The sequence below is a fragment of the Molothrus ater genome, chromosome 6, assembly GCF_012460135.2.
Source record: "Molothrus ater isolate BHLD 08-10-18 breed brown headed cowbird chromosome 6, BPBGC_Mater_1.1, whole genome shotgun sequence".
Lineage (NCBI taxonomy): Eukaryota > Metazoa > Chordata > Aves > Passeriformes > Icteridae > Molothrus > Molothrus ater.
In genome coordinates, this window is record NC_050483.2 from 16,206,305 (window position 1) to 16,275,205 (window position 68,901).

A 68,901-nucleotide genomic window follows, 5' to 3' on the forward strand; every position below is an offset into this window, starting at 1 on the left:
GACCATGCCCTTAATCCCTCCCTCACTGCAGCAGTCAATTTAGGGTTGCAATGCTAAAAACAAAACAACACAGTGCTAAGCAAGAGAAAGGGTTTTATGAAATGATGGTACTGCAGGGAGGGAAGATTGACGTGTATTTATCTGCTAACAGAGATCTGCAGTGGCAGTGTCCGAGCTGTTCAGCTTCATTGACTCCTGGCTGCAGAGGGAGAGGATGCTGGAGGCTGCAGTGTCTGCCAAGGATGCTCCCACACCTCCCTAACCTAAAAGCACCTTTGATCATGAGCACTGAGCAAGGCATCTTTAGATTTTTGACCATAACCTTAACCCTAAGTCACCCTGGTGGCAGTGTACCTTGAGAAACACTCAGGACTTCTCAGCCAGAGAGGCCAAGATGTCACGTCCCACGCTGCAAAAAATTATTAACAGGCTGTCGTGCATGTAGAAGGTCAGAGAGAGGGTGTGCAAAGCCACAGACTGTGTTTGCCAACGTGCTTAAAACTGGTTTCAAGATCTTAACCCCAGGCAGTCACACTTAAAATAGTGGCTGTGGTGGCAAGTAAAGATGGAGCTTAGCAGAAAGGTGACAATAAATTAGAATTCAGAGCCTTTGTGGAAATATTGACACAGCAGAAACTGCCCCAGGAGGTCCAGATTGATTTACCAAATAACCATTGAGAGCTGGTTGCTCCCACTCCAAGAAAACACATTGCAACTTTTAAGCTGATTCTTGGGTTGCAATGGGGTGTTGACCCTCATCTTTCTGACCTCACACTCCTCTCAGGATCAGGAGTGTCAATTGCTTCAGTGTTTTGTTATGTGGAAGAGACATGATTGTAAAAATGATGGTCATCTTAGGGCAGCTTCTGCTGGAAACTAAAGGAAATAATTAAATGACATCTAGTGCTGGCAAATGAAATGAAATGTGTGCTTGGACATGGCTGGAGGCACTTCTCTGCATCATGATGGAAAGCCCACCAGCATGCCAATACCCCCTGTCCCAAGTCAGGCTTACATGGGGGACAGAAGCAGGAATTGCTCAAGATGGTGATAAGGTGAGTTGGGTCCCTGTGTTCTCCATCACATCCTGGCGTGGGTGGGGATGAATCAATACCATCATTGTCACTTATCACCCCATCCTGTCAGCCACGGGTCACGCTGCCTTGCTGCCAGGGTCTACCACGATTGTTGTTGCCCGTCCCTCGCAATTTCAGCCTGCTGCAAAATAACTCAGGTGAGGCAAACAACATGAGATCCCTGCCCTGAGGAGCAGACAGGGCCTGCAGCCAGGGAGAGGCAGGTCTCCTCCTCCCCAAGGTGGGTGCCAGGTGTGTCACTAGCCATAGGGGAGGATGGGCCAGGGGATGACGAAGAACATCCAACGCCGAGCGGGGTCAGGAGCGGGCAGGTGGTGTGGAGGTGGCAAGGATTTGGGCAGGGCCACGAAATGCGTGGGACACAGGGACAGGCGATGTCAAGCTTGGCAGCAGCCCACTGAGACAGGGTAATGTGTAAGTAAACTCTAGTGAAGACACCAGAGCAGCTCAGAATCTTAAAGACAGTAAATATATTTCACTTATGAAATCCTTTCTGGGTTTTGTTTTTAAATAGCTAAAAAAGATGGAAGAGCAAGATGTGATGAAAACACTCCATGCTTGAAGGCTGCTGCAAATGGCCCTGATGAGGAGGGAGCCATGCTCAGGGCTCCTGCCTGTTATGACATCCAGTTGTGTCACACGGCCACCAGTGAGCCACCCTCACCTGCCAGCAGGATCACGGTTTGCAGCGTGAGGGACACCAAAGGAAAAAATACCAGCCTTGGCCTTCCACAACTCCACTTAGCATTTCCCCTAGGTCACTGCAGCCCATGATGGCAGCCAGAACATGTTTCAGCAGGCTGCTGGCCAGCTGTGCCTCCAAGCGAGCCCCAGACAGCCAGCATGAATGGACTGGGGATTGCCACCACCCGTGATGCCAAGAACATCTTCCCCAGTGCCCGCAGCACTGGGACACAATGGCCAGGGCTGCATGAGTCACCTTGTTGTGCTCAGTGCAACCCCTCCTCTGCTCCCAGGTTTCCCACCACCCAGAGCTGCTACTAAACCACCATTTAGTCTTGCTTTTGTGGGTGTTACCCTGAAAAAGGGTGTAGTTTGGGATGTGCCAGCGCCACTGCAAAACGCACCCTCACCTTGTGAATTGTACATCAGTTTAGGAAATGGTGTAAGGAGTGGGTGAAGTCCTGGCACCATGCCGGGAAAAAGTTACTACTGCTTCTCTTGGGATCTCAGGGATGGTGAATCAGGCTCCACTAATGAGCTGCATCCAGCACCTTCACACCAGCACCAGCAGAGACAGGCTGCTTGAAACCAGACTTGCCCAGGCTTGTGCACCCGTAGGCTCTGCTCAGCTCAGACAGGAGACTGGTTTTCTTTCCTTTTAGCAACGAGCTTCAAAATCAGAAATGCATTTTCTTGAATTTGAAGACGCCCTCTAAAAATCCCACCCACAGCTGAGCAAAAAAATAATCTTCATCTCTGAGCTGAAGCTTTCCTTGTCCTGTAGGTCATTGTAGTTCACAACATTGGTGCTGCTGTGATAAATAAATTTAGGGAAAAAACACTGAGGAAAGGGTGAAGGCAAACACACAGCCATGTGTAAGGACAAAGAGACCACTGCAGCAACCCTGGCAGAGGTCTGCCAAACTGCAAATGGGAGACCTGCTAGAGCCCCCCAAAAATAAGGCATTTGAAACTGAACATGAGCCAGTGTGCTCCCGTGGCCAAGGAAACCAGTGGCATCCTGGCCTGTATCAAAAATAGAGTGGCCAGCAGGGTTAGGGCAATGATTGTCCCTCTGTACTGGTGCCAGTGAGGCTGCACCTCGAGTCCTGTGCCCAGTTCTGGGCCCCTCACTACAAGAAAGTCATTGAGGTGCTGAAGCATGTCCAGAGAAGGGCAGTGGATCTGGTGAAGTGTCTGGTGCAGAAGTCCTATGAGGAGAGGCTGAGGGAGCTGGGGGTGTTTTGTGTGGAGAAAAGGAGGCTCAGGAGAGACTTCATCACTCTCTACAACTGCTTGAAAGGGGATTGCAGTGAGGTGGGAGCTTGTTTTCCCAGGTAACAGATGACAGGATGAGAGAAAATGGCCTCAAGTTGTGCCAGAGGAGCTTTAGACTGGATATTGGAAAAATTTATTCCCTGAAATCAGGCATTGGAACAGACTGGTCAGAGAAATGGTGGAATCACTATCGCTGAAGGCATTTAAAAGCCATGCAAATGTGTTATTTAGGGACATGGTTTAGTGGGGGACTTGGCAGTGCTGGGTTGCTGGTTGGACTCGAAGATCTTAAGGGTCTTTTCCAACCTTAAGGATTCTATGTTTATAAACTAAGCTGCATCAGGTCCCTGCCTGTGGAGCAAAGGGCAGATGGGACAACCAGGTGTCACTTGCAGAGGAGACCCCAACCTCCCAGAGCTGGGGTGCCCTTCCCAACTGGAGCTATTGGAGCTTAGTCATTTGACCCCACCTTGGGAATCCTCTCAAGCAGGCAGGGAGGTTGCAAAAGCATGGCCGGGCCCCAGGGGCGTGTCACCCCACACCCACAGCTGGGGCTGCAGGGGAAGATGCGCTGGTTCACCCCTGGAGCCACAGGGGATGCAGGGTGCTAGGGAGACGGAGCAGCAAGGAAAGGGGTTCATCCACTGTGACAAAAATAGGAGTGAGGAGAGATAGACTCCTCCATTGTGTCTCACACGTTCTCTAGATACCTCAGCCGTGGCATTCCCTGTTTGCTCCACAAACAAGGAAAAGTGTGCAAAAAACCCTAAGCCCAGGCTCGTGCTACTCTATCTTTTTAAGATAATATGGTGCAACTTTCACAGTCCCAGCCTTTAAATACCCAGACGTGGTCCCAGCTCCTGGTTAAACATACTCACTGTACTTCTTAAGGCTTTAACATCAGGGCAAACATTCCACAGAGGTGCTGAGGGAGCCTGAAAGCAGAAATCCTGTCTCCTTGCTGGAGCCACTGGCCTCCCAGCATGCAGGCACTGCAGTGTCAGCTCCAAAACTACTGGTGCCAAGGGACAAAGACAGGTTAAAAACTCGGGGGATAAGACCCCCAGTCCTTCCCATCCTGCAAGCACCCAGGAAAGGATCACTACTGTAATATTCCCTGACACAGCCCCATTCTCCTTTTTTCCCATTAAACCATTGGAAACATGGGACATGTAAGTCACTTAGAACAGTTCAAAAAGCAGCAAGCCTCTCGTACTGTTATGAGAGCAGTCCCAGATGAGGAACAAGCCCTGCTACCAGGAAGCTCAAGCTAAGGCTCATTCATAACAGGAAAGCTTGCCTCTAATCTCCTGGAATCAAAGAAACAGACACAGCCTGGGTCCAGAGTTCTTTGCCGAAGCACTTTGCTGTGTGATGGTACGTGACTAGTATGCTGTACTCACTGGCCCATCCCTGCACTCTGGAGCCCACTCCATAGCCATGGGATTCTAGCAGAGACTGGCCAGACTGGAAACACTTGAGGAGGAGCTACCATAGGTGCCCCAGCCTGGAGGCCAAGGTGCAGGTTTTCTGGCCAGCTACAGTTTCCCAGCCACTTCAAAGAGAAGGGAGGAGGACTGGTACTTCACTTGCTCTGCCACAGGCTCCAGGAAAGCCTATAAGGGACGTAGGGGAGGCCTGGGCCTGGCATCAGGGCTGTCCTTTTTGTCTGCAAAGCACATTTGTAAAGGGGTTTAGAGCCCTTCGGGATGGTGGGTTTGCTTGGATGGGGCCACGGTGGGGCTGGTTTATGTCTGACCCACTCCTGCCCACGAGCATCCAGGGGGATGAGAGGAGGGGACCTGTGAGCTGGAGCCCGCAGCAGCAGCAGCAGCAGCAGCAGCAGCAGCAGCAGCAGCAGCAGTGATGCCTCTGGGGTCAGGCTGCCGGTGCTGCGGACCCGCTATGCCTTGGCCCCTTGCCTGAATGAGCCACACGGGATTTTGCTGAGTCATGCAGTGCCTCAGGGCCGGGAGGGCAATGGGTTTTGCTGACTCATGGTCAGTGGCATTCAGCTTGACCACACACCTGCAGGGCCAGGAGGGAAGCAGGTGCTGGCCAAAATAACGGGACCCACCAGGTTCAACCAATGTGTCCAGCGATCACTCCAGAAATCCTCATCCCAATGGCAGCTGTGCCCCACAGGCAGGTGGCAGGTTTTCCTGAAGCCCCATCAGCTTGACCAAGATGGGGCAATTTGGAGAGCTCGTGGGACAAGATACAGCCCAGGGCAGAAATGCCCTCTAAAAATACTTGGGATGGATCACAACTGGGGGGGTAGCATGCACCCAGGGCAGCAGGGTCCTGTGTGAGGCCATGGGAGGATGGAAGAGGCTTAGGGACGGAGTGTGGGAAGGAGTTGGTGCAAGTGAGGTGCTAGTGACATGACCCAGCAATTTTACAGAAGTTTCATGAACACGAATGTGACGGGAGACAGACAGGAACCTCATCACAAAGCTAGGGGTCCCCCACTCCAGCAGTGCCCAGCTTGTCCCACAGGCTGCTGCTTTCCCGTCCCCACAACTACGCACAAGCAGAGCAAGAAAACAAACCATTCCAGTCCTCAGGACTTGGAAGGGAAAATGTCTGTAAATCCGATTTCATTTTTATTGTTTTTCTAGCAGGTCTCGTGGCTCTGTTTGAGCTCTGTCGCGGCAAACTGGGCAGAGATTAGCTGTGGCCTCCTGAGTTGGTGGCGTGGCACCTCTGAACCCTGTTACGACACTCTGGTGGTGGTGAAGAACCCATCCCAGTACTCAGTCTGCGTTTTGGGGAAAGGGCAGACCTCAGGGACTGCTGGTGACCTGCGTCCCCCCGGGCTCTGCCCTGCACCAGCATCGTTCTCGGTGGCTGCAGGTGGCACAGTACTACCACAGTGCATTTTGGGGGGGCAGATATGGCTTGACATCCCCCAAAAAAGCTGTGGCCTAGGATATGCCCATCTTCTCCAGAAACACCCAGCTCGGAGGGATTGGAGGGATGAGTCCCTCAAACTGGAGGTGTCCTGGGGCCAGGGAGAAACACAGGGCTGGGGAGCTGCCACGGCCCCCTGGGCAGGGGTGCACAGTGAAACACTGAACCCTGCACAGCGGTGACAGCGGGTGGCAGGGTGGCCCAGGCCCCTGAGCAGCCGAGCCCCGCGAGGAGCTGGGGGTCTGCTGCCTGGGGCTGTGCGTCCCCTCTTTCCACTCCCCTGGGGGAAAAAAACTGCCAGATAACCTGGAAAGAAAAAAAAAAAAAAAAAAAAGAAAAAAACCCAGCCCAGTAGAAGGAAGCTAAAGGCAGTCCAGAACGGGGCACGCGCGGCCGGGCAGGCATCTCGTGACTGATTTCATGGTGTTTATTCCCCTTTCCCGGGGACTGAGTCACGGCCCGAGGCGCCGGGGGTCAGCCCGGGGGGAGCCGTGAGGCGGCGCCCCCAGCCCCGCGCCCGATCCCCGCTCCCCGCCCCGGCCCGCCCTCACGTGACGCCGCTGGTTGCAATTTTAGACCGTCAGCTGACTCCAGAAATCCGTGGAGAGGGGCCGCTCTGCCTACAAAAACAGGGACAGAAAGCGAGAGCGGCGTCGCGGCCTCTCAGCGTCGGGACCTCCAGCCTCTCACCCCTCGCCACCGCCGCCAGCAGCGCCATCGCCGCCATGGGCCTCCGCGGCCTCCTCCTGCTGCTCGCCCTGGCCGGGTCCTGCGCCGCCCTCATCAGGTGAGAGGAGGGGGTTCCTCAGGGGCTGCTGAGCCCTCCGGATTGCGAGGGACACGGGAGAAGCACCCCCGGTGCTGCTGCAGCGGTGCCCTCCGAGCTCCTCTCGCAGCCCTCCATAGCGGGTGGCTCCCCTCCATCAAAGCGAGGAGGGGAAGGTTCGGAACATCCCCCCCATCCTGAGCATGGAGGGGCCTCTCCCCAGCTTCCCCTACACCTGGTGACCCTCTGGCAGCCCGCCGGCCTTTCCCCCTGTCCCCTGGCTTTGGGAAAAACACCGACCGCAGCGCGGCGAGGGGGATCTGGCATAGGGTGCTGGCAGGAGCCCAAACCTCACCTACCTCGTACTGGCGCGTCCCCTGTTTTGAGTGGAGCCCTGCTGTCCCCCTTCCCTAGGTATCCCTGCCCTACACACCCCCTTTAACAGGTGTGTGTTTGCTGTCCCCACACAGGATCCCCCTGACCAAGTTCCCTTCCATGCGGCGGATCCTGAGAGAGGCGGGCAGTGAGATCCCAGATATGAATGCCATCACCGAGTCCATCAAGTACAAGCTGGGCTTTGCCGAGGAGGGTAAACCCACTCCGGAGATTTTGAAGAACTACATGGATGTGAGTAACAACCCCCCTGCAGACCATCCCCTGCACTGCAGCGGACCCCAGCACAATGTCACTTGTAGGGGTACCCATCTCAGGGGGGGTGAGACATGCCAGCCTCCCACCACCCAGGAAAGCAAAGGAGGGAGAGATGTTGATCCTGTAGGACAGATTGATGCACCCCCGTGGCTTAGTGAGCGGGTACCAAAAGGTGTTTCCCATTATTACTAAACTAAAAATACTAATACTAGTAATTATAACAACAACAAACAACCCACTGCCACCCAAGCAGGAGCTTTTCAGTTTGTGACCTATTTCCTTTCCCCTTTGTCACTAATTAACAATCATAAATAGGGGCCTGCTCACTTACAATCCTTCCTAGCATCTTCTGGCCATTTAGACTCTACTTTTGGCAAGACAGGGGCATAAAAATCATGCTCCACTCCTTGAGAATGCTAGCTTACTATGGTCCTGGGGATGCAGGACCCTTCCTCTCAGTATCCTTCATCTTTCACACTGCCCTGGGAAAAACCACCCTTTATCTCTACTTTCTTGTCAGCAACTTAGGGAACAAAGCCAGCTGGGTGGTGGCAGAAAGAGAAGCCAGATAAAGGGCATGAAGTTTGCCCTTGCCCTGCTGCCAGACACGTGTGGGGTTTACTATTTCAGGGTTCCTTACCGGGCAGTGTAGGATATGAGCATTGGCTGGCAGAATAAACCTGGGCCCAGGTATTTAGGCATTAATTCAGCGTATGTTTCCCTGCTGCCCTTCCCCAGCGGCTCTTGTCACCCAGCCAGGGCCCTCCTGTCCTGGGAAGGGCCACCGGTGTTTCAGTTGGCAGTGTTGAAAGGCAGGGCGAGCGGTTGTGTCACGGTGCTGTCTCTTGCAGCCACTGCTCAGACCGCCACTCAGGGCAGCACTGTTTTCCCTTGTCACAGAGGCACCAATCCAACCTGTGGTGGCAGATAAAGGACAGCTGAGTCCCTCCCAGTCTGGCTGAGAATACTTTTGCTGCCAAATGAATTCTCGGGACAAACCCCACTAGCCTGTGTGCTTCCTGCCCTGGGACCCTCCATGGGTTTATGTATGTGACAAACGGAGCCCCTGTACTGGGGGTTAATTTTCTAGCCCCAGCAATAATTACAGAACCACTGGAAGCAAGTGCTGCCTCCCCATTATGGCTAATTGCAATGTTGCAATGGATTGTTAATTACTTAGTGAGCGAAGCCTTGCAAACTGAGCGCACAGGAGGTCAACAGCTTTGATAATCCTGTTTTCTTCCCTTCCCCCCTTTCCCCCCTCTTAATTAAGTACACTTGGGGTTTGGAAAGGCTACTGGCTGACTTCCCTTGCTTCTCCAGCTTTCTCTCCAGAACCCTGAACCAGCTGCTCCCCAGGCAGGACACAGCTCCCTGCCTGTTTGGGAGGACTGGGGAAAAATGAGTCCATGTAGCACCTGCCTATCATTCTCTCTCTTCTGTGGAGAGAAGGATACTTTGCCAACAACTCAGCCATTCCGGTTTCTTCCAGTCCCAGCAGAAATGTAGTCTTAGAGAAAAGGTGTATCCATCAGTTACCTGTGCTACAGGGACTTCTCCCAGTCTTTCACCCTGGAGGCCTAAATCCATCTCTGGTGGTGCTGCTCATGCTCTTTGCTCCCACCACTCCTCCAGTCTTCCACCTCTCGAGACTGAGCATTTGTTTATCCCCCCCCATTCCCAGAGCTCACCAGGAGGCACCAAAACCTCCAGCAGCTGTACCTCCACCTGCAGTGGGCAGTGCTGCTGCTTGCTGCAGCCCACAGTTTCTCTGCAAACCCATAAGCAAAGCAGCTTCCCAGCCAATTTCAGCTTTTCAATAACGCAGGTGTTTTGCTTGGCTTCCTTCCATAATTTTTTCTCATCCTTGTAGTGAACTGCATGTTAGCCTGCACACCTTCCCCCTTCTCTTCTTCTCTGTCTCCGTGCCCCAAATGTCCTCCCCCGCATGCACCCATCCCACTTGTCCTCAGTTTATCCTTTTCACACCCACTGTAATGAACGCTGAAGGGGAACCTCCCTTCCAGAGGAAAAAGGCTGGGAACCCATCAGTGCCAAAACCAAGAGGAGGGCAATGTCTAGATAAGCTGATCCTCTATTCAACCCTAAGAGATTTTTTGATCTCTAATCCCTGCTTTTAGCCACCTGCCTCTGCTCAAGGCTCCCTTCTTCTGCTTTGCAGGCCCAGTATTTCGGTGTGATCGGTATCGGAACACCCCCCCAGAATTTCACCGTGATCTTTGACACTGGCTCCTCCAACCTCTGGGTGCCATCCGTGCACTGTTCCATACTGGACATCGCCTGCAGTAAGTGTCACAGGTGCCAGAAGCTGCTAAACAGCTTCTCCTTCCCTGCAAAATGCAGAGCCTTGCATTGCAAGAGGAGAAACTGAGGCAGCAGTGTGAAAGGACTTGCCAGAGGCTGATGGGCTTTTTAGGGCGAGAGCTAGAAATCCATCTTCCTGCATCCATCCTTCATTAGTCCTTTCCTGGGTTTTTTCTTTTCCAAGTAACTCCTATACAGGGCCAAATCTTCTCCACCAGCTTCAGCCCTACAGCAGGGGAGCAGCATCATCGGCTGTGATGTTTCTCCCCAAATTATAGACCAGTGCTGCTGTTATCCCATTGCACAAGGCTGACTTTTTAAAGTCAGCCTCTTGCCAGATCTGATACAAACTGTCCTAGTTTCTGGTTTATTGCTGCACAGAGCATGTGTGTGCATGTTTATGGAGTTATAATTAACGAGAGCCAGGTAGGCACAATGAAATGAGAATGACTTAGGGACTGCAAGTTTTTTTTTTTATTCTGTGGCATTCCTATGCAATAAACTTCCACAGCTGAAGATGTCAAACACGGCTATGGCAAAATGCCATTCAAAAGTCGCTGGTTGTGCTGCTTTAGCAAAGTGGAGAAACCTGTGGAGTCAACAACTGCAACCATGAAAGGCATTCCACAGTGCTCATTGGGAGTAGAGTGGAAATTTGGACTTCTTGTAAAGACACCTTCTCTTTGCATATATGAAACAAGATTTAGGACACTGACAGGGTGGTGAGGTTCAGACCTGGTATGCCAAGGGGGTTCCTGATTTGTAGCAGGGAGATGGTTTCTCAAGGCAGTGCCTCGGGACATGCTGGGACCAAAGGGCTCATTTTATGAATATACAAGGAGCTTAAAACCTCCTGCCAGACGGGAATCCAAACTGGGACCCAGACAGCCTAGCTGGGAAACTCCTTGTGTAGCTCTGTCACTTTGTGCAGGGCTCGGCTGGTTCATCCTCAGCTGCTGTCTGCACCACTCAGCAGCCAGCCATGGGACTGCACTGGCCAGCTCGTGACTCGGGAGCAGTCTGGGGAGGAGGAATCTGCCTGCCCATAAAACCAGGGATATCCTACAGCTCCCAACCCAGCCAAGGGGAAAAGCAGCTTAGGTTAGGGGAAAGCCCTTCTCCTCTGCAAATAAAGGGATATTTTGAGTTCTTCCTGTACTAAAAACAATTTTTGAAAAATTTCCAGCTACTCCTAGTAAAAGAAACAGATAAGTCCATGAGGTGAAAACGTTCCTGCCCTGAGCAGACTATATTTAAAGCCACCCTGGTTCTCCATGGCATGTGGAGGGATACATTTTGCTCTGCTGACTAACACACCACACCAACCACATAACCTCTAGGCTTTTAATACCCAGTGGCCAAATCGGATTTAACAGCCTGAATTGGATCTGCCCACCTAATTCCCTAGACACTGGAAATGCTTTGTTAAGCAATCTGGGCTTGGCAAACCCTGGGTTCAGGCCCATCTTCTTATCATTGAGTGTCCATTTGTCAGGATAACCTGGATGATGTGGGGTTCGGTTTTGGGGAACTGTAGGTGTAAAGGAGCACTAATGCTGTGTGTCCCCTTTCCCAACTGCAGTGGTGCACCACAAGTATGACTCTTCTAAATCCAGCACCTATGCGAAGAACGGCACCAAGTTTGCCATCCGCTATGGGACAGGGAGCCTTTCCGGGTTCCTCAGCCAAGACGTGGTCACGGTGAGTCACAACTGCCCCAGACTGCTTTCAGTAGAGAGCTCGGAGCTGTTAGATTTCAGTGGATCTCCTTCTTGAGTGTCCTACTCTTATAGAACATCCTTCAGCGCTGTGTTTCCAAGTGCTTTGAAATGATATGGTAATGATGTCTGTTAAGGTAGCAGTAACCATGGCAGGCTAAGAAGGGTGAAGATAGTAATCTGCAGGTCAGCAGGCTTGGAGTGGGGACTGCTCACATGGTGCCACTGCAAACATGGTTTCTGGCCATCCTTCCAACCCTTTTCCTGGTGACCCCAAAAGCTTACCAGTCCAAGATATGCCAACACCACTGCACAGACTGCTGGTGGTGCCCAGCTTGTCCTTGGCCAATATCCACACATTAGCGGATGCCCACATGGGCAGCTGCCCATGTACAGACCAGAAAAGGTCTCTTTACTGCCCCATCCTGGTCTCACGTCACGAACTGGAGCTTATGCTTATAAAGGCTGGGGGACACCCTGGGGGTATTCAGTGTGCAGCTTGAGTTAGTTGTGTGGTGGTTGCTTCACAGTTTGCTTTTCAGCAAACAAAGCCTGAGCTTTCTGTCCTGTGAAGGACAAGTGCCTTTCATGACTTCCTCCCAGGTACAGATGCTCAGGAGAGTTTGCCAGCTGCCAAACATCAGGGGTGCATGTGCTCTCAGATTACTTGCTCTCCTGGCAGGGATCAGAGCATATGTTTGCTTTGCGGGGGGGAGAAACAAAGCAAAAGTTTTGAATAAGCACATAAATCTGGGGATTTGGAGGTTTCTGTTTAGGTTCAGCTGAAAAGTATTGGCTTACCAATTTCATCAGAATCAAAAAGTATCCAGGAGAAGCTTAAAGTGTGTGACTTGCAGGATGCACTCTTTAGCCCATTCTTACAGCATGAAGATTTCAGGCTAGCCTGGAAGCATCAGCTGTTGCCTCTGTGCTGCATCCAGAGATGCAGTAAGGCAAACAGCAAACTTCATTGTCCTTAGAAAGTGTGGGATTAATGCAAGGGCTGAAATGAGTCAGAAAGAAGATTGCCGTTTTTTCTCTTTTTTTTGTTTGTAATTGTCACCCTAGTCCCTGTTTGCTGACTAGTTCTCCATTTCCCAGCAGCTCAGAGGATAGATTTTGTGCCTCAGTTTGTTTGGGAAGTGGGGATAGCTCTTGTCAGACAGCACAGCTTGTACCATTTGTTTTCTGTCTGCAAGAAGAGAAACCTCTTGCATGGAGCTAAGCAATGTCCCAATTGTAATAGGCATGAGCAGGGGTGACAGAGGGTCAGGGACCTTCAGCTTGGACACATGGATGCATCCTCTGATGCACAACATGTTGTAGGCAAGCTCCCAGTCAGGTATAATCTTGAAAGAAACACATTGAAATAACCTTCAGGGTGACCCTCTTGGCTCCAGCCATTCTGGTGGGTGGAAGCAGCCACAGCAACCTCTGGTAGCGCTGACATCTGACCAAAAGATGCTTGTTGGGTGGTAGTCCAGAGTCCCCCAGCCCTAATGGTTTTTTGAGAGGGTGATGAGCTCATGTCAAACATCCTCTCTCATTCTGTGGAGGAGCAATGCCCTGTAGCTCTGCACTCTGCAGGGCTGCTTGCTCTCCAAAGAGCAGCAGGTTCAGCCAGACCTCTGCTGCTCAGACATCTCATTTCTTTATCACAGCCCAACCTTGGGATGTCCTTCAAGGACAGCAGAGGAAACTGAGCTGGCCGTGGGGCACAGTGTCTCTCCCATGACTGCAGTGCAGATAGACTGCACAGATTACTTTCCTTGCCTCTCCCTTGTGCCTCTACATCCCAAGCCCTGGTGCCAAGCTGTGCCTTAGAGGCCCTCACCTCTTGGTCTGCCTTTGCCATCCAGTGCTTAACTGCTGGCTGAGGCCACCAACAAGGAGGCCAGGTGAGCTGTGGAGTGCTGACACCCGTCTGCAAAGAGCTGGAGGGTGGCCACCACACAGCCATTCACTGGTCATGATTTTTGGTTGCTCAGTTTCGGGGCAAGAGCCAGCCAAGAGACAGAGACAAAGGATCTGTGACCTGGCAGGAGCACTCTGCTAAAGATGGTCTTGGGTTTCAGCCCTGCTGTGGACCAAATGCAGGCAGGGTCTGTTGAGAATCCATGACTGGGCAGAAATCTGCCTCCCCCTTGGGATGTGCAAGCAGAGCAATATTCAAACAAACCTGACACTCAGTGTTATCAGTCCATTGCATTTTACTCTAAGTAGAAGCTTCACTGAACTCTCCAAGCCGCTGAGGATCAGTGGTGCCAAGGGGTGGCTTTTGTAAACCCGGGGTGTACAAGTGGGGCAGGCGCTGGCGAGCGGATGCGTTGCTGTGCGCGCTTTCCCCCACATCCTGCCCTGTGGCTTTTAGCTTTCGCAAGGCTCGATTGCCCTTTCCTAGTGCAGTCCTCCAATACCATTAAAGGCAGCACTGCTGTCCCAGCCTTGTGCTGTCTAGCCTGGGGGGATATTAGTAATTTACAGGGATCGTTATCTGCCATCAGGTAGGAGAGGCCAGCTTGTCAGTCCAGCCTGGCTCACTACAGGGCTGCTAGCTGCAGGCTGAGAGGCTGAAATTGTCCTAGTGTGGATGCTAAAATTGCCTCTGGTCAGCCAGAAGCTCACAAGCCTCCTGAACTGCTAGAGCCAGAAGCCAGCAGATGCATCCTGCTCCCCATCATCAGAACTATCCTCCTTTCTCTGGTCATCTTCTTTCTGGGGATCTGCCCTTGGAAGGCGTTTCAGCTTTCCAGTGGGGAATGCCAGTCCTTCTGAAGGCTGGCAAGGGAGATGACCTTTGAATTCTCAGTACTCTGCTTGCTATTTTCGTGCTTCATGCTCAACCTCACTTTCTTGTCTGGGTCTTCTCCGCTTTCACGGGAGGTCTCTGCAGGCTGGTTGCTCTTCCAAGAGATTCAGCAATATCCTCGGGATGTTTCTTATGGAGGGGAGATCACAGGGATAGTGGGCAGAGGTGGGAGGGATTTGTGCTCCCAGCCGAGGATGGGTGCAGCACCCAAGGAGGTAGGATACACAGATGACTTAGAAGATGTCCAGAGTGGGGAAGAAGATAAAAGGAACAGCACAAGAGCTTTTCAGACTGGGAGGAAATTATGAAGTAAGTGATAGAGGAGGAGGGACAAATGGATATGGGTCCTCTGTACTAAGAGGAGGGGCTGCAGAACAGCAAGGCCAGTGCTGGGACACTGCAAAAGGCTAAAGGGATTCTTCTTAAAAATATGCTGGGCTTTGCAGGGATTTGGGAGGTTCCACTGAGCCAGAGTTGCCAGTCTCTTCCCCTGACAAGAGTGGCACCAGGGTATCTGGTTTCTGCAGCTGCCTACAAATGCAGTGGTGGAAGCAGGCAGGAGTGTGGCAGCACATTGAGGGATGTGCTACAGCCTCTGTTCAGTGAGGGTCTGTTACCACCCACATCCCTTGAGTCGGTTTTCTTTACAATCTGCTTTTCCCTTCCCTCTCCATCTCCCCACAGTTTGGTGACTTGAAAATCCTGGATCAGACCTTTGGGGAGGCCACGAAGCAGCCAGGCATAACATTTGTCGCTGCCAAGTTTGATGGTATCCTGGGCCTGGCATTCCCAAAGATCTCTGTGGAGGGCGCCGAGCCTTTCTTCGATAACGTCATGAAACAGAAGCTGGTTGAGAAAAATATGTTCTCTTTCTACCTGAACAGGTAGTGTTGGGTTTGATGGCACACCCCTGGTTGCGAGGGCAAGCCCAGTGGGCTTTTCTCTGTTTTCCAGTAGCACATCTGCTGTTTTACACTCTGGACAGCACTTCCCAGTTGGGGAAGGCACAGCAAGTTCTGCTTGCAGGAGCAGTCAGGACAAAATCTCTTACGTTTGCTGCTCTGAAGTAAGAAGAAGGGAAGTAGAAATGCAGTTCTTTTACTGATAAAAAGCTGGGTGGATCTGTGACCAGATTTCTTAACTGATGAATAGACAGAGGATGTTTCCAGAGGAAAGAGAAATAAAAATAAGCGGGGCTGTGTTCATGAGATTGATATTAGTGCAGTCCCTTTTGAGAGGTAAACAGCCCTAGTCTGCTGCCAAAATCTGTAAGCCATGTGGTCACCACCATGTCACCTCCCCAGCAAGGGTGCCCCCCATCAGTCATCACTAATGAGGGGGGCAGTGCTCTCTCACCACCCTGGGAGATCCTCCTCTGCAGCTGCCAGCACCTTCCCACCCACTGCTGCTCCCTGCAGGACACGCCATCACTTTCCTGGCACCACGGCAGCAACTCTGAACTACTTCAGCCCAAAAAGTAGCACGCCTGGGGCAGAGAGGGCTGCTGCTGGCCATTCAAGCACCAGCCCTCCCCCATCACCATATTTCTTCCCATCTGCTCAGCAGTGAGCTCTTATCTGATGGTAACCTTGAGGATTCATTCAAGGCTGCTGGTTGGCAGAGTTGAGTGCAGATAACCTAACCCTGCATCAGCTGTGTCCAGCCCTGCACAGGCACTTTTTACAAGCTGATTCAGGAAGTCCCTGTGTCAGTGCTTAGTTCCCCTTTGCCATCCCCCTTCCCTTCCATGAGTTTCTTCAGGTTTCTCTGAGAAAGTACCAGGTGAAAAGCTGCAGGATGCTTTGACTGGGCCAAAATATTCCTATTTCCCCATCCCAGCCTATTTCACAGTACCTGCCCTTATATTGATAGAATATAGCATGACATAATTTATCTGTCTCCAGTACTGTTAATGCTGTGCTTCACCTCCAAGCACCCCAGCAGGTGTTTTGGGAGGCATTGAAGCAGGTTGTTCTCACCCAGGCCCTTGATGTTCACAGGTTTGGTTGTTGTTTTTCAGAGATCCCTCTGGTGTCCCTGGCGGTGAGATGGTCCTGGGAGGGACCGACCCCAAGTATTACAAGGGCGAGTTCAGCTGGTTTAATGTGACACGCAAGGCCTACTGGCAGATCCACATGGACTCGTAAGTTCCCCATCCACCTAACTACATGCAGGGGTCACATGTGCTGACAGCACAGGCCTGAGGCTTCAGTGAGACCCTCCTCGAAAAGGAATCATCCCTGCAAAACATCCACACCAAAAAAAGCAGATTAAATCCCACCCTAGGACTGGATTGTTTGTCGCTGGAAGGAGACAAAAGGCAGAAGCCATAAGGAGATGTTCTGCAAAATCCTTTCCTCTTGTTTGTGCCTTGACCCGTGACCTTTGAAAGGATGCCTGCTGCATCCCTGCAAAGCAGAGAAGAATGCCAGTGTGTCCTCCTTGCAGGCAGGGCGAGCCCCATAGATGAAGCCCCAGTTGTGCTCAGCTCTCAGCAAGGCCTGAGCTGCATGGCTGTCCTGCACACAGCTCCGGAGGAGCAGGATGAGGCCTCAGGAAGCCAGCCCTTGACTGAAGGGCACGGCGCAGCAATCAGCGCGCATTGTTGGAGGCACAGGGGAGGAGAGCAGGCTGAGCTGACGGCCGCCAGCCCCACGGTCTATTCTGAGCTCTCCCACGTGATGGGAACTTAAAAGTGCCCTGTGATCAGAGTGTGTCCTTTTCCTGGGAATTGCATCCCTCCCCAGCACGGCGTTTCAGTTCTCATTTTTCCCCAGAGCTGCAGCGTTGGCAGAGTATGGCAGACCCTTGGCGAGAAGGCTTTGTCTTTCTGCACTGCTGTGAAATGCAATGCGGGCGAGGAGGCCAAGCAGCTCCTGGCTTGCCTTTTCTCTGCACAGGAACCCTTCCCTTGCCCATGGCTGTCACAGCACCCTTTTAACCCTTTTTTTCCTGCAGTAGCACAGTACTGTAAAAGTCCATAATTCTTTGTCCTTAGCTCTCTCCCATGTCCATTAGCTGTGGCACTAGCTCTGGAGTGCAGGTAGCAGGCAGGGTATGAGGCAGCATCCAGGCTCTCTGCAGAAATGCAGTTACACTTCAAGGCACCTGCTCAGTCACGAGCAGACAACAGAGAGCCAGGGGGTCTGTGCACTGAGTTGGTGCTGCATCAGTGTTTCTGAACATCTGTCCTTCCTGGATGGGTGTCTCTTACAGCCCTCCCTTGCCTGCCTGCATACTGCTTCCCGCAGCCTTCTCTGGAAGGCCTTTAAGGGTTGTCTAATGTCTGGTTATCTCTCCCCAGGGTGGATGTTGCCAACGGGCCAAGCCTGTGTGAGGGGGGCTGTGAGGCCATCGTGGACACAGGAACTTCACTCATCACTGGCCCCACTAACGAAGTGAAGAAGATACAGCAGGCCATTGGTGCAAAACCACTCATAAAAGGCGAGGTGAGTCTGGGCTGAAAATGTGGAGGTCTATGGCCATCACAGCACCTATGCTTGCACCCTACTTTGTACCCAAATGCTTGTTGAGACCTAGTCTCCTGCTCCCTCTCATCTTTGTTCCCAGGCTGTGCTCCTGGAAAAGCCACTGGCACAGCAGGGGCCCCTTCATCTCTTCACCCTGGGCAGCATGCACTGCCCTACTCATGCTCACGGTTAGAAAGCCCAGGTCCCATGAACTTTGGGAAGCTTTGAGTCTCTTCTGCCACCCATCTCTGGAAGGTGGAAGAGAAGGGATCTGAGGTGCAGCTGAGACAAAGGATTCACATTAATATTAGTCCAGAGACACTTTAATTAAAGTATATTTCATGAAAATGGCAACTCTTTGTATGAAAGTTTTCAACCATCAAAGCTAATCTCACAAGACTCTTTTCCCTCCCTAAAATTGTGGAAGAATATGGATTATAAAGACCCTGTAGAAAAAAATTGCCTGTTCTGAAAGCTCTCCCAAATCAGAGCCATGAGCATTTGTTGGGCTTTTCTGCAGTGTCAGAGACCCGAAGCTGCAGCAACAGTTGGCTTAGACCTGCCATCGTCCCCAAGGCTTGCCATTGTTAGTGAAACTGGTTTTGTCTGTGTACTGAGCCACAGCTGCCTCTCCTCTGGTAAAAACCCCCAGCCATGCCACATCAGCTGTGGCACCCTAGGACTCAGCAGAGCCAAAAGCTGAATCCAACATCCTTTGGCTCCATGCCTATCCATAAAGCCCTCTTGCCCCTCAACTTGGAGCCCTAGGCAGGGAGCAGACTATTTATCCCAGCTCGAGCTTCTGCACTCTTAAGCTGAGCTGGTTTTAGGGAAAACCACAGCAAAGATGTGACTGTGCTCAAAGAAGACTGTGGGAGAGTGTGGGAGGTCCAATCTAAAGCCTTTACTGTTGCAATTTCAGTACATAATTCCCTGTGAAAAAGTGCCAACCCTGCCTGTCATCACAATGAAAATAGGAGGGAAGTCCTTCAACCTCACAGGAGAAAAGTATGTCCTCAAGGTACGTCCAGGCAGATTTTTCCGGCCTTATGCTTCTTCCCCAAGGCCTGGCTTTTGCTTCCACTGCAAAAAAACACGAAAGCAGCCAAAGCAGTGCTGGAGCTGGTGCTCAGGAAGAAATCTGAAAGGTAGCAGGATGGTTAAGGAAGGGGAGGTAAGCTGTTGCATCACTTTCAACAAACATTTAGCTCTTTTCTGCTGCATTCTGGTGCCATGAGGCCAGCTTTATTATAGCAGAGGCCACCAGCCTGTCATTTAAGCCATCTGAATCAACTCACAAGGACCATCTTGTGCAGATCTTCACCAGTGGCTCTAATTCAGAGCTGTGTGGGCTGGGAGGTTTATGGCCATGTGCAGCTTTGCTTGATGCTTTAGTGCTTAAGGGAGGGGGAGCTGGGTTTGCAGTCACAGAAGCAGTGGGTTGGGGGTCACTTTTGCAATCTGTGGATCTCAGTCTGGGAGAGGCTGAAGCAAAGGCAGCCTTGCAGATGTTCTTGCCAAGCCTGCAAGGTTGAGGAAAGGGAATGGCCTGCTTAAATTGAATCTCTCACTCTTCTTTCTAGATGAGTGCACAAGGAGAAACTATCTGCATGAGTGGCTTTTCAGGCCTGGACATCCCACCCCCCGGGGGCCCACTCTGGATCCTGGGAGATGTCTTTATTGGACCCTACTACTCCGCCTTTGACCGTGATAACAACTGTGTTGGCTTTGCCACAAGTGCCTAAACAGCTGCCCCCCACTGCCTCTGCCACACACACACTTAAACACACATGGGAGCTGTAGAGAAAGGTTACCAGTATTAGAAATCCAGTGAGTGGAAAGGAGAAAAAAAAAAAAAAGGAAAAAGAAATGGAACTAGATTTAAAACTACATGGAAAATAGTCATTAGTGCCCTGCTAGCTACTTTTTCCACTCTGAGTAAGTGGTGCTGGGAGGTCTCTAGCTGACAACTCCAGCTGGAGTAGTCCCTTGCTTTACTGCTAGGTCTTCCAGTAGTTCTTTTTGAGAATGATTCTCAGAGCTGAACAAGGCCCTCTCACATCTCCCAGCACTGGTGTCCTTGCTGGGGGGAGGGGGGGCAGCTGGCTGGAGCCAGCCCCTGGCACGTCTGTTCGTGCAGAGGGGCTGTGCTACAGCTCTTGGGTTTGGTCTTCTGCCCTGGGGGAGAGGGGACGAGGGCAGGCTGTCCTGCACATCAGTTCTTACTGCTTTTTCACTCATGAAGTGGGGGAGTGGATGGCCTGGGACAATCTGTCTTTATGACCCCTCCTTGGCAGGTTGAGGCAGTAACCAGTAGGTCATTTCTCAAGGAGTTTGTGCTGGTGTGGTCCTAGGGGAACATGTCCTGGGCTGCAGCAATGGGGAAGCATAGTAATGCACCCAGAGGATGAGTTTCAGATCCTAAGGGCTGTGGTGGTGTGTTTTGTTCAGTGATGGCATTAGTGAGAGAGCTGGGAGGCATGGTGTCCACATCCCTGACATAATGGGACATGGGTTTGTAGGGGGGCTCTAGGCAGTGGGACTTTTCAGTCAGTATGAATATTAAGGGGGTCAAGATAGGTTATAATAGAGGTTACTTGAATTCAGGGCCATGAAGGTCCAGCCTTTTGCTGAGCAAAGTCATGTGGCACAAGTTCTCTTGAGTTTAGTGACCTTCTCCCAGGTTCCCCAAACAGCAGATCTTCCCAGCTTCAACCACAGCCAGTGAGCTGAGAATAATGTTTCCTGAAGCAACTAAGTGATCTACAGGCTGAAATCATACTGGTAAAATCTGTGTTTGTCAGCCACATAAGAGCTTTTGGAAACATGATTCACAGCATTTGGAACTCCCCAAAACTCAAGAGACAGCTGGCAGAACCAGCAAACCTCCTTGGCAGGAGGATGTCATGGTAGCTGCTGGACTTACATTCACTTTCCCTGCTGCCCTGTCCCAAAATCCAACTGCCTTAAACACCCTCTGTATCTGCTTTCCACTTCACTAACGCTGGTGAGGTCTGTTCATGTCCAGCTGTGTTGCAGAGAGAGTGAGGCACAATCCTGCTTCGGATTTAGCTGATTTAGCTGTGCACACAGATCCTCCCAGAGAACCGGGATCTGCGCATGCGGAGCCACTTGCTGGGCTGGCACTGGTAGGCAAACACTGGTGGAGCTGGGAGCATGATAAAATTAGTTTTAAGCAGTACTGGAAAGCAGAAGAGAGCCTGCCAAGAAATCCCAGCCCCTGAGCTGGGAGTAAAAGACTCTCTTCATTTTCCCAGTGTGCTGGATCAGGTCCTGAAGTTAAGGGAGTGGCAGCAGATAAGGAACAAAGCTTGGAGTGGCAGAAAGATAAGATCAGTAGCGGCCATGACCTCAAACCAGGCTAAACAGATGGCAAAATCCTGACTACCCAAAATTCACTGATAATCCTGCCAGCAGTAGCAGTGGGGCCAAGAAATTTTTTGAGAAAGGTCTTTGGGCAGTGAGAGAATAGACAGTTTTGCCCAGTGGATTAAGTTTGGCATTACAACCGTGCTTCACCTTGGGGGGGTCTGGCATGGACAGTGGGGACAGGCATAGGCACACATGGGACACATGCTTTGTCCCCTACAACCCCAGATGTGACAAATGCTGCTCCCCAAAGCTTGCTTCTGCCTCCTCATAATCTTCACCTGAAGCTCTGCATCTGGACACCAAAGGACATCTGTTTTAGACTGGTCAGAGAACAGTAGCATGTTACCAAAAAAAAAAAAAATCTTCAGTAGCTGCTCCAAAATTAGCAAATATTCAGCACCTCTCCAGAGATCTTCAGTTTCACACCAGTTAAGTGCTCTGAGCTCCTCCAAGTTCTGCTACATCCTTTCCCAGCCCCGGGATTTCTTCAGCATGGGAAGACAGAGTTGGCCTCTCGGGTACCTGCTGAACAGACCTGATGTGGAGGCTTGACATGGACCTGGCAGTGGCTTTTGAACATCTTCAGCATCAGATTGAAGTGGGATGTGCAGCACAGCTCCAGACGGAGCCCTTGGGCCGTGGCTGTGCTGGGCGTGGTCCCAGTACAGTGACTCCAGGGGGGCCGGGATCTGTCAGCAGGCAGGAGGCAGCTGCCTGGGAAAGCATGGCCCAGAGTGATGCTCTGAGTGACACACTGTAGGATAGGCTGGAGGGCCAGTTCACTGCAGCCTTCCCTGAATAGGTCTCCTCTCCCTGTTCTGTTATTTGCATTTTTAAACCCATCTCTAATCGTGTGACTGGTTTTTTAAAATTATTTTGCTGTCAGAATTAATTGTCTCTTCACAAAAAATTGAACAGAAAATACAGTATTTTCCCCGTTAACTCTGAGAGTGGTCATTCTTTTGCAGTTTTAGATGCCAGACTTTGTGGGTGTGCAGAGACTGTGTCTCCCTGACCTATTGTCCCTGGACATCTGGTCACCCTCTTGTGTGGACTCCTGTGTGTTTCAGAAGGGCTTCTCCCCTTCTCCCTGATAAGGAAACATGCTAGACCCTGTTGGATTTGTCTTTTTCAATGGATTAAAACATAACCTCTGCAAGGTGACATGACAATGCCGCCTGCCTGACCCAGCCCCACTGGGGCAGCAGGCACTCCCAGTGTCCATGCTGGCCTACAGCCTTCTCCTGGGGCCACACCTCCCCAGCTGAGTATTGCCAAGGGTAGTCCGTTTACAGGGAATCAAGCTGTCCCCTGATCATCTAGACCTGTTAGAACAAGCTCCTGCTTAGGATTAGAACAAGTTCCTGCTTAGGATTTGGAGTGGTCCTGTAGCAGCCAAAGCAGAACTTCAGTTTCTAAGTTTGGCCTAAAATCAACTAAGGTGTGAAGTCTGGGGAAGTCCTGTAGCCCAGCGATGAACATGGTGTCGGGTTTTTTCAACAATGTAGGAAAAATCCATCCCTCTTGCCTAGCTGTGTAATTTTTAGTCCCAGCTCTGCTGTATGGGAGCTGGAGACTGAAGCGGAATGAAGGCCCCATGTGCCAGGTGGAAGATAAGAGCTAATCCCTACTTTGAAAAAAGCATCATCTACATAAGCAAGATGGATGCAGCCAAGTCCCATCCCATCTTCTGAGCACAGATCTAAGCACACAGCTTAGCTGATTTCCCTACTGGCATTTCCTGAGCCTCTGTTCCCCCAGGATGCCTAAATTCCCCAATCAGCTGTTCCCCTATGTTAAAGAGATGGATTTAACCCAAAAGGGCTGGCTGGATCCTGAAAACAAATCATGCAGCCCACTGTTCCTCAATAGCCCAAGGGGAGAACAAGTCATCTGCTGCCAAATATTTATTGACAGGAATATGAGGGCCCTATTTCTGCTGGGGGGATTCTGCCTAAGTCTTCAATCATGCCTTGTGTACAGAACATTACATCCCAGTGGGAGCAATCACAGCCTTGATCTTGGCCAAGAGCAGAAGAAGCCAAGAGCTGGAATTGCCCACCTATGCTTTTCCAGCAGGGAGCAAAGCACACACCCTGCCCCAGGAGCAGCCTGAATGCAGCCCCACACTATCTTGCCCAGAAAGTCCTCAGGTTTACTTCAGCCTCCCTGTTTACTGCACCATTTCTGCAGAACTCCATGCACATGACAATTTGGTATTTCACTCTTCATTAAATGTCTCCATTGGTGCAAAAAACTATCAATTTTTTCATTACATGTCCCCTTAAGTAGTAGGGGCTTGGCACTGACCCCCAGGGCTGTCTTCATGGGCCAGATCCTTCTCCAATTCTGATTAGGGCTTTACCAAAAGCCCATTAACACAATGGCTTCCTTTTCCTGCCCAAGGAGAGGGAAGATGAGACCCCTCATTTATGGAGATGACTTGCTCATCTGGTTGGCTCAGCAATTTGTTCATTTGGGAAACTATTTTTACTCACCATGAATGACTAAGCACATCGTTTTGGGGGCTGATGGCTTTTCCTTTTTCCGCTCTTTCTTGGATTTGTTTATTTTTAGGTTTCTTTGGGAGGGAAGAGAAGCGGAGTGCAGAATGAAAGCTCAGAGAACAGGAGACAGATCAAGGGAGAGTGGGAAAATTGGATTTACCCCTCAGAGTCTCAGGCTGCCTGTTTATGGAACTTAGCAACCACTGAGCAATTTTATAGGGGTAATAGGAAAGGAGCATTCAGGAGGCTGTGGACTTTTTCCTTCAGAAATAAAAAAAAAAAAAGAAGCAAGGTTAGGTTCTGCTAATGGCTTCTGAAGAGCTTGAGTAGGATTTGAGACAGAAGATTTTCTCACAGGTCTTACAGCATTTGATGACGCTACAGCCCACATGTCTCTAACGTGATTATGTGAGAATTGCTTTGGGGCAGCAAGCATCCTTCTGTTCTGTTTGTCCCGTGCTTAGCACAAGGGGAAGCCAGCCTTGATGCCACAGTAATGCAGGCGATTATTCATACTCACCCCACCTTTTATTTGAAAGGAAAGTAGTCCTAGACCATATGGTTGAGGGCATGCATGCATGACCTTTGAAGATGCCCAGAAAATTGGAGGAGGGTTAAAATAACATAGAATATTGAGGGGTTTTATTCCTTCCACTTTTTATGTCAGTTCCTTGAGGTCACATGAATGGTTGTTGAACCAGTGATGCTGCATATATGCCACTGTGGTCCATGTAATAAACCTCTCACCACTCACACTTAACATTGAGGAAGATGATGAATCAGTCACACAAAGACCAAAAAGTGCTCTGCAAACTGTAGGGATGACCTGGTACCTGAAGAAGAGGAAAAGCAGCTATTCAACCTCCCTGACCTTTCAGTCCTATTCATACCAGGGAATGTGACTGTCTCTGTTGATCTCACATTCCCCTACACCACCCTGCTGCCTCCTCTTGCCTGCTCCAAACCTTCTCTGACCTTTTTCTCTGCTCACCCTCCATCCCTGACTGACATTAAGAAGAGGAGCATCCTTACCCGCACAACTTTCCCCAGACAAACGAACAGCAGGCTCATCCATAGCTCCAGTCTGCATCCATGGGGTTTCATTGTTCCTCCTGAGCCTGCAGGGAGGATGCTCTGCACAGCTGAGTTTGTCCAAGCCCTCTAGAAAAGCTGACGACAGCTGGCCATGGCTCTGCCTCTCCTGCAAACCTCTTAATCCCACAGGAGCATCACTCTCACCCTAGCACTGCCTCTGTTTCTTTGCAGCTTCTTGGAGAGAGATCTGGATCTCATCACAGGCAGCTGTAGCAGTAATAAAACCTTCTTTACTTTGGCAGGACCCAACACCACTCCAGCAGCAATAAATCCTGAACCAGAGGGCAATTTGTCCTTTTTTAACCAGTGCAGGCTTCAGAAGGATTAAGTTGGTCTCATGGAAACTGGACCTCCTCCAGTCTCAGAGACCTTTGGATGTGCAAGAAGTTGCCCCACATCAGACCAACCCACAGGGATGAACACAGGGTGGGTGCCCCTACACTGGAGCCAAACCTGCCTGTGAAGAGCTGAGTGAATTACCATCCTTATTTCTTAGCTCAGCACTTTGTGGGTAGGCTTAAGGCTTTTCCAGAGGATTTCCCTTCCCTTGCAGTTTCTGCTCACATCAACTTTTGTTCTACCCACCCCGTTTCCAGTATTCTGGGGATTGATTTCTCTGCTCCCCTTCCCCAGCGCCACAACTGAACTGCCTGCTGCAACAAGGCCACCTGCGCCACGCTATGTCACTGTGGGGTGACACGGCGTGTCCTTGTGTCCTCACCCTCCCTGTGCATCCTCCTGAATGACCTGCAAGCTGTCCCTGCACGCCACCAGCTGCTCTCCATCATCATGTCCCTGGGGGGACTCTACCGCAGCACCCTAGAGCTAGGATTCTGAGCAGCTTCCAGAGTGTTAGCAATGGGAGGTAGCAAGCACATCCCTGCTCCTGTGCTAAGCCTGGGCACAGCCTAATCCTCCCGGGCTTGACCAGCCTTGGTGACACCCCCACCCCCTCCCCTAAAGCAGCCCCATGCCGTGCATCCTGCTGCCGGAGTGCCCCCACCCCGCCTGCGCTGGGATTTGCTCCATGCCAGCAGGATCTATTACCTCACACACAGGATTTATCCCCTTTCCGTTCATCCCCTCAACACCAGAGCCCGTTTTTCCCCACAGCATTGCATCACCACCACCTCCCCTTGCTAATTCCGCTCGTCCCCACGCACTCCTGCCACACTTATTTTAGTTTTTTCACCCAGGTCCATAGCGGTGAACCCGCAAACAAGGCTGCAGCGAGTCCCCGCTGCAAATGTCTCTGTGGGTGACGCTGGGGAGAGCAGGGCCGAGCATCCCCCCTGCTGCTCGGGGAAGCCGCTCGGCCGGGGCCCAGGAGGTGCCCTTCTCCAGCGGGGCGCTACCAGGATGCTCCAAGCAGGAGGTGACGTCCCAGTGGGGGGGACACGAGGAGAAGGGCTGAGACACAGAGGAGCTCTCCTGCGTGAAGCATGTTCGGGGGGAGACAGGGGCTGCAGGTTGACCTTCCCATCCCCTAACTCCCTCCCTGCCCATCCCTGGTCCATGGGTGCCCCCCTCCCCGCCCTCCCCTCCTCCCTCAACTCCAGCGCCGAGGAAGCCGAGCCGGAGGCAGTGCTGAGCCGGATATGCAGCGACTCCCCGCATCCCTCCTTGTGAGTATCCCTCGCTCCTCCTGATGCCTTCGGAGGAGACCGATGGACGGACGGACGGGCAGCCAGAGGTGGACTAGTCTCTCCTATTTGCAAAGCTAGGGTGGAGGGGAACTTCTTCTAATATCCCCTTCCCCATCCTCTGTCTTCATCCCCTCTTCCCCTCCTCCTCTTCCTCCACCTCCTCAGCCACGATACCCTTAAAAAAAAAAAAAAGGTGGAGGGAGGGGGGTATGGGAAACCTGCTGGCAGGTGGAAGGAACCGGGAAATGGAATCACCGTAAAGACTAGGACTCAGGGAAAAAAATCCCCCCCAAAATGCCCACCCCCCTAAGGAAGGAGGGAGGGAGGGAGGCAGGGCGGAGGGGCGGGCTGCTCTGCCGCACCGGGAGACCCGCTCCGCCCGCAGCCGAGCCACCGGCTCCCATCCCGGCATGGGACAGAAAGGAGAAGGCCCCGACAGACCGACAGACAGGCGGGCGGGGAGGGATGCGGGGGGCTGCAGCGCGGCCGGCTGGCGACTCCCTCGCAGCCCCCCGGCGCCTCCCAAGTGTTTCTTTCTGCTTTTATTTGTGTCCTTTTTTAAAAAAGGATGATTTCCCCGGTGGTGACTGGAAGGCGGGTCACGCAGGCCAGCGGGCAGCGGCGGGGGGAGGCCGTGGCACAGGGGGGAGGGAGGGAGGGAGGGAGGGATGCTGCCCGCCCTGCCCGCGCCTCTGCCCCCGCCCGGGGCCGCGGCCGGCGGCAGCTCCGCGCCGAGGCGGCGGCGTCGTGGTCCCCGGGTGTAGCGGTGCTCCCTCCTCCCTCTCCTGCCTGCCCTACTCTCCTCCCTCTCTCCTCTGCCCACTCCCTCACTCCTCTCCCTGCTCTCTCCTCGCTCTCCCGGTCCCTCTCTGTCTCTCCTGCCTTCCCCCCACGTCTCCCCTTCTCTGCTCCTTTCCCCCTTTCTCTTTTCCCTCTGCCCCCGGCCTTTCCATCCCCTCACCCCCATTTTTGACGGGGGGGCTTTTGGCTTTGCCAGGGCAGAGCGCGGTGACGCCGCGGCAGCCACCACGGAGAGGACACAGGACCCCCCCCTGGGCCCGCCATGCCCCTTTGAGGGGGTGGCCTGGACCCCGAGACCCCCGCAGGGCCCCCCGCAGGGCTGCTTCGCCTGCATCGCCAAGCCCCCAGCTCTCCGGCAAGCTTCGCCCGTCCTGTCTCCTTCTTCTGCCGTTTATCTCATGGAGAGCAAGAGCTGCAAAGGGGACAGCCTGCGGCCAGCGGTCCCGTGCAAGCACTCGGTGGAGAAGAAGACGATGACCAACCCCACCACTGTCATTGAAATCTACCCCGACACCACCGAGGTGAACGACTACTATCTCTGGTCCATCTTCAACTTTGTATACCTCAACTTCTGCTGCCTTGGCTTCATCGCCTTGGCCTATTCATTGAAAGTGAGTACTGAGCGCGGGGCTCGGGGTGCAGGGTGACCGGGCAGGGGGGAAGCGTTCGGGGGTTGTGCCTGATGTGAAACCCCACTTTGCCACCCAAATGAGAGGCTGCAGACAATGGGGATGGGGATGGGAAGAGCTGAGGAGCCAAAGATGTTACTTCAGGTGGGGAAGAGGTGCTTTCACTTGCTCCAAGTACCCTCAGAGGCTCCTCTGTACCGCGGTGCAGGGTGACAGGCAGGCAACACAGGGCTGCTTTGGCTCATGCTGCACCTGCAGGCACGCCAGCACTAAGTCCTTTATTTGGGATCCTGGCTGTTAGAGATCGTCAGGATAGGACCCAGCAGCATTGGGTGGTCAAGCAGGAACAGTAAGAAGCAGCCAGCCAGGATCAGCCGTCAGCTGGCAAGTTGCAGGGGGTAAGAAGCTTACAAAGTGCAGGGCAATCCTGCCTGTTTCTTTCTTGCCCTCTCCGTAATTAAAACACCAGAGCTCGTGGCCAGCTTCCCCCACCCCAAGCCCTATAAATCCCAAAACAAGGCCTGGAGACCTGCCAGCATCATGGGAATGGTGAGAAGGTGGAAGAGAGTGCAGGGGGCTTCCCACAGTGTCGGGCTGGAGGGATAGAAAGCTGTGTTGTTGGAGAGGGTGATGGCGTGGAGCACAGCCCATGATGGGAATGGGACCAGGTTATTATTCCTGATAGCTGCAGGGGAGAGCAGCCCGGCAGGAATGGTGCCTGGCAAACAGGCAGCACCTTGGCAGCTGCCAGGAGAGAGGGGCCTGGGCTGCCCTCCCCTTCCCTGCCTGCCAGATGCAAAACTAACTGAATGGATGTGCAGAGAGCCCGGGGCGGCTGGGTGGCCCGGAGAGGAGCTGGCTGATTTGTTTTGGCAGGCAGCATTTAGAGGAAGGCCAGGGTGCAGACAGGCTTCGTCACAGAAGCAGATCAATTAACCCCATACAGCTCCTGTGAGCTGCACTGTGAGCACCCAGCACTGCAAGGAGGCTGCTCCCAGCTCTTCAGGGTCTCCATCAGAAAGGCCCAGGGAGAAGTCTGCAGCCCCTGTCTTGGGCTCACCGAGCACTGGCCTGGTGGTGCCTGCCTCAGTTTCTCGTTCCCAAGATGGCAGGTGAGCTCTCATCCATTGCCTGTGCAGGAGGCTCTGCTGCTGCCTGCGTGAGGCACTTAATAACTTAAATCATCCTGGGGCGAAGCATCACCACAAGCAAAGGGCAAATCCAGCCAGCAGCAGGCTCGTATGAGTGGGGGGAGCAGGTCCCTTAACAGCCCCCACACCTTGATCCAACAAGGGAAGAAAACACTGGCTTCCTCCTTGTTTCTTTAAGCCTTTCCTTGTCTATATTTGCCTTTAACAATTGACATCTTGCCCGTGGAAGAGGCTTCCGTGGGTGTCTGGGTACATGTGGTTCCTTGCTGCTGCAGCAGTGAGGGCAGGACAGCCTGAGAGCAGGGCTGACCCATCCCTTGGTGACAAGGTAGAGTGGTGTCTGCCACTCACAGTGTTTTTAGAGGCTGGACCCTTCACTATCCTTGACATGGGATGGAAGGAAGGGAAAAGCCCAGGAGTAACCCGGGGCCTTGCACCGGGACAGAGGTGTGGGCTCGTCATCTGTCTGCAAAGACCTAGAGGACACAAAGCATGAAAAAAAGAGGCAGTGGTGAGGGAAGGCAAATGGGCAAATTTGCTCCAAATCAGAGAAAGGAGAATAGAAGATGGCTGTCAAAAACCAGCCTTGGCTTTTGGGCTGGGAAGGTGGTAGCTGACGGGATGTAACTGCGGTACCCAAACAGAGGCAATGCTGAGCGGGTAGAAATAACTCTGCTCTGGTTTTGGAGCTCCCCAGTGGCTGTGACTCTGTGGCAGGGGGAAAATAGAAACAAAATGTCCCTCAGAGGCAGAGGACAGAGCAAGCAAGTGGCTGAAGGGATGCCGAGTGCTCTCATGAGCTGCTGTTGGGGTGGGTGGTGAGAGGCAATGCAGATGCTGGGGCAGTAGCAGGTCTGTCCTGGGGAAGACTGGGATGTTCAGAAGGGCAGCTGTGTTCCTTACCCACAGCTACTGCAGGGATCTTCACAGCACCCTAGCCAGGCTGGGTGTTATGGTTATTTCTCCAGAAACATTTTTTCTTCTCTTTTACTGTCAATAATGTTTTTCCCAGAAGTTCAGAGAAAACAGGAGCAAGAAATGCCCTGGGAACAGATATCCCTTCAAACAGGGAACTATCTTGTTCCTCTGCAATTAAATGTAAGGACATATGAGCAGTAGGCACTTAAGTCTTGCCTTTCTAGGGACTGACTAAGGGGTAGTAGGAAGAAGAATGAAGCTGCACCTTCCTCTCCCTTGAGCCTCTTCGGGGACCCCTGACACAGAGCCCTCAGCCAGTGGAACACAGGTTTCCTCAAGAGCCATCAGTGCACTGATAACATTAAGTGGTTCCTGGGGTTACACTTTGGGGTTACACCTAGCTTTTTAGACTTCCTTTAAATAACTGAAACATCTAGCAACTTCAGGAATTATCATTTTCATTATCAGAAATAGTATTTTCAATTCCCTGTCATAAAGGTCACTTGCTTCTGACAGATTCATGCTGTTAATAAAGCAGTATCTCCTTCGTGACCCAAGTCCATGAGATGTTTCAGTACATATCTTAGCACACCCTAGCATTTCCTCTGGTTTCAGCAGCATAATGCCCACACTGGAAGACAGATATATCCTTGGTACACTTGAATATTACTGTGAAGCTGCCTCCTTTCTCATGCCCTATTTTATTGGTTTCAGCCACATCTGGGAAAACGGGCATGTCTGCCTGGCCTTTTGCATGCTAGCTACGGCCTTCTAGATTTCTTTCTGCAGGGAGATGCTATTTCAGGGGTGATAACCATTTACTAAAAAATGTCCAAAACCCCCACCCCAGCACCAAAGAATTTGTGAAGAAAGAAACACATGTTTTCAGGTGAGGGCAGAAACTGTGACATACAAGCCTCGTTCTGTGTGTGACAGATGTCACAGCCAAGAACCCTGAACAGGAGTGTGGCAGCATGCCTCCTCTTTATTTACCCCCATAGCAGGCCAGATCCTCAGCGAACACAGCTTGCAGGGCTACAGCGGGGTCACACAACTCATGGATCCCTCCAGGGGTCATTTCCAGCATGCCAGGCTTCTCAAGGTCAGCCTCCCAGAGTGCAAGCAAGGCACTTGCATCTAATCATGTGTGCTGGATGCTGGGGGAGGAGAGATCAACAGCAGGACCAGAGAAGTTAGAAAAGCCCTAAAGTAACCCTAACCCCAGCCCAGCACAGATAAAAGTATCACTGCAACAGCAATGCTCTGGACTCAGTTGATTTTGATCAGAAGCAAATGTTGTGGTCTGATATTCAGCAGCTCCCTCCCTTCCCCTTTCCCAGCTCCAAGTGGTAATGAATGATGCATCAGTGCCTGGTGGCAGGAGATCTCACTTCAGTTGTTCAGAGCTTCATCTCTGGAGACTGCTGGGGTGAGCCAAGTCCTCTGTACCCATTGTGCCATGAGGCAGTAGATCAGAGGAGCTGGGATCTGAGATGAGCTGCAGTATGGATGCCTCGTTGTGGCTCTATAGAGATGAAGATGCCAAGGAGCCTTGCTGGCTTTTTAAGCCTCACCAGCAGCCCACAGCATTGCTTGCAGAGTTTTCTTGCCCCTTGAGGTCATGGAAATGTGCCAAGCTCTCTTGCCCACTCTCTGCCCAGCCCTTAGCACACAGCTGTGGGCACGACTGTTTGCCCTCCTCTCTTGCCACTTGTTGGTCTTCCTTGTTTCGAGTGGAAGCAGACCAGCACAAATCCACAGCTATTTATTAACCCTGAGAGGCTGCCTCACCCAGCCTCTCAGGCAGGCTCTCATCCTGCTTTGTGGAAGGAGCAATGGTTTATGGATGTGGGTGAAATGCAGGGGTGACAGTCCCATGATGCCAGTGCCGGTGTGGTGGAGGCACGTGGGCTGGAGAGCTCTTGAGCAATTCACAGAGCAAATAAATCCAAGGATCGCCTCCAGAGCTCCTTCTGTGCAGGGACATGGAGCTCTGCATAGAAATGGGTTTACTGACAACCAGCTGTGGACTTCCAGGCTGCCTTAAAAACAGCCTCATTAGACTCGTTATCAACAAACCATTTGTCTCCTTCTGCAAGCTGAGGCAGCACTTCTCACTAGAGCAGCAAGTTTGCTGCTCCCAAAAATGAGAGGGGCTGAGAGAGGGGAGGCGACTGCTGGGGGAGGGACTGGGGTGGTCAGAGCCAAGGGGAGCCCTTGGAGACGTTGCAGAATGTAAAACCCCAAGGAAACGAAGGGCAGAGGATGGTGAGGAGAGGGAGGAGAGAAAGACCCCTTGGGCACTGACACGCTGGAGGTGTGGGAGGACACAGTGAGATGGAGATATTGGAAGGTAAGGTGAGCAGCAGGGAGGAGACAGGCAAATAGAGATGGATGGATGGATGGATGGATGGATGGATGGATGGATGGATGGATGGATGGATGGATGGATGGATGGATGGAAAGGCCATACCACCTTTTGTTGGTGGGAAAGGAGAGGCCAGTTCCTCTTGGTCCCAGGATTTGCATCAAAAGCTGGCTGTGTTTCATGTAAGGATAGGCATGGAAGAAGAAAGAAATTGTGTAAGTTGCCAGCCTGGATCAGAGGTGAGCTCTGCCTTGTCCAAAGGGGGATTTCCAAGGATGCCATCACACAGTGCTTGGAGGTGCCCAGGGAAACCCCAGTCAGCAGACGTAATTATCATCACACTCCGGTCATCTCAATGCAAAGCAGGGCCAAAAGTCACCATCTAGTTTTAGGCAAGAGAGAATGGTCAAAGGGATGATGAGAAGAGCCTGTGGCTAAGAAAACACCACACCTTGGTCTGGGTGGGGGTTCAGCCTTGTGACCTTGAGGACCTGTCCCTCACTATGCTTCATCTCTCTGGCTATGGAAAGAATCAGCTTCCAGGGCTCCCAGAAGCTCGAGCACCAGCTGCCAGCACATTATGATGATGGTGGCCACAGGAGCATGAAAATAGGAAAAGCTGAAGCTTTTCCTAAGACAGACACCAGCATCTCCTTAAGGACAAAGCAGGGAAGGAGCTGAAACATTTATCTGCTCTCCAGGAGAGCTCCTCCAAAGCCTGGCTGAGTTGCCACAGTAGGACATTAAAGTGGGACATCTGGAAGCATCTGGGGGTGCAAAGCCATGCAGGAGGAGGCAAGGCTGCCCTGCAGAGATGTGGGAGGCTGGAGCTGTGAGTGGTGCGTAAGGAGAAACTCCTTTTAATTGCACTTTTATGCCATGGGGGCCCTTGCACTTCTCTGGTGCTTAGAGGTTCTATTTCAGTGAAAATGATATGGGCAATCAGGGATGATTTCCATGAGGGTGACCACTGAAGCACAGGGGTTAGCAGGAGTGTGTGGGTGGAACCAGCTGGAGGTGCAGGGAGAGGAGGCAGCTGGGTGCCCTTTGGCAGGAGCAAGGCAGCCATCGTTTGGACTCAAACAACAGGAAAGGGAAGAGATAGAAGGGATAAAAAAAAGGAACTGTGGGGAAATGGTGTCACTGGGGAGAGGGCAGCCCTAGGCACCCCTCACCACAGCAGCAGCAGCATGACAGGAGCAGGGCCAAAGGGAGAGCCATGGGAAAGTCAAGGAGAGGTGCTGCTGAAGTGTGTCCTGGGAAAGGGCTAAAGCACCAGTCACGAGTGTGAGCTGGTGCCAGGTGGGAGAGGCTGCTGGGAGCACTGGAGAAGGCTGAGCCTGGAAATTAGGGTTGTAGGGCGCCCCAGGGAGAGGAGGAACAGGAGGTGAGGAGTAGGAGACAGCTCCTGGGGCCAAGAGGAACTGGCCTCCTCACAAAGGTGAAGCGGCTTGGCTGCGGGAGGGTTGCAGAGCTCGGTGTGCCGGCCGTGCCGGTCTGCTGGAGAAAGCTCCGTCTGACAGCAAACACTGACAGCAAAGGCCAGCGTGCCTGCGGCACAGAACACCGGGATACAGTGCGGGAAGGGGCAAAAGGCATTTGCTCCATGTCGGTTTTGCCTGAGGCAGCCCCACCGCTGGGAAGAGGAAAGTGTGTGAGAGCTTCAAAGAGTCTGCTGGGAGCAGGCAAGCGGGATTTCTGGCCTGAATCCAGCACCTCTGGGGCTTCTCACCAGTGCGTGAGGAGGTGCCAAATGTCTGCTGCTGCTGAGCCCAGGGGTTTTTGGGAGGATGTTAAACGTACTGAATAATTTCAAATGTGAGTCATCCCGGACATTCAGCTGACACAGAAAGGCATGTGGGCTCCCAAGCTGCCAGCTTGATGCTTTCCCAGAGATCATCTCCTCTGCTGAGAGCTCCAGCCAAGTGTGCCCAAAAGACACATGGAGTTTGTGACTGTCCCTCTTCCCAATCCCAGAAGGATGCTAGCTGAGCACTCCACAGCAGGGCAATGGCCCCAGCTCCACTCTGGGCTCCAATGAGCAGGGCACATCACAGGCTGAGGACATGGCACAGTTTGATTTAATACAAGTATGAAAAATAGGCTCATTCTTGTCTATGTGCCTGCCAGCACCAGATCCTGTGGGTCTCATGCTAACAGCAGCTTCTCTACCCACAGTTCAGAAGATCAGGGGTTGCTTGTGCAGAGAGGTCCTCAGTAGTGTGATGGAGAGGAGGAATGTTGCTTGAGGGTCTGAAATGCAGTTTTGGAGGACCTGTGAAGCAGCAGGTCAGTGAGACAAGGAGGGCAGCAGCCCTTCCCCATGTCTAGCAGAAGGCTTTCAGGATAGCCCTGCAGGTAAACCCTGCAGGAGGAAGAGAGAAAAGTCTGTAAGATGTGGTCTGAATCTGTTGCAGTGTCTTTTCAGAAAGCTCCTAATCGATAAAAGCCTTTTAATATTCCTTGGTCTGATTCTGGGGCTGGTTTTTGCAGCTTTCCACCCATATCTGGTGTCCACCCAGCAGTGCCCAGCGGGGCTCTCACTGCTGGCAGCAGGGCAGGCCAAGGGCTCACAGCCCCAGTCCCCACAACCCCCACCCAAGAGAGGACAGAGGGGCAGGCCCTGCCACACCCTGGGCACCCTGCTTGCATACGGGAGATGGATGGGGGGTCAAGTGTCCTGGTCCTTTTGTCCAGGTCCTTTTGTTCATCCCTGTGGCTCCAGCTGCCTGAGTCTGCTGAGTGCTGGCTGAAGGGGCAGCCTGGGGACAGGGACATATCTCTGCTAGGAAGCAGTGGAGTCTGATCCCTCCTCTGCTGGGATCCAACTGCAGAGCTGCTGCTGGTGCACAGTGCCATCAGCTGCCTGGCAGTGCCATCCACTGCCTGGCAGTGCCACATGCTGCCTGGTAATGCCATTGCTGCCTGGCAGTGTCATCTGCTGCCTTGCAGTGCCATCTGCTGCCTGCTAATGCTGTCGCTAGTGCATCGGCAATGCCCGCTAGTGGCTTTGTTGCTGGCAGTGCCATGCACTGCCTGGCAGCCTGGGAAAGGTGGGGACAGGCCAGTGACACGGACATGCACAATCATCGCCCACTGCAGAGCTGTCCCAAGGAAAGTCCATAAAATCCCATAAAAGCTGCGGGATAATGAAGGGAGCAGACTGTGCTGTCAGAATGGAAAGCTGCCTGTGGCAGAGATGCTACACAATCCGCATAAGACCTGCAAAAGGAAAGGAACTCATTAACCCAGGACTACTTAATATGCTGGAGGCTCGTGCACAGCCCTGGAGCTGCAGTAGGATGCTGTGCCAGCTTTCACCCGCTTGGCCACTCGGTGCAGAGGGAGGCACAGGGATGCACACCAGACCTGCAGCCTCCTCCCTTGTGGGCTGGATGGGCCCAGCCTGGCACTGCAGGGCCAGGGCGCTGTGACATGGTGGGAAGGAAGTGTGCATTAGTGCCTGTGTGCCTGGGGTGTACAATGGCATCTCAGTTCCTTTGTGCACCTTCAGGCTCCAAATGACACGGCCCCACTCCAGGGACCGTGGGGCCCTGGTTTGCCTGGTTGGTAACAGCAGCGGGCCACTCTTTCAGATCTTCTCTACTTCCAAGAATTTCCAGCCCACAAGTATTACAGTGCTTGGCTTCACAAGCTCAACCCATAGCAGAGACAGGGTGCAAACCTCACCTTCAGGGTGTTTTATGGCACCCCAAGTGCTCAAACACAGAGGCCCAGCCCAGCCCTCACAGTGCACCTGTACAGGTAACCACGTACAGGTGCACTGGGTTTTGTGGCTGTTGCTTGAACATGTCTTTCATACGTGTTGCAATTACTTTACTTAATTATCTTTTTGTCTCAGGTCCGGGATAAGAAACTCCTCAATGACTTAAATGGAGCAGTTGAAGATGCCAAGACAGCCCGGCTTTTTAACATCACCAGCTCAGCCCTTGCCACCTTCTGTATCATCCTTATCTTCATCTTCCTGCGATACCCTCTCACTGACTACTGAGTGAGGCCAACAGCAGCTGCTGCCGCCAAAATGCCTCTATGCCAGAAGTGTCTGCAGTTTCTTGTAGCAAGGACACACAAAACAAGCCAACCACTACACCTTGATTGCCAAAAAAAAAAAAAAAAGTCAATTAAATACATAAATAAATGTTAAATTAGTTTATCAGCCCAGCTGAGCATACCTTTCTTGCCCTGAAATGGTATGTGAACAGCTGAAGGAAAGGCCCTCACTCTTATACGTGTACAGGAAGAAAAATAGACCAAGGAATATTTGTTTTATGGCCAACAAGCTGTGTGAAAAGAGCGTGCAAAGCCCAGAGCTACGCACACTTAGTGGCAGACAGCTGAGCTCTGTGGAGCTGGAGACACATGCAGTGATGGATGGGGATCATGGCAGGGCTGGCTTACAACATATCAGGTGTGTTCAGACCGCCCCACCACCCCCAGCTTGAGGGGGTTTCTTTTCCTTTTTTTTTCTCTTGAATTCCATCCACTGGTTCAAACAAATCCCAACCCCTGGAGAGCTGAAGGTGTTAGGAAGTTTATGCTGGGGAGCCCCAAAGCCTCCAGAGAAACGCCAAAGTGTGAAAGGGCAGGTTTCTCCTTGGGATCTCCCAGCAGTGCTGAGAGGGAAGGCACCTTCTGGAGAACTCGCCTAAGCCACCTAATCGGAGTGCTACTGTATTTCTGTAAACAGTCAATAAAAAGATACCTCTGATATGTGATGCTGCTGGGTTAATTCCTTCCTTAGCAGGGCTGGTCTCCTGGTCTCTATGGGCTGGCAAGAGAAAATGCTAATGTCTCCAGCAGCTGCTGGGAGAGATTTAAAGCAGGAGTGAGGGATGCTGCTGCAGGTCAGGGCCGCGCGCAGCCGTGAAGGAGAGCACAGACCCAGATTGAAGAGCAGAGGCCTGGGTGACTCCGTGCTGGAAGATCTATGGCAAGCAGGCAAAGGCAGCCAAGTGGAGAGGGCCCCCTCCCCTGCTAGGACCAACGCTGAAGAGGAAATAAATCACCACAGTCTGACCCTGCTGCTACTGCAGCACTTCCCAGGGTCATTATGAAGAGGCAGATTTCGGAGAGGACATGTGTTTGCCACTGAAACAGGCAGGAGCTCAGAGCCCTGCCCAATAGCTGCCTGCAGCTGCCTGTCATGCTGCAAATCAGCACACCCTGACTTAAAAACACCCATAAATGAACGACAAGATCAAGACTAAAATACAGCCTATCAGCCCCTCTGACCCTTCATCTCATCTCATATGCCACAGCTGCCTCATCTTTTTCCAGCTGTAAGATGACCTCATGCCAAGGGGCAGCAATCAGTGCAGACCAGCCATGGAGCTGGGAGAAGGCATCAGGATCCACCTTTGTACCCACCCTGAAAGCAGAGGTGAAGCAAGAGATGGGGAATGCAGACAGGCTGTCACGGGACACTTCATCATCTGCTGAGTGCATGGTTTAATCAGCAGGCTGTCTCTGGGCTGTGCCATAGTGAGATGTGGGGACAGATCATGAAGATGCTTCCCTGAAAGCATCATGAGGTGCCACCTCCTTCCTGCCCAGGTCTCCACACTTTCATCCTGTCCAGGCTTCATTTATCAGGGGAGCTATGGGCAGAAAGACCTGCAGTCCTCCCTGCCTCCCACTCACTGGAGAGCATTTCCACACCAGACCAGATCAGGGGTCTGTTCTGCAGCAAAGTTTTGGTTGGCAGTGCAGCCTATGATGCCCTGAAAGTATCTCAGCCGTGAACAGCTGTATGATCACTCACTCAGGGGTCAATACTCTTCCCAGCCTCTCTTGGTTACTTCTTGCTGCCTTCCCTGTAGCAAGACCTGAGGGGTCATGGCTGTAGGTGTTTCCATCCTAACATATGTAGGGGCTGTAGCCAGTCCTCATCCCAGGCTGAGAAAGGAGGTGACATGTCACGATGGCAATGCCCCCAAAGAGGGTACAGCCAAAATGACTCACATTGCAGCCACCCTGAACTGGCAAATTATATCCACTGGGACAGTGCAACCTTAGGCAAGGCCCAGACCAGTCATCCCAGGGTGCTCCGAGGAGAGGAGAGGCACAGAGATGAAGTTGTATCCCCTTTTCCCCCCCTATACCCGCACCAAGCTCACGTTGGCTGTGTCTGAGGCCTTGGCCTGGTATCCTTCCCCATCACACCTCAAGCTTTGCAGCTCAAACACAAGTGCAGCTGGGAGGGCTCGGGGGATAACGCAGACAGGGTCACCCTGTGTGTAGGGCCAGGGGTTCCAAGCTGCAGGTTTACATCCCTGGGGGACCAGTGGCATCTCTTGCAATAATGAGTGCATTCCTTTCCATGAGCTGGGACTCATGTCAGGCACATTGCAAGTGCTTTTGCACCCAGAGACCACCTCCAGCTCTAGGAAATCTCGCAGGGACAATGCCACTGTCCCCATCTCCTGTGCTACACAGGAGAGAGCCGCCCTGCTTGGCGTGCAGGCATGGGGCTGTTCAGATAAAGGCAGAGCTGACACAAAACTGGAAGTGACCCAAAGCCAGCCTTTTCTACATTTAACAAGTGTGACAAATGAGTTATCATCATCCCTTCCCCTGACGGACTGTCTTATCTGCAGGAAAATGGATGCTGGTTTAATGAACCAGGGGGAATATTGAACTGACTCAGCAGCATTTTTTGCATCTATAACCCATCGAGGATGGAGAGAGAGGGTTACTATTAGCAGCCATCATATTTACTGTTTGTTACCCTTGTTGTAGGAGCTGAAATTGCTGCAGCAGGTTGGAGGTCTACCCAGACACACCATGGACAAGAACAGGGTAGCAAGAAGGATGCTCAGCATCATGCTCAGCTCCACCACAGCCCTCGCCTTGGCTCCACCTGCAGCTCTGAGCCGTGGGGCAGCAAAACTCCTCTGCTCTCCCTTCCTCTCTCTTAGTGTCTCCCCTTTAATGGAGTCCCTCCAAACCCACGGCAGAAGGAAAGCACCTAAAAAATAGGGGAAATAAGGCGGACCAATAGATTTCCAGCCTTTTTGGGGAGAAAAAAAAAAATTATTCATGCATGGCTCTTCCAAGTGAAGCAACATCAAGGTATTCAGCATTCATTTCTCATCTTGTCAGTGTCAGGGAACCCCAAATTGAGACAGCAAAACTACATCCCCATATACTGTCAGACAAGTACATCCCAGATTGCACCAACTGTGCTGTTAAGCAAAAGAAAGAACTTTTTTGATTTTGAGGGAACAAGGGAAAGAAAAGCAGCAGCCAAATCCGACAGGTCCTCTAATTGCTTTTTTTTTTTTTTTTTAATTTTGCTAGAAAATTCTGGAAGTTCGGGTTTTGCCAAGGCTGACACCCGCCGCGGCAGAAGGCAGGCTTTCAGGAGTTGCTTCTCTGCCTTTTCACTTCTGCCACTCACAACGTCGCGCCGCGCTCTCCAAATCGCACTTTTTTTTGGCTGCGAAGCCGCAGCCTCTGTTGCACTCCGCGGCGGGAAGGAAAACTGTGAGGAGGGGGTGGAAGAGAGGAACAGCCGAACGCAGCTTGAGAAGCATCTTTTGAGATGGGGAAGAACTGACGGCCACGTTGCCATTTAAAGATTTAATTGTATTCCTTCGGGAGCCTGACAGCTTGATGAGGATTGCTTTTTGGTTTTTGTTTAGCTCAGGGGGGAGCGATTGTTCCCTGTTAGGCGACATCGTGCAATTGTGCCTAAAACACCTGTGCTGATTTTGTGTCCCTGGCAGCTGAAAGGCGTTCAAAGGGGTGAGCCTGGGGAAAGGCCACCGAGGCTGGTGAGGGTCACCCTCGTCCGGAGAGGAGATGCTTGGGGCCGGGGCTCGCTCATCCCCGCCATGAATGGCTGCGGGGGGACCCTGAGGGCAGCGCCAGCAGCCAGGAGGAGGTGCCGGGGGCAGGGAGCGGGGTGTCCGGGCCGGGCTGGAGCTGCCGGGCTGCGGCAGGCAGGCAGAGGGCTCTCTCTCACCGCGGCTGCACGCCGCCGGCAGCGCACCGCCCATCGCCCGTCGGGAGCTGGGGCGCCGTGCCCTAGCAAGGAGCACAGGTCCATCCACGCTTCTCCGGGAGCCCCCGACCCGACAGCCCCAGCACCGGGCTAGCGCTGGACTGTGCAGGAAGCAGCTGTGAACTCCGGGTGGCTCCTAAAAGCAGCCAGAGCGGGTCCCCGTCCCTCCGCAGGGATGTGTCCCTCCGTGCCAGCCGGGAGGTGTGCGTCAGGCCCGGGCACCGGTGCACATTCACCCTCCACGCTGGCAGGGAAAGGTGGCTGGGAGCCAGGCAGTGCGTGAGCAAACCCTGCCGTGCTTACGCAAGTCTCAGTGCCCGGCCGAGCCTCTGCCCCCGCTGCCACGCTGCTCGGGGATCCCTCCTTGGCACAAGTGCCACCAAGCCAGTGTGCAGACAGCAGCACGAGTCCTAGCTGGGGTCACCTGGATTGGGTTTGGCTGGTAAACACGACCCACAATTCTCCTTTATCTTTGGGCTGGCAGTAATAAACATGAGATGGAGCTCGTTCAGGTAAGGACCTCCCGCCCAGTGTCGACACCTGCCGGTTCCTCTGCCTGAGATGAGCTGCCAGGCAGAGCATGGTGAGCCAGGCCTGGAGCAGCCTGGATACCCAAATTAAGTGTCAGAGAGGGGTGCAAATGGCAACCTCTATTCTGCTCTGGGGTGTGTAATCCTCCAGCAAAGCCGACATCACAGCCCTGCTTCCCAGGCTCTCCATGGGCCAGGAGGAGAGTCACGCTGCCAGCAAGTAGCAACTCTCACCTCCCTTCCCAGCCATGTGCTGATGTCCTGGGTGACCTTAGCAAAGCCCTTTCATCCCTCTTTTCCCCTCCAACACTGTCTCATAGGTTGATGGCTTCTCAAAGGTAGAACTGCAGCCTTGCTGAGAGCCACCAAGTTCTGGGACCTTGGCACTGTGGGTGTCCTGTGATGGGTACAACTGCAGCAGTGCCCAGCTACGGTTGGCAAACACAGCGGGAAAGCTGGACACTGATGGAGCTGCCTCTTCCCTCCTCTCCGTGCCCTCATCCGTGTGCAGGTTGGACACTGAAGAGCGCCTGGCTCTGCAGGCAGACCACGGCGGTGCGCAGCCCTGCCGGGGGGAGGAGGGAGAGGCACAGATGGCAGCAGATGCTCTCATCAGTGAAAATGATTGAAGCAAAACAAAAAAACCCTAGCAACTGGTGAGCAGCCTAACAAAAACTAGCACGAGGTACAGAGAAAGGGTCTGGACTTGACAGACCCTTGCATGGAGCCTAGCTCCATGCTGCCTTCTGGCCCAGAGAAATGTTTTTCCTGTCTCCAGCTCACAAAGAAAAAAAGACTATGCCTTGTCCCAGAGCACTGGGCAGCAATTATTTTTTAACATTTGGACACATTAAAATGAAACCATTTGGTTTCTCTCCTGTTCCCTTGTCCCTATCCTCTCTCTTGTCCTTTCCTCTCTGCCTTCAAAGAAGTGAATATGACCCCTGACAGCTTCTAAGCACATCTAAGCCCCTCGCCTACCCTCACTACCCATGGCAAGTCTTAATGTGGGCCAACACGGCACTCCATTTCAGCACTGGGGGCAAAGGAGCAGGAACGCTTCCTGCACCTGAGAGTGTCACTGTAAAGCAGCTCCTCTGTTGTGATAGCCTCATACCAGTGCAAAGGTCCTGCTCCTCCACCCCTCCCATCCCCTGACTTTGACCCATCGTGGCAGCACGCAGCAGCCATGCCCCATGTTTGGCACATCTCCATGCTCCTGCCCAGCTTTCCTCCAGTGTGTCTGGGCCGGAGGGAATCAGAGGGACTTTATTCACTGTATGATGATTTACTTTTCCTTTTCCCCTTTGGCAGGAGCGCCTTGTGGCACAGTCAGAGCTACAGAATGAATGCTTCCGCAGCATGTGCTGAGCTGAATGGCACAGCACGCAGCCCTCCAGCCTGCTCCTTCTGCGATTAATTGCACAGGAGCTGCTCCTGCGCCGTGCACACACTGCCCTGCACGCTGCGAGGGCTGAGCCACGCTGCACACAGGCAGATACTCCTATTGGGAAGATGGAGACAGATCCAGGGCAGCCCCTGTGTGAGAAACACACCTGCCTGGTGATGCTGTAAGTGTCTTTTGCCTGCTCAAGCATGTCAGCTCTCTTCACTGAGTGACACCATTTTGGGCTTTGCAGGAAGAAGGTGGCGTGCACAGGGATCTGTGTGTCCATCCCAGACATGAGGTGGGAGAGCTGGGGAGAACATGGACAGGCACCAGAGAAGGGAGTGATGCCCTTCTTAAAGTCGATGTGGAGTTCACCACAGTCAATACATTTCTTTACAGAACAGAACAAGGGATACAGAGCCTGACAAGCCCCTTCCTCCAGCACCACATTGTGCCCCACTCCAGGATGTCACAGCAAGGGTGACAGGCAAGCACGTGGTGGAACCCACCAAGGCTGGAAGAAGCAGGGCCATGCCAGCCCCAGGGCTGACTCTGGCCTCAGCTATCAGCACAGTTTTGAGGTGCCAATACCCCCTGCAATGGGAAAACAGTGTCTTGTGCCACAGCCAGCCCTGCTGAGCAAGGGCATGCGTGATGGGATGCTGGCCCAGCCAGTGGTGCAAGCAACTGCATCTAAATAACTAGGATAGGTTAAAAAAAATATTATTTGGCCATTTAAAGAAATTGCAAATTGACAAAAGTCTCTCTTTTTTGATGGATATGAAAGTTGGTTTGGCAGCAATTCCTTTTTCCTAGTTTTAGTTTCCTTCATGATCAGGTTCCAATTTTAATCCCTGCAGGATGCATGCAGAAGGCTCTGCTGCACTCTTCTGCACTTGGCCTGCCATGGCAATTAGGGGGCCTGGAAAACGTTTTAGCAAGAACTATTACGTGTACAAGCATAACTTGCATTTGAAACACGTAGCTGGGATGCAATCCATCTTTGGATGTGCCTGAAATCTGGGAGAGAGGAAAAACCCGAGTGGGGTGAATTATTTTTTAAGTGCTTTACCTGAAACAGAGTGCTTTCCTTTATCCATAAGCACCTTGCTGTGTAATTTTTGCTCAGCTCGTGATGGCTGTGACAGAGAGGGGGGTGTGATGGCCCTGGGGCTGAGACAATAGATTCACATCTGGTAGATGGAGCTTAGAGACGAGCCTGCTTTGTTCTGCCTGCCTGACCATTACAGCATTGCCCTGGCTCTCCCAGCTTAATTTCCCCTGGGGAAAACAGGGGTAATAGGGATGACCCGAGCCATCCAGAGCTGACCAGGTGTGCTCGCAGCGCTGCCCTCGCTCGGGCTGGCTGCCCACTTCCATGCAGCCGTGGGTCCGCACCCAAACGCCAGAATATCAGGTTGAGCAGGACTGGGATCCAGATAGGGTTAGCTCCCAGCTTTGGGAGGCAGGTAGGTTTTGCAAGCCTCACTTAACGCCTGCTCCTGGTCCCTGTGATCCCGGGAGCAGTTTAGCAGCAGTGAATCATTTGTTTTGGTTTCTCCCCACCAGGCGCTTGGCGGCAGCGCCTCTCGCAGAAGCAGTGGGCGTGGGAGAGATGCAGGCTCGTGGGCTGGAGCCACTCCCGTGGCCGTGAGAACCCGTGTCCCACTGGTCCCAGCCCCGCTGGAGCTGCTCCTCCTGTTTGCTGCCGGTGGGGATTTTGTGTGGGGCAAATCTCCTGTGTCCGCATCAGCCAGGGATGCAGCAGGGGCATCCATGGATTAGCTGAGGAGAGGTTGCCAGGGATGAAGGCTCAGGAGGGAGCTCAGCTTGGTCCCTTGCTGGAATGTACAGTTCAAGGGTGTCCCTCAGGACACTCCATCCTCTGCCTCATCCTCATCACCTCCCCATCCCTTGCCTGCTCCAAACTCGACATACTTCTTACATCTGCTTCCCACTCTCCTCCCCTGTGCCATGCCACTGGACAGACAGGGAACAATCTTCCTGACAGCTCATCTGGGATGCTCATCTGTGATGTGCCAGGTCCAGTATTGGAAACATTGATTTTAACTGGAGTTTGGAAAAAAACTGTTTAAATCCTCTTCCTTCAGCAGGTTTTGTGAGCTCATGGCTCTCTGCCTAGATAACAGCTTTTATGAGAAAGCTTTGGGATTTTCAGACTCATTCCTTTCCCCCTTTTTTCCTGCTTTGCTCCAGAAAAGGGGTGTTGAGTAGGGGAGGAAACAGTCTGAAGCTGAGGTAAGAGAAGGTTTCCCCAGGTTTTCTCTGGTTTTCCCCATCTGGGTGCTTTGCATGGCCACAAGGAGGGATCTGGTCAGGAAAACTAGCAGGAAAGGCTTCGTCCAGCCATGCCGGTCATGCTGCTGCTCCAGCTCCCACCAGGACCAAGTGTTCCCATGCCACTAAAGAAGTGAGTGCCTGTGCTACCCCAGCATCTTGCCACTGATTATGATAACTGGGCTGAAACCCATGAGTTTAGGTAGAATATCCCTCATTTTGTAAAAGTTTCCCTGCTGACAGCTCTGGGTGAGCTGATTTTCTGCGCTTAGGAGAAGGGCATGAACTCAGCATTGCTTATGCAATGGGGAGAGTGAGACTTTTTAGCATCCCCGGGTTTTATACCTCTGGTGCTTTATGAGAAATGACATTTCTGGGAAAGATTTTGCCGCCAGTTACTGTGGGAGCTCGACGTTCCTGAGCAAGCTGCTGGCCGCGTGTCTGGAGACATGAGAGTTAATTTTAAAACATCCGGCATCCGTATCGGCAGGGAGGAAGGTTCCCTTCATTTCCTAAGCACCAGCAAAACCTAAGCTTCTAAACCCTAATCCCTCTCTAAGCTGGAGCTGCCAGGCCAGGGCCAAGGGCAGAGAAAAGCCCCTGCCGTGTAACCAGGCCAGTTCTTTGGCGAACCCGCAGCAGGATGGGGAGCCCTAAACTCCAGGATGGGGATGGAGCCCATTCCATCTATCCAGAAGCCAACCCGTGGGTCAGACTCCTCCTGTTTTTTGAGCCAGCTTTTTGGTCATACCTCACCATGCCACCCTCCAAGACCGCACTGTCCCTACGCCTGGCCTTCTGCAGCTTGGGCACCCCAGAGAGAATGAGTCCCGTGGGGCGCCCGGCAGGTCCCCGCTGCTCCAGCCCAGAAGGCAGGGCTGACAGGCGGCAGGGGTGGCCCCAGCTGCGGGACAGCTCTCGGCTCAGCCTCGCAGCGCCAGGCAGCCCGGGACCATCCCTGACCCAAAACCACAGGGCAGCGCGTTCTCTGCCCGGAGCGGCGCGGCTCGGGGATGCCCCAGGCTGGCGGGTCACCCCGGTTAGTGCCCGGCCGCCCGGGCCGCTCTGCCACGGCCCCCCGAGCCCGCAGCGGCGCCGGCCCCGGCGCGCAGCGCCCGCTCCCTGCGCGCCGCTCCGCGCCCGCGGGGCTGACGTCACCCTGCCCTGCGCCGCCCGCGCTGATTGGCTGCGGGTGACGTCAACGCTGTCTCTTTTTTTTTTCCCTTCTTCTTTTTTTTTTTTTTTTTTTTTTTTTCCCTTTCCCCCGTCGTCCCCCCCCCGCTCGCTCCCGAGGCATGACCTCATCGCCGGCGCATTCCCGGCGGCGCGCGGAGCGGCGCGGAGCAGCGCGGAGCAGCGCGGAGCGGGCCCCCCCCGCCCGCCCCTCAGGGCATGCGGGCCCTGCGGCGCCGGCAGCGGCCGCGCCAGCGGACAGCCCGCGGAGCGGAGCGGGGCGGCCGCCGAGCCCGCCGCGCCGGGTCAGTGCGCGTCCCGCCGCGTCCGCGCCGTGTCCGTGCGGGACGGGGCCGAGCGCCCCGGGGGAGGCGGGGAGGGGGGCGCGGGGGGCGGTGCGGGGCGCCCGCACAGTGTGGGGAGCGGAGCCGGCATCGCGCCCTGAGGCGGCGGACAGCGCGACAGCATGTGCCGGTATATGTGCGTGTGTGTGCGCACTAGGAACAGCGCTCCGCGGCCGTGAGCGCTGGAACGGCTCCGGTGCGAGGCAGAATGATGCGTGTGAAGTGCCGGGGCTGGGGAGGGAGCAGCCCCACGGCGGGGATTGGGGAAAGAAGCGGGGGCTGGGGGGGGGGGGGGGGGGTGGGCTGGCGCTCCGCGGCCGCGCATGTCGGGGATGCTGCGCTTGTTTTCGGGCGGGGGGGCGGTGGAAATCCCACCCTGCCTTGGCGGTGCGCGCTTGCCGGGCGGCCGTGGTGCAGGTGAGGAGGGGGCTTGGGAAGCTCCGGGGAATCGCCGCTGTCCTGCCGGGCCGGGGGTCGCGGGTGCAGGGGTTTTCTGGCGGGGCTCAGGGCTGGTGTTTGGGGAAGCGGTGTTAACAGCGCTGTGGTTTTTCTGATGATGAAAGAGGTTGGAGTGTCGCCCTGTGTCCTTGGCGTTTAAACGAAGCCGGCATGTGTTCAGCAGCGGGGGTTTTCATGCAAGACTTCGTTGCTGCGGCTCCAAAGGCGCTGCTCGCGATTAATGAGTTAAGCTGCTCGTTTAAAAAAACCCTCTCCATCTCCCCTAATGTGCCTGGACCGATTGATCACCCCCCACACACCCTCAATCATTATATAGTGGTAAATGTTGCTTTCTGTGCTGAGCGTTGTTTTTTAAAGATTCCTGTTTATTTCCCTTATTGATAAATAAGTTCCTTCTCCTTCCTGCTCCCCCCTCCCTTTTCTCCTCCCCCAGAATTAAATTCCTGAGCAACAGCAAAAGCTGATGTCAGTGCTTCAGCTTGCATTGGGGGAGCTCTGTGCACAGGTCAGTAATTTGCGGTTTCGTTGGAAGGAAGAACGCGGTGCAGTGCTGTTCTGATAGGGATATTTGGATTTTTCTAGGCATGGATGCGTTTATCCCTCGTATTGCGGTAGTTATCCACAGCTCCCTGGTGGGAGCTGGGTGCTGCATAAGCATATGTAGGAGAGACCATCCCTGTCCCAAGCAGCTGGCGATGACGAATGCGTTGGGAATGGTTGCCAGAGGTTCCATCTCCCTGTGATTTGGGGACTAAGGCAGACCCCTCTCCTGCAGGAAAGGGTGAGGATATCCGAGCAGGTAGCGCTGAGGATTGCACCTGGCAGTGCAGGGGCCATGATAACCTTGAGAGCAGCTTGCCCGTGGAGCAGTGTTTGACATTGGCTTGCATTGTCTCATCCCCCTGCGCTGAGGCAAAGGCTGGGTGCACGGCTGCCTGCGCCCAAAGGCGGCTGTGGAGAGCTTTGTTTTCGGGAGGAATCGGTGCTTTTGGGTCTGGCCTTGCCTCTGTGTGCCTCTGCTCGCGCTGTCGGAGGGCGGCTGTGCCGGGAGGACTCTCTCTGCATAAGAGGTTTGTTGGGGTTTGGGTCTGCATGGCGGTTCCTGCACTCGCTTTGATTTTGCTTGTAACAGCTCCCGAAACGAAATAAGCTGTAGCACCAAGAAAATCCTCCTGGCTATAGCGTATTTGGGATTTTAAAACACCCTCAAGGACTTTGCAGGTGTCTCGTCCCAAATTTTGCATGGCACAGCCACAGTGGCAGAGCCTGGATGTGCAGGATTGTCTAAATGGCTGGGACAAGAGTAGACAGGCGAGAGTGTGAGCAGCCCAGGGATGCCCACATGCCTCTTTGCAATGGCAGCACGCAGAAATTCCTGCCCTTGGTCTATTGGCAACACAATTGAGAGGCTCAAACCTGAGGCTGGAAGGTTTCCAAGCAGAGATGTCAGCAGCTCACACCAAAAGTCTTCTAACCCAACAGACTGTCCTCCTGTGGCTTTCAGTTGTCCTTGCTTAGACACAAGGTAAGGAGAACCTGGATCTAGCATTGTTCTTTAAAGTCTATCCTCAGCTAAGCTTGGGAGAGCTGAGCAAAGTGGCCAGAGTCCTTAGGAGCGTTCACTGGGGACTCTGCATGGAGATTATTCTTGCAAATACTGCACCATGTTTGTCTGCAGTGTCTTTTTGCTGGCTGCCAGGTACCTCACTGAGAAAGCCACTGAACCTTTGGAGAGCTTATATTCACCTAATATTAAATGCAACGTCACTTTTACTACAAAAACACCCCTGAGGGCTGGGTAGGACTAAGCAGTAGTGTCTGTCCCATGCTGCCAAATTGGATCTTAAGAGGTGGGAGAAAACTCTCTTCTCTCCTGTGCAACCCTGTCCTCCCCTAGGAAATCTCCACAGGCTGGAAACCCCCCAAAAGGCTGGAAACCCATTGTGCCTCTGTATTTGTGAAGTGACTTCTCTTGACATGAGTATGAGTGAGTCCCCATTCCATCCCTACCCCTTACCTCTGCACCAGCTGCTGTAATCTGCATGGGGGATGACGGTTTTTCCTCTTTGGATTTGCTTCCTTGCATTTAAACAAGGCTTTTCTTGGGGATCAGAGGTTAATTTCTGTGGTGCACAGCTCAGCTCCCAAAGCCCTGGCCACAGTCAGGTGCAGAGCATGTTCACACTATCAAGAATGGGAGGAGGAAAAGGAGGTGCTCCAGCATTTGGCAGCCCTGATTTATGGTGCAGGCTCATAGGACACTGCCATCATACTGAAACTGTGCCAGCAAACTGGATCTGGTAGAGAAGGAGGTGATGAAGAGAAGGAGCTTGTGGCTGCTGACTCCTCTCTCCCAGTAGGACAGACAGGGAGAGTCTGTAGCCTGTTTTACCCTCTGCCATGTGTTTAATGGCAGTGTTAAGGGGGAGGTGGTTGCAGAAATTCCCAGGTGCTCACGGTCTCTGGGTCTCCCTGCACTCTTTTCCTTGCTGCTATGCAGAGAAACTCCTGCAGCCAGAGCGGCAATGCAGTCATACTGTGGGGAAAGCTTTGACACTCCTCTGCATCCCCATGCCCTCTGGGTTTTAAAACCTGTTTTTCAAGCCTTACATTTCTACTCTGAAGATACACCTGTCCCGACTGATGCCAGTGGGAAGGAGCACCTGACGTAATTGGAAGGGAGATGAGTGGCCTGGGAGCATTCATCAGATAAGAAGCTAAACAAGCTCTGTGCTCAAGATTTTCTCAAGCTTGCTCAGGAGACCTGGGTGTACTTCTGTGTGCAGGATTATAAGGCAGCCAGGGGAGAGTGAGGGAGGGTAAAAACTGACTGTGCCAGGATGCCATGCACCGCTGGTGTCAGGGCTGCTGTCAAAGCCAGGCAGAGCTTGTGGTATGATCAGTGGTGGTGCAGGTTCCTGCGGGGGCAGTGAGTGGTGTAGTGCACCCCAGTGATGGCTTTGCCTGCTGATCTGATGGAGGGGGAGACCGTGACATGTGTCCCATCCGCATGGCACAGTTGTTTTGCCAGAAGTGAGCCAGCAGCTGAGACCATGGTGGAACATACCAAGCTCTGGTCATGGTCAGTGCCTTGGTCACCCTGTCTCCTCTTTAGCCTGAGGTCATGGAGAGGAAAACATCTCTTTCTCTTCCAAGAGATGTTTCTAGACTTTTTGCCCCAAACCTTTGGGTCCACGCTGTCCAAGACACTCCTTTGGTTCTCAACAATCTCCCTTCAAGAAAGGAGATGAAGAGTAAGGTGGGCTACACTGGGGTACTGTGCACAGCACAGAGCCCTGCTCAGACTGTGCTGCAGACTGCCATGATTCCTGTAGGATGGCCAGCTCCACTTCTCTGCTATTTGGCTCTTCCTCTGAGGCTTTCTAGACCCAGCTGGACAAGTTAATCTGGGCTGATGTGCAGGAGGCTTCTTTCCTTGCTTTGCCCAGGGCTTCTGTGGGGTTGGTTCTGGTGCTTTGGATCTCCAGTTTCCCAAAGCAATGGGTATTGTTTGCATGGTGTCATGGAAGGATCAGCATTTCAGAAAAAAGGTGAAGTGGTAGCACAGGCTGGGTTCAGAGGAGAACCTGGAGGTGCTCACTGGAAGCTGATCCAGTACGTTGAGTCTCCTGTTGTAAACAGGGAGCAATAACAGGACAGAAATGCAGGGGCTGTGTGCACTAAGCCTAAACTTAAGAGACTCCCAGGAACCTATCTGGGGCCAGAAATCCTTCTTTGATTTCCTCTTCTTCACACTCCTCTTATGCCTTTTTCCGTGTTGTTTTTGTGTGTGGAAAACGCTCGTGATTCCCTAATATGTGCATATATGTCTTGTCTGCTTTTACTGTATTTTCTTTAAATAAAGCCTTTTCTTGGGTCAGAGATCTTGTGTTCTTCAGGAATTTCTCCAGAGTCCTTCAAGGTCCTCTAGCAGTTTGCAAAAGAGGCTCTCTGTGTAGGGTTTCTTCATGCTGAGTTATGGGTCACATTATTTCTGAGACCACTGATGACTGGGAACAAGTCATTTGGCAACCAGAAGGGCAAGACAACCCGTTCTGGTGTTGATGCTCGTTCTCCTTTAAGGGAGAGAGGGGTTGGACCAGCTGAACCGCTGAGGTCCCTTTAAGCCTAAATTATTGCATGACTAGTCCATAAATACCCACCGCCCTGCTTCTCCCAGGCTTTTGTAGGATACCTGTTATTAGGCAGTGCTGGTGAGGGGACATGAATGAGGTGGACCACTGCTTTGATCATGCATGGAGGCTCCAGTGACAGCATGACCCTAGCATGCTGTCCCCCACCACGTCCTCCAGCCCTGCTAATGATGCAGTGCGTCTTTCCGGTCCGTCTCTGTCAACCCACATTACTCATCCGGCACGGAGGTGCGCAGTGTGCCTGCATCCCGGCTTTTCAGCTCGCCTCTTTTCAGCTTTTTAATAGGGGATTTAGTTCTCTGAGGAGCTCTGCTGTCTACAGCTAACACATGGTAATTCAGCTGATGCAGCAGAAGCTCGGGGAGAAATTTCAGTCTATTAGGGCACTGCAGGTTTTTTGCATTGAGTAAGTCAAGCCCTTTCCACACGTTAAACCTGTGCCTGCGTGAATCACGCGTCTCCCATTGAAATCCAGACCCTCCAGACAAAGAGGGTCCCTCCGTCTCTGCTGAAAAGAAGCAACCAAGAAGTGTCTACAACATCTGATTGTTTTTGCGTTGCCTCTAACAACCCTCATTTCCAAGCTTGCAATGGCAGCCTGGTCCTCCTCGAGCCGTGGCTTGAGTGGAGTTATTCATGCCATCCTCACTGCCTTGGCCGGCAGCCCTGCGTGGGGAGCGGACGGGCGCAGCCGGAGCCTCGCTTGGCGCTTGAGGCTGCTGAGTGGAGGGCTGGTGCAGAGAGGGTGCCAGCACTGCTGACTGGAGCCTGCCCATGAGAAGCCATGTTAACCACTTTGCTGCTGTCGGGCACCTCGCAGAGATGTCCCCAGCAGCTGTACTGGCTCAGCAGGGCTGACACCCAGAAGCCAAAGAAGCCTGGACCTGTCCTGTACACCTTACCTGCTGCTCACGTCAGGTTCACGTCTTCTGGTGGAAAGTCAGAAGGATGCAGCAGGGCAGGAAGGTGACCCAGAGGGATGAGCCTCCAGCCAAAACTGAGCCAGGGCCCTCTGAATTGCTCTGTGGGGTGGTGAAGAGACAAAATGCATCCCACACATTGAGGGAAGTTGATTGCTGCAAAAAAACCCGAATGCAAATCTCTGACTGGGCAGAATCTCCCCAGACACATCCTTTTGTAAAGCACTCTCATTGTACCATTAAAAATAGATTGACGCATTCTCCGCTTGCTTGCTGAATGCTGATGCCTGTTAATTCTGTGTCACCCTCACAATCCCTTCTGCTTTGAGCTTGGCTGCCTCTTTGTCTGGCACCTGAGCAAGGTTCATTCAGCAGTACCTGATGCAAAGACAAGGGTGAGCTCTGTTGGAGTCCAGCAGGACAGGTGGGTAGGTGAGGGTGTCTGAACTGGTCTTAGCTGGTGGTCAGCCAGCCCAAAAGGAGCAGGCCTTGGTGTGATCACCCCAGCTGTCACTTGCAGGCTCAGAAGCAGGGCTGAGTGAGACCTGCTGGCGTGGAGATGAGTTGGAGGATGTTTAATCTCTGGGTGGATGTCATGCTATATCTCTGGGGCTTTTTTGAAACTGGGGTTAAAGTGCACATATATGTCATGCTTAACACCTGCCTGGAGTTGGTGAGGGGAATACTGCTGTCTGTTTCCTCCAGAAATTGAATCCATGTAGTTTGCCACCCACAGCAGCAGTGATAATATGGATTCAGAGAGAAGACCTGTGTTACAAAGTGCTGCAATACCCAGCTCTCAGTCAGGAGACCAGGCTGCAGGATTTATTTCATACATGAAGAGCTGTGGCATCTGACCAGCAAGCCATGGCTCAACGCGGTGGAGAGGATGAAGGAAGACCTGCAAATCACTTTGTTTCACCCCTGTGTCACCTCAGATTAAGAACAAAACCAGCTGGTAATGAATCATGGCCCCCAAGGGAAAAGGAGAAGAGCAGGGCAGGAGCATTATCTTGGGCTTTGCCTGTCTTGTGTGTTTTTTATTAGAGAAAGGTAATCCTCCAAAACTCAGGAGCTGGTGCCTCCTTGTTAGGGCTGTGGTAGAAAGTAGAACCTGAGCTGGCACGTGCTAATTCGTCCCAAAGCCATCAGCAATTTGGCTATTGTATGCATATAGAAAATTCAGCAAGCCATGAAGCCATGAAGGTCAGAAAACTCTTGTGAAATGTGTTTGCTGGCCTGGGGAATGTCTCCATCCCATGGCAACAACATAGCCCCTTGCATTTGCATTGAATTCTGGATCTTCTAGGGAGGTTCACAGTTTTGTGGGAATAGGGAGGCAAAACTGGGCATTGGCTTTTTCTGGCTGCGGATCTGTGCTGGGATGTGCACCTCAGTTTGCACTGGTACTCACCAGAAACTGCAGACAACCCGACAGAAAGGAACATCATTATTCTTCAGGGAGGCAGGGCTTCTATTTCTCACTTGAATATGGGGGCCCAGTGAGACTGCACTGGCATTAGCCACTGTCATTAGTCACTGCACAGGATAGTGACTGCCCCTGTGTGTGCTGGGTGCTCGCTTTGGCCTCACCTGTGACTGTCCCCAGCACTCTGCTGAGATGGACAAGTTCCTGTCACTGGGGATTGTGCTTAAGAAGTGAAATGCTATATTTATCTGCAGCTTTGAAGAGCCACAGCTTAATCCTGTGCTTTCTTTCACTTGGTGTGTGGGTGTTGTGGGAAAATAGGACCCAGGTCCTGGAGACCCTTTCTCCAGGGGACTGCAAATGCACCCAGCAGGTATTTATGGTGTTTATTGCCTTGGGATGAGAGAGGCAGACCAGCCCTGCAGAACTATTTCGCTCCATACCTTTCTGGGCTGCCTCTGTCTGCTCTTGTTGTAAAAAGGCAAAGAAGGACCTTATCCCCAGGATAAACCTGCTGGGCTCAGGGGTCATGCAGCACATGATGGGATACCAGGCAGTGGGCAGCAAGGGCCCTTGAAGATCAGCAGGACTAGGTTTCTCTTCTCCATCATGACATGTCCTCTGTGATGTGTGCCAAGCTGCTCAAAGCAGGAGGTGCTTTTAGGTCTGAGAACGTGGCAGCTCTCAGCTTGGCAGGGTGAGAATGGAAATGGGATAGCTTTGGTATTAGAAAGCAGTGTGCTTGGGAGCAATATCCTCAGCATGGGCAAAGGTGGTGATGAAATGGCTGGCTGGTCATGGATAACCTTTGGTCTTGCCTTTTGTAGGCTTTCAAATGAAAGCTTGTTTTTATACTAAAGGGGAAAACCATATAAATCATGTTAAAAGCACAAGTCTAAGAGGAGGAGATACTGCCCTTGTCATCTAGACTCCAGCCAAATCCCTCTCCCTGCTGTCCCCGTTGGCTTTTCCTGACCGGATCTCCAGATTGACTATCATGACTGCAGTCAGAAATTTTTCTGGGAGTGGCCAGTCTATAAATCCTTAACTTCAATTTTTCGGTGGAAACAAGCTGAGAGGCAATTACATTTGCAGTCATAACCCATCCAAAGCTGCTGGCACAGCATCAGGTGGTGAGAGAGGATGAAGGACCCCTTTGCTTGTCTTAACTGCAGCCAGGAGAGCCAATCTGCCTTGTGGGCTGAGGGTGCATGGGAATGACTCCCCTGGCAGCTGGGTACAGCCTGTCCCCTTTTGTCCCTGAGTTGTCCCATGCCACCAGCCACGTACCCAAGGCTGAGCACCACCACACCAGCACTGCCACGTGGCTGCACGCCACGTCCCTCGTCCAGTGTGACTGCACCATCTGGCACTTTGCTGAAGGACATCCTGGCCCTTCAGCCACGTCCTCTGGTGGAAAACACCTTCTGGGCCGCAGGGTGCAGGAGGGGAGGGCAGTGGGAGATGCAGGGAGGCGAGTGGGTGCTGTTTGGTTGCATGCAGCTCCTTGCAGGGCTCCCTGGCATGCTGCTTCCAGCCTACAGGAATTGAAAGGAGACTGCAGTGTAGAAAGGAGGAGAAAAAATTAAAGAAATCATGAGATCAGCGAGCTTGAAACGCTGGCAAAAGTGCAGTGGCTGCCTCCGGCTGCTATGCTGTGGGAAAAAGAGAATGCTGCCCTTTCCCTCCTTCCTGAAGTGCTCTCTGCATGGAGAGGCATGCGCAGGAGCTCTTGTCCCAGGAGGAATGTGCCTGGGGTGTTCAGGGATCCAAGATGGGGTTGTAAGATCGGTGTGGATGAGGCTGTGGGGGAGTCCTCTGTCTGCCATGTGGGTGGCAGGGGTTAGGAAAGAGCAGTGGATCTCAACTTGGCTTCACTGGCACCAGGAAAGTCACTGCCCATCTGCCGTACATCCCCATACTGCTGGGGCTTGGGAGATGTCATTCGTCCCAATCCTTGAGATTCACTAGGGAAAGGTGGACAAGCAAATTTTGTGTCTAAGTTAGTGGATGTGGTTAGTGGTGTTTCCCAGCCTCCTTTTAAAGAGCAAAGAAAAAAAAAAAACAACCACCACTCCATTTTTCCATCGTCAAGCAGAGAAATCTTTTGTGCTGCCTCTTAAAGGGACCTCGAGTAACTGCTGAGAAATCGTCATCAGTTACATCACCTCTAAAACGGCTGCTGCAGGCACCTGACAGCTTTGTCCCACTGTTACTCTGGGGAATGATTATGCTCCAAATTCCTCGCCCTTGGAGAAAGCCTGCATGGCTCGCCGGGAGGGAGGAGCCACTGCGCAGTTCGTGATGCTGCGAGTGGCAGAACAGGATCGGGAAGAAGGGCTGAGGTTCCCAGCAGATAGGGTGGAGCAGGGGACACATCCTGGAGTTTTCTAACCTCATCCCATTGGCGAGGCCGGGTTCATCAACCCGTGCAGCATCTTTCTGGCAATGAGCTGAAGGCGCTGCAGTGGCATCGCCTCGGGCCGGAGAGCTGCCGTTGCCTGGCAGCTGCGGGTTTCCAGGGAAACCAGAGGTGCTAACTTGTTAATGAGCCTCGCGTCCCTGATTGCTGCTGCAAAATAATAATAATAATTAGTAATGGTCCTGTGATTTAGGAATCCCTCAAACAGCATGAGCCAGCCGAGGGGAGCTTGCTAAATGCTGAAGCACTTGAAAGAAATGAAGGGATGAGGATGGAAAAAGGGTGTGGGGCTTGGAAAAACTGCTGTGGTTTGCATCTTAGGATGTGTCTAGAGAGCTGGGATCCAGTGGGGTCCTGCCAGCATCCCAGCAGTGAGCCTGAGGCTGGTGCAGGGCTGACCTGGATGGATGGAGGAGCCCTGGCCAGGCTCACAAGGCACAGATATTTCCCCCAACCCCCAAGGCTGTGAGGGGAAAAGCCAAATCACTTGGGTCAGTGCCAGTGAGTCCTTGGTGGAGGTGGCAGTTCTTCAGGAGTGGCTGCTTTCAGATTACTGGGGACAAATAAACAAATGTTTGCCTGTGGTCCTCTTATCCCTTGGTAAACTCAAAATGGAGACACCACCAGAAGAGTGTGCTCCTGGGATGAGCATCACATGGGGCTTGCTGTAGCTGCAGTCTCACAGGCATGGTGGGAATGTGTTCCTGCAGCAAGGCTGGCCTCCTGTGGCAGTGGGGGGAGCATCTCCTTGGTGGGGCTGCCTGTGGAGGGTGGAGCTCTCCAGGACACAACACCAGCTTGGTGCAAGGAGTGGACCTGCTGGTTAGTGAGGTTTGGGGTTGCTGTAGAGACCTGCTGCCTGTCCTTCCAGCTGAAGTCTCCAGTAAAAGAGAAACCAGATCTGCACCCTTCCCATACCACATCTCTCAGCTGGGGCCTTGTGCAAGATGAGCAGTTGAGGGAAGTGGCCTCCATCTGGGTGATCTGTGTTGGGCCAGCACAGGGATGAGTTCCTGTGGTCTCTCATGCCACATGGACAGACTCAGGCTGAGGTGTATCCTGTGTTTTCTTGCTCTCTTGCCTGGCCTGCCCAGAAGGTCACAGCCAGGCTGAACACTTGTGCGCTGTGTGCACCTCTGCCATGCTTGTGACTCGTGTGGCCAGCTCCCCTCACCTACACACGCATTTGTGCAGGTGACACCAGGGACAGAGTCCCATTGAGTTGGCCCAGCCCTCTGCTAATCTCTGTCCATCTTTCTGTCCCTCAGCTGAAGTGTGGCCTCTCCTGCTGGCTGTCCCCATTCAGCTAAGCCATGTGCCCATCTCCTCATTACAGGCACTCCAGGGAGAGGTGGGATTAAAGGATTATGATAATGTTCTTCAGGAACACTCAAGAAGATTAAGATGGCTTTAATAAACTGATAAGAGAGGAACACAGCTATGTTTCTGAAACCCTAATTTAGGTTCCAGGTTAACCTTTTCCCCTGGTCTCCTCTCACTGGGGTGAGAAGATCTCTTAGTTTAGCACTGCTCCATGGCTAAGCCTCTTCCCTCAGTTTTCCTTCTGACCCATCTCAGCAGAAGCAGAAAGTCATCCTCCCTCCTTCTCTGGTCTTCCCAGGTATGAGGACATTACAGCTGGTTCTTCTCAGAGACCATCTCATACACAGCCTGCAAGGTGCTGTGAAGGTGCTGTCAGAGAAGTAGCTTGTCTGCCTTTGACCTGGCTGACCTACACAGAGAAGTCCTCGTGTCTTGGTTCTGATGCCAAGGTTACAGCTCCCCATGACCACACTGAGCTGGCCAACTCCATCCCCTGTAAGGGGAAGAGGGGCAGAATGGACCAACCTTGCCCTGCCTTCCCCCACATCTTTTGGGTGGAGCTGGGAGTAGGACCTGTTTGATGTGTCACATGTGCCTGCAGAGGTTTATCTGGTTCTTCTGCACGAGGGGGGTTATTAGCTGACTTGGGAAACCTCCTTTGTCTTCTCTGATGTCTTCCACCCAAGCTTCCGGTCATCTGCCAAACTTTGTGAAGGCCTCTTGTGCCTTGGTTTCTCTTAAGAGTTTCATGTTCATCAGGATCTGCTATCTTTCCTAGACCCCTCTGTGTTTGACACCCCAAAAGTTTAGCCCTTGCTCACAATCTCACTGGAGATTGGATACCATGTTATATGCGGAGGAGCTCTGCAATGTTGGATCACTCCTTCCTCCTGCTTCACTCATCCCTCTGCCACTGTATTATTCCAGGGTTTTTTTGTCTGTCAACTCTTTCTACTCCCTTTTTCTTTCTTCAATGTAATTGGAAGAGCCAAAAAACATTCACAGCCTGGTGTCCTGATGGGTAAGGGAGGCAGAAAGTGATTTGGGGAGTGGGGTGTGAAAGGAAGACTAAGGGGAAAAGCTGGCTAATTTGCATCCTTTCTGAGTGCCCTGGCTCTATAGCCAAGGGACAGCAGGGGGGCTTCTGGCAAGGCGGTAGCGACGTAATGAGGTGTGTCATATCCCAGCAGGAGCCAGCCTCGCTCCCCCTCAGACCCCCTAATTAGAACTGTTTCAATTTTTAAGCCCCCCTGAGGAGAGCTGGGGGGAGTGGGGTTCCTGCAGCGGGGGGACCGCCCGGTGCCCGCCGAGGGGGCTGCTCTAATTGGAATTGTGGCCCGGAGCTGCGGGGCGCTCCGTGGGGCCAGGCACAGTGTGCCAGAGTGCCACGGGGCTGCCAAAGCGCTTTGTGCCAGGAGGGGCTGTCACTATCTCAGCTTCCAGGGGATTTTTTTTCCCTCCCGTAATTTGTATTAACACGTTGGCAGAGGCAGCAGGGGTGTGATACAAGGGCAGAAAAGTACTGCACATCCTAATGTGGCCTCCTATTGGGAGCTTGGATCCTGGGACTGAAGCCTGAGACATCTACTCCTGCTTTGGGAGGCAGATCTGGTAGCCCAGGAAAGTTTGGGCTGTTAGTGCTGGAGTCACGAGCCAGAGGAAATGCTGGAACCCCCATCCTCACATTTTGTGGCTTTCCATTCTTTTCCTACAAGCTGGCAGTGTCTCCAGGTTTGGTGGCTGTTAACTGAGGTCCCTGACATGTCACCAGTAGCGTGTCTGACTCAAGCATCTTTTTCGTATCTTGAGCTACCATTGCAGTAGGTGCCTGCAGGTGTAAGAGCTCATGGGACCTGCTGGCTTGCCCGGATCAGAGTGACTCGTAAGCCTTCTCTGGTCTGTGGACCAAATCCTGATCCTGCAGAGGTCAATGAAAATCTTTACGCTGGCCTTTTCAGGCATGTTATTCATAGGCCTCCTAATTCAGATGCATTAAAGCTTCTGTGAAGCAGCTTGTGGGTTCTCTCTAAAACACTGTCTGGCAAGAACAGGAGCAGCCGGGTAGTAGCCCAGGCTTATTTTCTGAATGACTGCAGTGGCTTTAAAACCTAATGCCATTAAAATATCCTTGCAGTGACGTGTTCCATTAAAACTTAAGAGGACACCCTCAGCTGAATGCTCCCTAGCCTGCCTGCTATCCTTGCAGACCTTGTGGGCTGGACATGGAGGAATCTTGTTCTTCACCTCAGAGAGCACCAGGCTTGAACCCCCTCAGCTCCTAAGATGGAAACACAGGGTATTTGTATTCCGGGCACTCCTGTATGTGAAGCCCCTTTCTAATTCTGTGCAAGTTAGGTGCTGAAAAGCAGAGAGCTCTCTGGGGCCATCTCAGTCCAAGTACAACTTCCCAGACCTCTGCCTTGATGCCTGGCCTGTTTCTTGAAGACAGAATAAAGGCCAACTTGATTTCTTGTCTTCTCTTGACTTACCAGGAGGCAAGCTGGCAAAAATACCCGTGAGCAGGCTCTGATAAACAGGCAGGTAAAATCCAGTGTGAAGTGATGAACATGAGTGAGCAAACCTGATTTGGTGGTATGTGTGATGGGCCCCGAACTAGCTTTTACCATGCAGCAGCAGAACCTTAGAGCTGAGCTAAGCTGCTTCTGTGAAACCATTAGCTCTGGGCTTGGCAGAGGTCAGAAAAAGCAAATTGAGTGTGAGGAGCTGTTGGACTGGAAACAGGGAAAGGAGGTGACATCTTGCCCTGTGCAGGTCCCTGATGTGCCTGGCTCTCAAACATGGCACATCGGGGCTGGCCAGCGTGGCAAAAGGTGTCTGTCTGTGTCACTGGTGGCTCTGTAGATGCTTTGATCTGAAAAGCTCCTTAAATTAGGTCTAAATGTGGTAAGAACTGTGGAGAAGATTAGGGAACAGGCACGTGTGGTTTTCTGGTGAAGCAGTAAGGCTCACCCAGAGGAGCCATCAGTTAGCAGATTTGGAGCAAACCAGGGGAAGGACGACTTCAGTGTACCTGGCAAGCCATTCTACTTCTTGCCACTGGCCACTGTGCTGTTAAATTAAAAGCTGTCATGACTTCAAAAAGCAATTAGACAAATTTATGGAAGAAACTTCTGCTGAGGGCTATTAAATACAAAGAGAAAACCTCTTGCACGTGCCAGCAGGCTGGGAGAACACATCTCAAAAGAGTGGCTTGTTGCACCCTTAGGTTCTTCTGAAGACACCCAGAGATCATCCTGCCTAGCTGATGGGTTGTTGTCTCTTTTCTTCTCTTTCCAGGTTCAGCACAATGAGTTGGCACTCTGGGCATTAGTAGCGTGAGGAGAATAGGACGGGTGCTGCCCTGCCCACCCCTCGCCCCTCGCTCATTCCCCTTGGGGACACGGGTGCCCTGCCCTTCCACCCCTTGCTCCCCACTTGCCATAGAGGGGACTGGCCCGTTATGGCTGGGGACAGGCTCCCACGCAAGGTGATGGACCCCAAGAAGCTGGCCAGCCTCCTGAGGAACGGAGCCGAGGGCACCCTGGTCATCGACAGCCGCTCCTTCGTGGAGTACAACTCTTGGCACGTCCTCAGCTCCGTCAACATCTGCTGCTCCAAGCTTGTCAAGAGAAGGCTGCAGCAGGACAAGGTCTCCATCACGGAGCTCATCCAGCCTGCCTCCAAGATGAAGGTAAGGGGTCTGACCCTCACCTTTCCTGGTGGGTGCTCACACCCTCTTCTCTTGTGGGATGCACACTGGCCTAAGGGATCCTTCCTTTCCATCCCTCGACCCCGGTATCTGCCAGCATCTCTTTGACACCCTTTGGAGAGCTAAAGTGTGAGCTCATTTGGCCTCAGGGCTATCCTCGGGGACCTGTTCATTGCCCTCACCCCACTGACGTGGCTCCCTGCTTCAGGAGCCGTCCCCGAGCAAGTCTAACAGGTATATCAGCTTTAGGACTTGTCTTATGACAGCAAACAACCCCCCAAAGCCTTCCTGGAGCTGTAAACTTAATCCCCTGCTAAAAACTCTTCCCCTCCCCTCTGTCATCTCTAACTCCATTCAGGGACATGTAATCCTCCTCCCCTGTGACGCCAGAAGCTCTTATCCGGTGTCATGGCATATTATCTCTCCCAGGCTTCTCTCTATCGCTCCTGGTTAAATAATAGAGGTGGCTCCGAGCCACGGAGCTGGGCTGGAGCGCTGGCCGGAGCAGTGCCGGGTGTCCCTGCAGGGCCGTGGGCTGGGTCGTGCCCTCCTGAGTTGCTGCCCGAGGGCTGCGCCGGTGGGTGCCGAGATGGTGCCCGGGGGCAGTGCCCGTGGGTGCCGAGATGCTGCCCGGGGACAGTGCCCGTGGGTGCCGAGATGGTGCCCGGGGGCAGTGCCTGTGGGTGCCGAGATGCTGGCCCAGGGCTGCGCTGGTGGGTGCCGAGATGCTGCCCGGGGACAGTGCCCGTGGGTGCCGAGATGGTGCCCGAGGTCAGTGTTCGTGGGTGCCGAGATGCTGCCCCAAGGCAGTGCCCGTGGGTGCCGAGATGCTGCCCCAGGGCAGTGCCCGCGGATCCCGCAGAGGCCACGGGACGAGCCCGCGGACGGTTCACCATCCGAAGGGTGGTTTGCCATCACAGCCCTGCCAGTTCTCTCCCACCGTTCCCCCACTCCCGCCTTGTAATTTTATGGCAAAGCGAGGGTAATTCAGGCGATTAATCAAATGCTGGGCCCAGCTGGAGCCATCTGCGTCGTGTGTCCCCCCCCGCCCCGCCGGCCCGAGGAGCCACCGCTGTCCACATTGGCTGGCGGTGACATCAGCCCGCGGGATCAAGGGGACCGGCGGTGCGGGGGGGCCGGCCTCGCGCCAATCTGCTTCGGGGATGCTCTGGGCTGGGCGATTCGGAGGGGATTGCAGAGACTGATTCCTGAACGGCTTTAGCTGCTCTTAAATCCCCTGGAGAATAAAGCAGAATAATCAGTTTTTCGCAAGCTCCGAGGAGAGCGGAGCGGCCGCCCTCCTCCCGGCGAGGGTCACCTCTGCAGTGGCCGCTGTCACGTGGAGCGGCAGCAGCGGCAGAACAAGCGATGCGCAAGGGGGAGGAAGAAGAGGAGGATGATAGGGAAGGGGGAAGCGTGGAAGAGTTAACATCAGCTGATGCCATCCGCCTGCAAACCTGCAGCTCGCCAGCTGCAGCGGAGCAGTGGGCTCCCAAAGGAGCCGGCTGGGCCTTCCTGGCATTCCCTGCTCTGTCCCCATAGAAGGAGCGTAGAAGGATCGTTTTCTCCCAGCTCCTGGATCATTGCATAATGGTCCACGTACTGGCTGGGGGTGTGATTGTAACCAGGGATGCTAGGAGAAGAGGAGAGAGGCGTTGCCATCGCCTTTAATTCCTTTTTGCTTTTCTTTTGGATGCGGCTGAAATCCCTCCTGCCACATCCATGGGCAGGAGGCTGCATGTCCCCACTGCTGCTGCTGCTCTGCACAGCCCCTGCCGTGCCCACGGCTTGCTGGCTCTCCCAACACACGCGGCTCAGGAATTAATTAAGCTTCAGGACACCCTTGAGAGGTTAAGCCACTCGTCCTGGGAAGCTGGAGTGGGATACTGGGAGGAGATCATTGCCCTATTCTCATCTGGCATAAAGCAGGGGGGGTGGCGGTGGCTTGGGGTGTCCAGGCCTTTCTGTGCATGCACTTGTGTGGTTGCATTTTGGGCTGATGAGCTCTCTTCTCACCCTCTTTCCTTCTCCCTACCTCCCATTTCAGTCAGACAGTATTTTGGGACCCCGAGAAATCAATGTGAGCTGCTACCTCGAGGTGCACAGATCCTCAGAAGGGGATGCTGAAAGCTGATTTACGCCTCTGACACCCGGTGTCATTCCCTGCCTCCTCTGCCTCCGCTGGTCAACATCCCCCAGCCCTGCTCTGCCCCTGGCTCCGCGGTGCTGGGGGCGGGGGCACGGCTGGCCTGGGGAGCAGATGGCAGGAAGGGTGACATCAGTAGCGCGATTGTCCGGCCCCATTATTCCTCCTGACGGGCCTCCCGCCCTCCTCCTGTTTCCTGCTCCCGGCCGGCCGGGGCTGCCGAGACAAAGGCGGATGGCAGCGACGCGGGGCTGCCCGGGCAGCCACAGGGCAGCCCCGAGCCCTCGCCTCGTCCCACTCCTCCTCATCTCCAGCAAAGAGAGATGAACCTGCTCATCCCATCCCAGCGACTCTAAGCGAGCTGTTTGCCTCCTGGGGAAGGACACGGGCTGATACAGCCAGAGCATTTGAGCAAACCCCACCTGGCCGCCAACGCCGCTCCTTCTGCCTGCGTGCTGGCGGGGGGGTGGGTGGGAGAATTTGTCTAATTTGCTTTTCCCAGTGCTTACTCTCTCCTTTTCCGTGTTGCAGTTAAGGAAGGGTACCATTAGCAATGCTTCTGTGGGCTGCAGTTTGGAGTGATGCTGTGGGATAGCAGCAGCTCCTGGCTTTTTTTGGAGCAAAGAGAGGAAAGGACCATTTGGGAGAAAAGAACAAGCAGAGACATTTAAAATCCCTTTATTTTTTCAATGAATTATGCCTATGATCCTATGATTGTGGCAGCTGCCATAGCCACTGCTCCCCAAGCCCTCATGTGGACCATCTTCCCATGGTGCCCAATCTGGGAAAAGCTGCAGCAGCAATTCCTCTTGCAGTCATTTCCCTCCACACAGAAATGGTACCAACATAACTTGTTATGGTTGGTTTTCAACCCTTCTCCCAGTGCTGACAATAATAAACTCTCACAGTAAAAAATTCCAATAAGAACTGGAATAATTCAGCTCCTCCGTGCAGTTTGGAGAGCAGAGGTTATGGGAAATTCCTGCTTGGGTTTTTCACTAGCATTTCTTTAGGGAAATGTTGAAAATTTTACTTCTTCAAGATCCCCCGGAAAGTCCACCTCTCAACCATTTCTTACTTCCTGAAATGGAGCAATCTCCAGAGCAACTACAGCCATGCTTTGAGGCAAGACAAGGGTCTCTTCAGGTGATGGGAATATTTATTTATTTGCATTAGGGGCTTGGCTCTGCAAGCAGCTGTTTTGCTTGAGGGTAAGCTGGGGCTTATTTTTGAGCCTTGTGCCTGGCTGCTCTTTATGTTGATGGAAGCCCTGTTGTTTCAGTGAGGTGATTCACTGTGTTTTGAAACAATACGTGACTGAGATGTCAGTAGTAATTGGGATAATAATAATAGCTCACTCTTATCTTAGCCTGGATCACCTGTAGAGCATCATTATCCCTGCTTGGCAGCTGGGGAGAGACAGAGCTGGGACCCAAGCTGTGTTAACCACGCAGTGCTGGGGACTGATGTCCACGTGGGAGTTACCTCCAGCCAATGTGGGGACAGTGATGGGAGGCACAGGGCTTGGCACAAAGGCAATGAATTGATGCTCTCAGCTGGGGTTTGGTTGGAGCTGTTGGTCCTGGCTCCTGGTTGGTCATATCCCTCCAGCCAGGATTTTAGCAGGGACGAGGTTTGTTCTTGGGGAGCTGCTCTGGGGCACCTCCAGCACCGGAGTGGGCCAGCAGCTTTTCAAAGGCATGCATGGGTTTGCAAGCCCCACTCAACATCTATCTGGAGCCAAAAGACTTGCTTCATCTTGGCCCTCCTGTCCCTTGCTACATGGATGTGGGGACCCTGTCTGGAGGGTGATGCCTGGGGTTACTTCAGCAGTTTTGGGGTGACAGCAACCCCCATGAAAGTGTTGCTTCTCAGAAGAATACCTCTGTTTTCAGCTATGTCTCTGTCCTATGCCAGCACCTGGCAGAAGCAGGAATCTAGTATGGAGCATCTCTTCATCTTTACCCTCCTCTGCCCAGTTAGCTTTTAGCCTCCCTATCTTTAAAGCCAGAGATGGGGCATTTCAGGAGGGCATGAGATTAATGGGAGACCCATGTGCTCGATTAAACGTCTGTGTCTTATTTCCCTTCGTGGTGAGGAGCTGGGATGCCAGTGCATCCTTGTATGCTCCATGAGGGCTCCTCAGGACCTTCCTGCCGGTATCCTCACCCCAGCAAGCCAGGTATTTATTTTCTGCAGCCAGGCCATGTGAGGCCAACACTCGTTTGGCATTTACATTGAGTGAAACCTTATAACTTTAATAAGATGTAAACTGTGTTGCACATCTCTGCCGTCGCGCAGCAACCCTGCAGTAATGGCCCAAACAAAGCCTTCCCGTGTGGAGCAAACACTAAATCCTATTGTGGGATAATGCTGCTCAGCCAGAGCTGGTATCTCTCCTGCAGCCTCCTCAGCCTGGACTGTGCAGCTGGGATGAGCCCCTGCCTCACTGCAGAGTGGTTCCCGCCTCACTGTGCTTTTGGTGAAAGATGTTTTTGCTGGTATGGGACTTCAGGTTGAGAACTGGGTCTTTGGGATGTGCTAGGGAGCCTTGAAGGGCTAGGCAGCTGCTGAAGACTGGTAGGTTCCCCGTTCTGAACCAGCTTGACAGCCAGCGTGTTTCCCTCCAGCTGTGTTTGGATGACCTCCCACAAAAGTCCTGTGTCAGGATTGGCTGAGGAAAAGATGCTGGAGTAGATCCTCATCTGGCTTATCTCAGGTGGCTCCAGTCATTTTTCAGTGTCTTATTTTAGAATTCCCATGTCCTTTTCTCTTCCCTCTTATGCTCTCCTTTCATGCCTCCTGTCAAGCTGCTGATCCATGGGGCTGGTTTTGCTTTGCAGTCCGTGGTGCCAGGCTGGGGACAGGTGTGTCCTGTGAGCCCCCTCCTGGAGCACAGCTGTGCGTGGTGCCCCGACGGGGATTCCTGTCGGTGCGGGGCTTCCGCTGCGGCGCAGAGATCTGATGAGCTCAGCCAAATCACTGCTCCCTGCAGCTTTATTTGGATGGTGCTCACGTTGCTGAGCAGGGAAGCACCTGCAGCAGGGTGTGAAAGCAGCAGTAATAATAACCGCAACCCTGAGCGAATCTGCTCTAGTGGTGAGATAGGGCTTGGCAGTGAGACAGCAAAACGAGGCAGGTGTCCATGAGTGCTACCTTGTTCAAGTGGTCTCCTAAAGACATTTTGGAGAGGGCTTGGCACAGGGTGGCCAATGGGCAGCTCCAGCACTAGCTGCTGAGAAGAGAGCAGCTTGCACACATTCCCTCCTTCCCTGCTTGCTGCTGCCTCCTCCTCCTCCCATGATGTGATGGATGTGCCTTACCCCGCTGGCTGGAAGGGCAGGTGCTCTCAGGGCAGGTGTGTGCCATACACCCAGCTCTTCAGCAGATGAGCTGAGCTATGCCTCTGGGAGGATTTTTATCTCCTTTTGGTGCATGGACCTTCAAGTAGGTGTGGGAGTATCTGTTTGTGCCTTGAGTGCTCTCATTGCAATCCAGTCATCACCAGGCGTGGGGGGACTCCTGCCTGCAGGTTATCCCACCTGCCCCAGTTTATCCCTGCAGTTTGTGGTATGTAAAATCACGTGGGAGCAGCCCAGGAGCTCCTTCTGCTCTTCCCAGTTTATCCCTGCAGTGTGCAGGTCCCAGCACACATTACAAAAGGAAGAAAGCGCATCACCTGGAACATCCACTAAGTAATATAAGAGATTTTCCCTTTCCTTCAGCCCTTAGGGGTGATCTGCAGGTTTGGGGTGACATGTAGTGGCAAGGTGTCCCCAGGCTGAGCCCTGAAGAGTTGTTGATCCAGCCCCCACTGACTCCAGCCACAGTACTAGGGCTGTGCTGGGAGCACCCCTGCCTGCAGAACCACTCCCAAATCCCTGTGTTCCCGTTCCTGTGACACCAAGCTGAGGAGGAGTATCTGAGGGCAAAAGTTGGCTGGGGAGGAAGTGGTGGAAGAAGTTGTGGTGATTTCTGGGAAGCAGTTAAGTAACAGCAAGATGAGGGTGGGTGATGGGGAGGAGTGACCCTCTTTTGGGTAGGATGCTCAAAAGCACTTGTTGTTGGTGAGAATGTGGCAATGGGCACCTCTACTGACATGTTCACCTGCAGCCATGGAGCAGTCCCAGCTTGGCTGGACACTCCATTTGGTGGTCAAAACCAGCTTGTGGAAATTGTGTGGAGCTGGAATTTCCTGCTTGTGTGACCACTAAATTCAGCTTTGCTTCCCACGGTGCTGTGGAATCCTCAGTGCTCAGCCCATTTCTCTGATGCCCGTTTTTTGCCACTCCCCTGCAGGTGGAGGCGGAGGACCACCAGGATGTGGTGGTCTACGACCAGAGCACGCGGGACGTCACCGGCTTGGCTGCTGACAGCTTCCTCTCCATCCTCCTGGGCAAGCTGGACAGCTGTTTCCACAGCGTCTCCATCCTCACAGGTAGGAGCCCTGGGTTACCACTGCATCTCTAGGGGCACTCATGCCCTTAGCCTGGAGTGATGGAGCTGTGTCCATGTGCACCTGCTGCCCTGGCCACCAGTGCCTGTGGGGGAGGAAGGCAGCCCTGCACGCAGGCTGAGGAGGCTCAGCCCACACTGGCATCACTGGGTCTTCCCCATGCCTTCGTTCCTTGCACTGTCCATCTCACCACCAGCCAGGGTGAATGAAAGAGGAGGGTACAGAGGAGCTGTGGTGGCATGGATCCAGCCATCCAAAAGCTGCCCTTTGTTCTCCCATCCCTGTGTTGCTTCATCCCTGGTCAGTGTGCCAAGGAACAGACCCGGTTCAGGCACTCTGCTCCCTCTTGCTGCTGTTAAAGGGACGGCAGGAGAAGAAATCCATGGATGTACTGGAAAGGAGAAGGATGGCAGGGGCAGAGGGTCATCACTGAGTGAGTCAGGGTCTGCTGGAGATGATGCTCTCTGGACACAAATGTGCAGGCAGGAGGAGGCACGTGCTGCCCTAATTACAGCCCTTCTGCAGTGAGGCAGGTGACTGATGAACGAAAAGCTCCAGCCCAGCAGAGAGGAGAAGAGAGAGGCAGGAAACTCTCTGAGGGAGAGCTGAAGATGCCTTTGATTCCCCTTGGCTGGGACAGCCAGGCATCTGCCCTTGATGGCTGCCTGCCTTTGAGCTTTCTGCCCATGGATGGGTGGGCAGGCACTAGTGCCCTGTGCAGCCCCTCAGTCCCACTGAGCTCAGCCATGCTCCTAAACAGTGCCAGAAGCACAGAGATGGGAATCACCTCTGTCCCTCAAGCCTGTCCTCATCCTGTGGGCATTGGATACTGCTTTGGGGCTGAGGCAGAGGGTATCTCTGTGCCCTGCCATACCCACAGAGTGACAGATGCTGGGGAAGGGTAATTGTGGGGGGAAGGTAGCACGGGCAAGTGGCATTCAGGGAGCCCTGCCCATGCAAGGCAGGGGTAAGTGCTGTTGAATTAGAGCAGCTGCATTGTGATGGGGGGGGAGAACAGAGCAGAGAAACAGCAGGATTAAACCCCCTGGCCCCAGGTTCTACCAACAAAGCCAAGCAGGGACTACACAAAATCATGGTCAAACTAATTATTGTGGCCTGGATTGCAGGAGCTCTGCTGAGGCCAGTGCTGGAGGATGCCTTCCTGAGCTGGCTATGGCAGTCCCTGGCCTGCCTCAGTAGCTGTGCCTGCGGTTCCAAGGTCGCTGTGGCATAAACTAGGGCACAGCTTGGCATGTGGTGCAGGAGAAGGAAGTGGTAGATTCAGTTGCATCTGGGAAGGAACCTGCTTAGTCATGGGGATGGGTCAGGAAATAGCCTTGGTGGTGTCACCCTGGCACCCCCTTTCCCAGGGCTGGGTGAGGAGCAGAGCTGGGTGCTGGCTGCAAACCCCTGCCCTGCCCCACCATGTCCTCCTGGGACTGGACAGGGCTGAGTGAGATGTCCCTGAAAACCCCAGAGCCTTTTCCTGCCTTCTGGCAAGTGGAGGGAGCCTTGTATTGCCAGTGCCCTCCAGCTGCATGCACAGCACGCTCCAGCAGCGTGCCACCCCCCTCAGCCATCAGCACACCACCAGCAAACCCCTGCCAGCAAACCTGCTGTCCCCACCTTGGGCACACGCCTCCTCCATCATCAGGACAGCCATCTCTATCCTCCTGGGCTGCAGGAGCCCCAAGCAGGAGTGTGGGTCTGCTAGGCACCAAGCAAAGCTCAAGCCTCCCAAATTAAAAGCGCAGCAGGGCCTCAGCCTCATGTGGAACACGGGCCACCAGCAGGGGGAAAAGCTGGAGCTGAAATGTGGAACACTGGGTCATGGCGGCAGTGTTTCACATGGAAATCATGACTGGAATGGCTGTGCAGAGCATCCAGCAGAGGCTGGGCATGC

General features: G+C 53.1%; 3 protein-coding genes across 6 annotated transcripts in view; all 3 read left to right on the forward strand.

The window, feature by feature from the left end:
• The first annotated feature begins 6,432 nt into the window (after window positions 1-6,432).
• Window positions 6,433-22,046, forward strand: CTSD (cathepsin D). Its single transcript, XM_036384040.2, has 9 exons — window positions 6,433-6,759; window positions 7,209-7,365; window positions 9,572-9,695; window positions 11,297-11,415; window positions 14,926-15,125; window positions 16,262-16,384; window positions 17,546-17,690; window positions 18,634-18,732; window positions 19,295-22,046. The coding sequence occupies exons 1-9, from the start codon at window positions 6,698-6,700 to the stop codon at window positions 19,454-19,456; spliced, it is 1,191 nt and encodes a 396-aa protein (XP_036239933.1). The 5' UTR covers window positions 6,433-6,697; the 3' UTR covers window positions 19,457-22,046.
• Window positions 22,047-26,121: 4,075 nt separating this feature from the next.
• Window positions 26,122-36,955, forward strand: IFITM10 (interferon induced transmembrane protein 10). Of its 3 annotated transcripts, none has more exons than XM_036384987.2 (3): window positions 26,122-26,331; window positions 27,350-27,764; window positions 36,082-36,955. In XM_036384987.2, exons 1-3 carry the CDS (start codon window positions 26,222-26,224, stop codon window positions 36,229-36,231), a joined length of 675 nt encoding a protein of 224 aa, XP_036240880.2. In that variant the 5' UTR covers window positions 26,122-26,221; the 3' UTR covers window positions 36,232-36,955. The 3 variants fall into 3 exon arrangements, with proteins under 3 accessions (XP_036240880.2, XP_036240882.1, XP_036240881.1); XM_036384989.1 differs by lacking the exon at window positions 26,122-26,331 and adding an exon at window positions 26,338-26,399; XM_036384988.1 differs by lacking the exon at window positions 26,122-26,331 and adding an exon at window positions 26,712-26,946.
• Window positions 36,956-45,808: 8,853 nt separating this feature from the next.
• DUSP8 (dual specificity phosphatase 8) overlaps window positions 45,809-68,901 on the forward strand; it is a 40,939-nt gene continuing 17,846 nt past the window's right edge. Inside the window, exons 1-3 of one of the 2 annotated variants that reach the window (XM_036383574.1) lie at window positions 45,809-45,941; window positions 59,985-60,378; window positions 66,842-66,980. In XM_036383574.1, coding sequence (XP_036239467.1) covers window positions 60,148-60,378; window positions 66,842-66,980 — 370 coding nt within the window. In that variant the 5' untranslated portion in view covers window positions 45,809-45,941; window positions 59,985-60,147. Of the gene's footprint in view, window positions 45,942-46,379; window positions 46,398-59,984; window positions 60,379-66,841; window positions 66,981-68,901 lie in introns of those variants that run through there. The other variant, XM_036383575.1, reaches the window with a different exon arrangement.

Bases quoted from the DNA above. Each gene is read 5' to 3' on its own strand.
- CTSD (XM_036384040.2), top strand. From the start codon at position 6,698: ATGGGCCTCCGCGGCCTCCTCCTGCTGCTCGCCCTGGCCGGGTCCTGC. The intron at 11,416-14,925 runs GTGAGTCACAAC...ATCTCCCCACAG, and splicing joins TCAGCCAAGACGTGGTCACG to TTTGGTGACTTGAAAATCCT. The intron at 15,126-16,261 runs GTAGTGTTGGGT...GTTGTTTTTCAG, and splicing joins TTCTCTTTCTACCTGAACAG to AGATCCCTCTGGTGTCCCTG.
- IFITM10 (XM_036384987.2), top strand. From the start codon at position 26,222: ATGGGTGCCCCCCTCCCCGCCCTCCCCTCCTCCCTCAACTCCAGCGCC. The intron at 26,332-27,349 runs GTGAGTATCCCT...TGGCTTTGCCAG, and splicing joins GACTCCCCGCATCCCTCCTT to GGCAGAGCGCGGTGACGCCG. The intron at 27,765-36,081 runs GTGAGTACTGAG...TTTTTGTCTCAG, and splicing joins CCTTGGCCTATTCATTGAAA to GTCCGGGATAAGAAACTCCT.